Source organism: Diospyros lotus, chromosome 12 (assembly GCF_014633365.1).
Source record: "Diospyros lotus cultivar Yz01 chromosome 12, ASM1463336v1, whole genome shotgun sequence".
NCBI classification, from domain to species: Eukaryota; Viridiplantae; Streptophyta; class Magnoliopsida; order Ericales; family Ebenaceae; genus Diospyros; species Diospyros lotus.
In genome coordinates, this window is record NC_068349.1 from 27,790,894 (window position 1) to 27,862,982 (window position 72,089).

The following is a 72,089-nucleotide window of genomic DNA, read 5'->3' on the forward strand; positions in this document are numbered from 1 at the left end:
TAGGGTCTTCGTTTCTTTGATTGTTTCACCTTTGATGACTCTATTCCACGTCGTGCCTCCATTGATTGAATCATCGCTTCTACATTTACTATAAACTACTTTTACAATAGAATAAAAGTAAAAATAAAATCAAACAATTAATTTTACAACCGTTATCCAAAAACGGCAAATCTCGGCACGCAGGCCATCAAATGAAATAATCCATACATCCACACAACACATACATCATCTATGTAGTGTCCTAAGTCCATGACCAATATCGAAATATGACAAGGCATTCATAACATGCTATTTAACAATTAAAAGCATATTATAAAATTTATATGATTGTCGGACATGTGTATAACATTTATACCTTAAGTGCTTTGAAAAACAATTTTTTTTTTTTTTTGAAATTAAATTTGCTGGAAAATATTTAAAATAAATTAAAAAAAAAAACAAAAATGAAAAAAGGAGGGGGGGTTTGCCGCACGCGCGCGGCAACGCGCGCCATGGGCGCACGCGGCCATGCAGGCCGCGTGGCCGGGCCCTTGGCCCGGCCCATGAACGCGGCCAAGGCCGCGCTCGCGGGCTAGGCCCGCGGCCCAGCAAAGGGAAGCGGGCCCAGCCCGCCTTGTGCCCTAGGCGGTCGCGGGCTATGCCCGCGCCGCACACCTACACGCCACCGCCTTAGGCGGTGGCTCCCTTTCCAGGTGGCTGCCTAGCAGCCACCTCTCACCCCCGCGGCCATGGCCGCGCTGCCCAGCTGCGCGGCCTTCGGCCATAGGCGCCGCTGGCGGCGCCGATCGCTGCATCTGGCGCCGCCCAGCGGCGCCTCTCCCTCTGGCGACGCTGCCCAGCAGGGCCGACCGGCCTGCCGACACCGCCCAGCAGTGCCACGGCCATCAGCGCCGCCCAGCGGCGGCGGCGGATCGAATCCGCCGCTTCCCTTTGCTGTTTTTGTTTTTTTTTTTTTTGCTGCAAATATATATATATCGTATATACATACATATATTGTTTTGTATTCCCAGCAAACAATGAAAATACAATATATTTATTTGAGAATTTATTTTGTTCTTCCAGCAGAATATACATATGTATATCTCATATACATAAGTTTATTTTTAATTCAAAACACAAAATAATATCCGACAAACAAATAAATTAAAACCATAAGTTTGGAAAAACGATGGCTCTGATACCACTGTTAGAAAACATTGATCTGATCATACGCAGCGGAAAATAAAATCTGATTTTATTGGTATCACGCTTTTCAAATCTTACGGTTAAATCGAAGACATAAAACGAAAAGTTACCTCGAAGCGAAATCTGATTTCGTTGCCGATAACCCGCCTGATATCTCCCACGCGTGAGATGCCGAGTCGGTCCACCCGAAATCGTCAAGACTTCAATAGACTTGAGAGAAAAAGGGACTCGGAAATTTTCTCTAAAATTTCCGTTTTGATTCAACTAATTGATTTATTGGATTTTGGGTTTAATGTTATATTTATAAACAAGAAACCCTAAAACCCTAAATGCTATTGGGCCGGGCTTTAGGTGCTAGCAAAAAGCCCAAACCAAATTAATAATTAAATAAATAATCATATTACTTACTTAATTATTCTTATTTCTTAAATAATTGCATTTATAATTTAGTAATTCCATAATTACTAAATTTTCCCCTTTTTTCTTTTAAAAACGATTTCTATTGGGTGGGACTTTCTGGGTTCACAATTAAATTGGCAACGAGAATTAATCAATTATTAATTCTCGTAAATCATGAGTGACATCTAGCAATATGTCATGATTACCCAATTTAATGTGAAGCGGGAATGTGAACCTTGCATTACGGTGTCCTGCAATACAGTCCCTCTATCATACTATATCCCAACGAGATATGAGATCACGGTCAGTAGGTCAAATCTCTCGATCTCATCGTATGACCAAATCCAATAATCACACTTGACTAATATGACACAACCTCTACGGAATCCAAATTCCGTCGTCATATTACCTCGGCCAAGGATTTATCGTCAAGTGACCACTGGATCGCATAGGATATCTTCCTCGTATATCTCGAGATGATAGATTCCATGTCTGATGCACACATACCTCGTGTGTCACTGAACTAGGCACATAGATACGTACGACTATCCCTGATTAGGACAACCATATAATATCGCTGATATCCTAATCCACTAACACACAGATATCCATGTCATCTCAGGTCTAAGGACTAATGCAAATCCGTAGTTAATATTAAATCATTGACCCGTGAGATAAAACCCATGTGATTCAATATTAATAGTCCCGTTCAGTGAACTCGTTCCTATAACGAGCACCCACTCGTCTTTCTTCTGTATCTTATACAGAGTGGTACGAGACCCACCAATCTTGTCTTTCGATATCTTATACCGAACAAGGAGGAAGACGATGTGCCAGCCTTTGTGAGTTACTAATTATCCAAGTTAGGAACTCTATGGCCAGGAACATATTTATAGTATAACATATTGTGGTTTAACCGTCTCGATTATTCTTAACAATTAAGAATGGTATCCACTCCTTATTATACTAAAGGATATTTGTATGTTCAATTTAAATCATATTGCAATTTCAATTAAACATAAAACTTGCCATTAAATAAGGTTTAAAGAATTACAAGATCAAGCCCTATTGTGTCACTAGAACTGGTCTTAAGGGCTTATATCTAACAAGATGCTACTTGGGAAAATCAGAGACGTCTTCTCCGAACCTATCCTGACTTTAATCCTTGAGGACAAGGATTTTCGCAAAGGTGTGGGAATGTTATGTGCACGCCAAGCAGCATAAGACAGACTTACTTGCAGTGAACTTAGTCAAGCTAGTTGCAATTAAATAAATTACTTTTAGGATAATTGCCATATTCTATGTTATTTCCTTGAATATAGTTGTTATGCCTATTAAATAAATAAGTAGTCCGAAAAAGAAAAAAGAAAAAAGGCCACATGGCAGCCCATCAAAGTGGCCTGGCTGCTCCATGTTGCCAGGAAGCGGCCACTTTGGCCGCTTCCTTCCTCCCCCGCGCTGCCACATGGTAGCGTGGCTAAGACAAAGGGGGGGGCTTCACCCCCCCACCCCCGAGAGAGTCTCTCGGGGGTATTTTCATGCCCTATGCCACGTTGCCACGCGGCATCGTGGCTAAGGCAAAAGGGGGCTTCACCCCCACCCCCGAGAGAGTCTCTCGAGGGTATTCTCAAGCCCCCGAGAGAGGTCTCTCGGGGGTGCCTTACCCCCCCGAGGGAGGTCACTCGGGAGTGCCTAATGCGCGCCCCTTTGCGCTCGCTTGCGTGCCTGTATTCATGCACCCTCACGCCGATAACCCCGCAAGACTCAGTTAAAATCGCCTCCAAGATATCCGCCAAGAAAAGAGGGTAACTCGACACATGGATGCCCCTCTCATCGCTATAAATAGGGGTCTTTTCCTCTCATTCAGGGGGCAACCTCTCACTCTTGTACTTATTTTTTGTCTTCAAGCATTTCATTTCTACGAGGGACTAACTTAAGCATCGGAGGGTCTACGCGGGGATTCTCACCCGCGCCCTTAATCGATTTTCTTTCCAGCAAGTCATCCATCGCTCTCAAACTAGCCAAGGGACTCACCCATCGCTGCCGTGACCCCTGAGAGACTCATCCATTTCTCTCAAACTAGCCAAGGGACTCACCCATCACTGTCGTGACCCCCGAGAGACTCATCCATTGCTGTCGTGACCCCCCGGGAGACTCATCCATCGTTGTCACTCCACCCCGGGAGACTCACCCATCTTTCCCGATAATTACTCATCGTTTGGACAATCCACACATCACCGATGGCCCGAATGAGTCATCCATCCCCCGAGTGAGTCATCCATCGCTCAGATACACCCCACGAGAGTCATCCATCATTCGGATCAGCTATACGAGGGTCATCCATCAGCAATTTCCCCTTTTACAAATTTATTGTTGTAATCGTGTAACAACAATTGGCGCCGTCTGTGGAAAACGCAAACAAAAAGCTACAAAACTATTCCCTCATTATGGCTCAAACCCGAAATAATCGTCAGACCCTCTCCCGTGGTGCCCAATCACCTCGACGAGAGACCCTCGCTCGAGTGGAAGATCAACATCAATCTACCCATGAGGGCCCGCTACCCCTCATCCATGGGGGTCATCCGCCCCTCACCCATAAGGGACATCCCCCCCTCACCCATGGGGCTCAGCCGTCCCTCACCCATCAATCCCCTTGTGAGGGTCACCCATCCCTCACTCACCAGTAGCCGCCCCTTCTAGAGTCCTCTCACCCATTGGGGGTCCAACTTTAGATGCTGCCTCTTATAGCCTCACATGTTCTCTTGGGACCTTACTTAAGTATGCAGATCCCATCTGTCGTTCCTTGGGCTGAGTACGAGGCCCTATGACAACAACATGCCGAAGGAATACAAGCTCTTCAGGAAATGGCTAGTATTTTGCAAAGTTTGGCCTCTCATGGGTCAATCCCAGCTGCATTGAGAAAGTTCATACTAGAAACAGTTTCATCCCATAGGGCTCGTCAGGAGGTACCAGGGAACGGCTCCTATCAAGAAGCGAGCCCTGAAACTCACGCTCAACCTGTCCCTACTAGAAACAATCAACCAAGATCTCATTTAAGAGGAGCTCATAGCCAAACTTCTCCCCATCGAGGAAATCATGGAGGAACTTATCGTCGAAAGACAGAAAGGAGAAGCCCATAAAGAGAAAGATATTATGAAATAGTGGCCAGCACTCCTATGGAAAGAGGTCGGGATTCCAAACCCGCGACCAAGCAGAATGATGGGCCTGATGATAACCCTACTACATTTAGTACACGGGAGGCAGCCGATATGAAAAAGATGATTGAGCGGGTGCTACAATAGAATAAGTTATTGCCCATTTCCGAGGAACAATCTAGAGGAAAACTACCATTCGTGGAAGAAGTAATGGAGAAACCCTTGCCGAGAAAGTTCAAGATGCCTCAAATAAATCCTTATTCAGGCAGGGACGACCCTTATGATCACATGCAAAACTATGAATCTTTAATGATGATTCATGGATGGGACAACGAGATAATGTGCAGGGCATTTCCATTAACCCTAACTGGGCACGCTCAGGCCTGGTTTAACGGCTTACTCGAAGCATCCATCTCTTCACTCGGCCAGCTAAAAACAGAGTTTATCAAAGCATTCATTATTAACAGTCAGAGAAAAAAAGATGCGACATATCTGCTTAGCATTCGACAAGGGAATAAAGAAACCCTACGCCACTACGTGGACAGATTTCAGAATGCCACACTTGAGATCTGTAATTTACCGATTGAAATGGCACTGTCTGCTATGTTCCAAGGGACACGACTAACCCCTTTGGAAGAATCATTGTCTCTAGACCCTCTGAAATCTCTAGCAAACCTGTTTATTAGGGCTAATAAGTACATACTCCATACGGAGATGATGAGAATGGTAAGGGGAAATGAAGATGGGGAGCGGAAAAGAAAGGAGCGAGATATTGAAGAAGACCTTAATCGGCGACAAGAGAGGACCAGAAGACTAGATGATGTCAGGCCCCAGTTCAATCACTATACCTGGCTCACCCAATCTCGGTCTACCATATTAGCAGCCATAGAAGGATCAAGCCTAATCAGGCTTCCAAAAAAGGTGGATTGACCTATAGGAAAGAATCAGGATGAGTACTGTGGATACCATAGGACTCGTGGCCATTCCACTGATCAATGTAGGGAGGTGAAAAATAAAATTGAGATGCTTATTCGAGAAGGGCACTTACAAAGATATGTACGAGAAGAAGAGAAAAACAACAGGGAGCCACAAAGAAAAGAAGAGAGGCCTGAAACACAGGAAATACATAATCCAAGACAACAAGAGAGAGGAAATGATTACAGACAAAATATCCCTCTGGATAATGAACCAACATATTAGGTTATACATGTCATTTCGGGCGGCGAAACCTTGGCTGGTGATAGCTCCTTTTCCTGAAAAGCCTATGCTTGTTTGGCCTACCAGGTTAATTCGGTAATGGAGGTTAGAGAAAATGAAGATCCCATTATATTCACACCTGCAGACAGAGGAGATATAATCATTCCACATGATGACCCGATGGTAATCTCAGCTATCATTACAAAGCACCCAATTGAGAGAATTTTGGTAGATAGTGGTAGCTCAGTTAACCTCATTTATTGGAATTGCTTCGAGCAAATGCACATTTCACAAGATCGATTGAAAAATATATCTTCCCCTTTATATAGTTTTACCAAGGAGCCTGTCTCGATGGCTGGTTCAATTCAGTTGCCAATCACATTGGGCTCTGATCCTCAGAGAACAACATGTTAGGCCCGCTTCATGGTGGTTAAAGCCTCATCAACTGCATACAATCTAATTTTTGGTCGTCTCTTACTCAACGACATAAGAGTCGTAGTCTCTTCCTACTATCTGTTGATGGAATTTCCTATACCCCAAGGAGTGGGACAAGTTCGAGGGGATCAACAGAAGGCCCGCACGTGCTATGTTGCATCTACAAAAGGGAAACAAAGTGAAAAGACTTTATCGATTGCCAAACAAACTATGCAAGACTAGGTTGTATTATTTCTTTCATTAGAATTATTTGTATTATAATAATGTGAGTTCAAAACAGGATTATGGACATAGGCACATTTAGCTGAACCACATCAAAATGTTTGTACTCACTCCTATAAATAAATTATCGTTATTGCGTCCACTATTATCTACCAGATTTCATTAAGGGTTCTTTCTAGAACAAAAGGCCCGTTGCCCCGCGCACAGCCCGACAACAAGGTGAAAGTTAAAAGCTCGTTGCCCTGCTCATAACCCGGCAACGAGGGAGATAACAAGCCCATTGTCCCGCGCGTAGTCCGACAATAGGGGAAAAATAAGACATTGTCCCGCACATGGCCTGACAATGGGGTGAAAATAAAATTACTGTCTTGCAAAAAGTCAGATAGAAAGGAGCCATAATATTTGTTGCCCCGTGAGCGACCTACACCGCTTCGCCTGGTGACCTAAGGCCCATTACCTTACTACTAGCCGGACAATGAGGTAAACACAAAAAGACCTGTTGTCTCACTAACAGTCCAACCACAAGGTGAAAACAACAAGTCTGTTACCCTGCTCATACCCCGACAATAAGAAAATACCAAAACTAATTGCGGACGTAGGTACTACACCGAACTGCGAAAATAAAATATGTATATTCTTTCTAATTGCGGACGTAGGCATTATGCCGAACCGCAAAAATAAAATATTTATGCTATTTAATTATGGACGTTGGCATCATGTCGAACCGTAAAAATAAAATATTGCAAACTTAGACACTGCGCTCACAATACCAACGAGCATGTACACCTGAAGCTAGAGAGCCGCGCCATTGTAACAAAAAAGCTCATTGCCTCGCTCACAACCTGGCGATGAGGAGGCAAGAACATCCCATTGCCTCGCAAGCAGCCTAACAACGAGAAGACACGAAACCGTTGTCCTGCGATACATCGAGGGAGCATAATTTCGACGGCCCCGCAAGTGACTTACACTTCTTCGCCTGGCATTTGAATGGTGCAGTAGTTGCTACCCTGCAAGAAGATATGTCATATTCATCATTTTGCAAGTAATCCGACAAACCAGAAAATGGAGTGACAATCATCACGAACACCCTTGGATTCAGAGAAAATTCCTCAAATACGCCAATTCATCTCTCGGCAACATGTAGATACATATACGAGCCAGTAATGATATGGTCACTCTTGAGTTGATTTGAAGATCTTTCAGAGCCCCCATCACCTTGAGAGCTGGGAACGCATGAAGAAATTGTGTTTATACTCCTAGGAGATGAAGAACTGAATGCATGGACCACAGCTGCAAGGGCATGAGCTTCAGCACATCATTCGAAGACTCTGCCACATCTACTTGAAGCCATCGCGTTTATGAGGAGTTGAAATACAAAAATGCTAGAAAACTCATTGAAACAATGGCCAAACAAGAAGCTCAAGCCTCATTTTATAAAGGCACCCAGGGAGCAGAATGCCAAAAATAGCTACGAAAGACGTAAAGGAGGAGATTGCTACAAAGGAGGAAAAATAACCTCTTAAAAATATGGCAGTGTTGTAGGTAGAATACTTTTCCTCTCGGGAGACCCGACAGAAAGAGTAGGGAGCAATTATTATGCCTATTAAATAAATAAGTAGTCCGAAAAAGAAAAAAGAAAAAAGGCCACGTGGCAGCCCATCAAAGTGGCCTGGCTGCTCCATGCAGCCAGGCCGCTTCCTTCCTCCCCAACGCTGCCACATGGCAGTGTGGCTAAGACAAAGGGGGGGCTTCACCCCCCCACCCCCGAGAGAGTCTCTCGGGGGTATTTTCATGCCCTATGCCACGTGGAAGCGTGGCTAAGGCAAAAGGGGGCTTCACCCCCACCCCCGATAAAGTCTCTCGGGGGTATTCTCATGCCTCTGAGAGAGGTCTCTCGGGGGTGCCTCACACCCCCGAGGGAGGTCACTCGGGGGTGCCTAATGCGCACCCCTTTGCGCGCACTTGCGTGCCTGTATTCATGCACCTTCGCGCCGATAACCCTGCAAGACTCAGTCAAAACTGCCTCCGAGATATCTGCCAAGAAAAGTGGGCCACTCGACACATAGATGCCCCTCTTATCGCTATAAATAGGGGGTCTTTTCCTCTCATTCAGGGGGAAACCTCTCACTCTTGTACTTACTTTTTGTCTTCAAGCATTTCATTTTTACGAGGGACTAACTTAAGTATCAGAGGGTCCACGCGGGGATTCTCACCCGCACCCCTAATTGATTTTCTTTCCAGCAGATCATCCATCACTCTCAAACTAGCCAAGGGACTTACCCATCGCTGCCGTAACCCCTGAGAGACTCATCCATCGCTCTCAAACTAGCCAAGGGACTCACCCATCGCTGCCGTGACCCCCGAGAGACTCATCCATCGCTGTCGTGACCCCCCGGGAGACTCATCCATAGCTATCACTCCACCCTGAGAGGCTCATCCATTGCTGTCACTCCACCCCGAGAGACTCACCCATCTTTCCTTATAATTACTCATCGTTTGGACAATCCACATGTCACCCATGGCCCGAATGAGTCATCCATCCCCCGAGTAAGTCATCCATCACTTAGCTACACCCCACGGGAGTCATCCATCATTCGGATCAGCTATACGAGGGTCATCCATTAGCAATTTCCCCTTTTACAAATTTATTGTTGTAATCGTGTAACAACAATAGTATTTAGTTGGCTGGTGATAACAACCATATTCCATGTTCCTTTATGGTGGGTCATATTGTTGGTCATGTCCCTTGTTTTCTGTTGCAGTCTGTTTGATAGAGTTTATATATGGATTGTAGCAGATGGAATAAATTATTGAGGTTTTGTCTAAATTCTCCAATCTCCTTATTTTTCCTCCTTGTTTCTCATCATAAGTGTGCAATTAGATAGATTTGAAAAGTTTTTATTTATACAATGAAAACTGATGATTGGAAAACATTTATGCAAGAAATGAACACCATTTTAGAAATGCTTGATGATGATTGAGATAAAATAAGAGTACATTATATAGAATAAAAAGAATGTTTAAATAAATTTAAACTTTCAGTCATAGAAAATATATGTAATGATGAAATACAACATTTGAAAATAAGAATAAGAAAACTGTTATAATCATTTCAAAAAGATTATGTTTGCTCTTCTAAACTTTGACCTTTAGGTCTCATTGAAAATATATACATTTTGAAAAGAATAAACGTAAATAGAAATTTTAAAAGACTTTTTATGGATGCAATAAAGACAAAACCTAATATGCATTGAGAACCATGAGTTGGATGAAAACATTTGCATGTCATATGAAAAATAATATTATCAAAAAAATAAGAAATTAAATTACATGAACACAATAATTTTAGAGTGGTTTCAACTAACATGTCTAGTTCACTACCTTAACTTTTCACTAAAGATTTTGAAAATATTCCACTATATGATTTAGTTTTTAGAACTTAACTATAACCCATACATAGTTTTTATAGGTTCAACTATAACCTCTACTTTTAACAGACAAAGTAGGAATTTTGGCTTTTACAGGAGCATCTGTAACCTTTACATAAAGCTTTTTTATTTTAGATTGAGCCACAACCTCTAATATTTAAAGGATCAGGCGTAACCTTTACAAAAGTTTCACAAAAGAATTGTGAAAATATTACTCAAGAGAAAAAATATAAGATCATGCAATCATTTTAACATTCTCTTGAACAATAAGAAAGTTATGAAAATATGAATGAATGAAACACTCAACTCTCTTAATCTAATATCTAGTTTAAGAAAATTTATATGAAAAAATATTACCAGATAACTTGCTTGAAGTGAAGAAGATGAACAAGAAAGATTATCACTTATGCAGTACACATTTGCGGAAGGGAAGTTGGCTTGTTGTGTTTAAATTGGCTCTATTTTGCTTGAACATCAGTAGCCATAGTTGTAGCAACACATACCTTAGCCGATTTTCAAAGAATTTTTCTCACAATCATTATTCTTAGACTAAGAGTAATCATACTCGACTATTTTGAGAGAGATATATATATATATATATATATATATAAAATGTTTTGGAGATCATCAGTAAATCAAATTTACTAAAAATATATTTTTCAAATATTATTTTCTCCATAAATCAAAATACAATTTTTTCAACAAATTTGATATAATTTCAAACTCAAAGTTGACCTCATAAACATTGGCTAATATTTTCAATTTTAGTAAATTACACACATACTTGATTTCTTTGTAAATTCTTGTTTTAGCTTTCCTAAATTCCCTTCAAGACTTAATAATTTGTCAAATTATTGCTAATTCCTATTTGATCATAATTTCAATTAATTTAAAAATAAATTTTTAAAATAAAAAATTTCTCTAAATTTCTCATATATTATTTCTATTACCCCTTAAAAAAATTTTGCCCTTAAAATTTTCTTAAACTAAGGCCTCAAGATAGAAATTAGGAAAACTTGAGCTTTATTTATGGATCAAAAGACTATTTTGTCATTACATAAAAAAGATGAGGATAATATACGTAGCCTCATCTTATAAGTGATTTTTCCATTATACCCTAACTAACGGGATCACTTTGTTTGAGCTAATGGGATCAATTCCCTCAAATCTTCAATTCCATTCTTTAGTATATCAAGCTATATAAACAACAATGCAACATACACCACCATGTTCACTAGAAGCGATGGTTGAGGAAGAATAATTCATTGTCTTTTAATAATAGGTGAAGAAAAAACCATCCACTTTTGGTGATGGTCGGTGAAACCCATCAACTTCCAACGATGGGTCAATTGGCTTCTAGCAATGGGCGAGAAAGGACCGATGGATAAACAATTAATGTCGTGGTTAATTAGGGTTTTTATTGAAAGAAGAAGAAGAAGAAGAAGAAGAAGAAGAAGAAAAATGAGAGAAAGAGGAAGAGGAACCCACCCTTCAATAAGAAGGCGGCATATATAACCATTGGAAAGGCCCAACAACAATGGCCGGATTGGATAAATTGGATAGATCTGAAGAGTCTTTCCGACGGTGAAAGCCCCATTGCCAGTGGTGATGGGTTTTCCTTATTTGTATCTTGAAATTTTCTTTTTTCATTAAATCTATATTTAATAAAATTTGATTAGGATTCATTAAGTTATTTTAACTTAATTAGGGCTTAATTAATATAATTTGTGACAAAAGATATGTCTGTGCTAAAAATCTAAGTCACAAGAAATCACTAATTTTTTAAATCACAAAAACTTTCTGTACAAATGATCAAAATCACAGTATGTACAATTTACCCAAAATTTCTTATTCTGCCTGTTTACATGCTAGAATCTTCATTTCAAAATCATAATTTATAATCCTTTCCAATGTATAAAAAAAAAAAATGATAATAATTTATAACAATTAGGTACGGAGCTTCACCAAATTGAAAACAAAAGTTTTAAATAACAAATAATGTATATAATCATTATTTTCATGTCACAACGTTTTACCTAAAACTATTAAAATTTAAAATAATGTTCATTAAAAGGTTTATAATTATAAAAACAATACTATGATAACATTTTAATGCAAATTATTATTTAATAAGCCAGATGTGAACACAAAAGTAATCTTCTTAATTAGTGGCATTGAAAAGCAAAGAAATTCATCATAATCATAGCCCAAATTCTCTCCAAAATTGCATCACTCAGAAGGAGGAAATCATATCTTTTTGGGCACCACAGAACTTGCTATATAAAATCTCCCTAACCTTCCTTATTATATAGATGCAAAGCTTACTCCACAAAACCTTTCTATCTATCAACTTTCTTTCCCACCAAACAACACAAGCATCCTTTCTTCTCCACGATCCTTGCACTGATCAACTAATCTGCAATGGCCACAGCGAACACGAAGAAGAGAACCACCCAAGGCCGGCAGAAAATCGAGATCAAGAAGATCGAAAGCTTGAGCAACCGGCAGGTCACCTTCTCCAAGCGACGTGTGGGTCTCTTCAACAAAGCCAGCGAGCTGTGTGTCCTGACTGGCGCACAGGTCGCCGTTATCGTCAAATCCCCCGGCAAGCGCATCTTCGCCTTTGGCCACCCATCTGTCGATACCGTCCTTGATCGCTACCTCAACGGAGGCGCCGCCGCAGCAGCAGGCGGCAACCTCCCTCCCCTGAATGCGACTGTCTTCAACAGGCGCTACGATGAAGTTGTGAGTGAGCTGGACAGAGAGAAGAAGAGAAGGGGAACAATAGAAGAGTCCAACAGCAGGGAAAAGAATAATGGTGGGTTTTGGTGGGATCGGCCGGTGGGTGAGATAGAGTGGCCGGAGCTGGAGCAGTATATGTCGGCGTTGGAAGAGCTGAAGAAGAAAGTGGCCATGAGAGCCGATGAGATGATGCTGATCAAAGGTGCTGCTTCTTTGCCTAAGTCGATGTTTGCCATGAATCCTCCTATGGCAAGTCCTCCTCCTCCTCCGCCTCCTCCTCATGACAATTTCTTCAACCAAGCAATTACTCACGAGGCTGCTAATCATGATTCGAAGTTGGGGTTTGACGACAAACTGTTTTGTGATTATTGCTGACTGATTTGGGTGGTTTACTTTTGTTTCTGGTCAAGTTGATGATCTTTACGCTTATTCTATTAATTGATGGCTTTTCTGAAGCTTCAGTTCCTTGTGCAACTGATCATGTGGCAATGGTTACCTATTTACTTACATAAATAGACATTGTTTACCTTGTTAGCTTGCCTACTTTTTGTTTTTAACCAAAAAGATAACTATCTTGCACAAACATAACCCCCTAATTAGTACATTGAAACATTTTTTCTCTTATTCCCCCTGAAAAAAACATGATATATTTGTCATATGTACACTATTTGTGTATCAGTATTAAGCAGTCCATGAGTGGTTGGGCTCGACATGGTTCAAAGTCATGCTAGGGGTCTCTCAGCCTCTAGCGCAGTCTGAGATGGACCACAAGGCCAAACTTTGCATTAGCTAACAACCTTGACTATAACTTGCTAGTCAATTAATAGTAAGGATCATTCTACTTATACATTAAGAGGTACACCTTAATCCACACACACTAATAAATGATCAAAATATCTCTCGCATCACCTTGAGGGAGGGGTATTTTGCTCATGCATCTCACCTCACTGCGCCAACTCATCGTGAGGTGTGAGGGATATTTTGATTATTTATGCGTGTGTATAGTTCAAGGTGTAACTTTTGATATATAAAAAATATTTTTCTAATAGTAACCTCTTTTGAATTTAATTTTTGGCTCTCTAAACACTTTGTGCATTGAATTACTCTCAACTCTTTTGCTTCCCATTTCTTCATTTAAATATTTGAGTGACTTTTTCGAGGCGTCTCAAGACAATACTCTCCAATTTTTTTTAAACAAAGAGTTTTCAGATTCATAACCCTTTACAATCTATATAGACTATTATAGCGGATTTCACCAAATATATTGAATGAAAACACACAAAGATAGAAAACAAAACACATTTGCTTTTATATCTTAGTTCTATATATAATTATTTACTTAATTAGGTGTCAAAATCGCAATTATATATCAAATCAAGATTTGAATCATAAAAAGGTGTGTACGTTCCAATTGAACTGATAAGAATCATAAAATTCAGTGTACCTTTCTTTAAACCAATAAATATATATAAAACCTAAGCATGCATGCAACTCATATTAATTTCTCAATAAAATACTAATACATATTCATATAAAATATCTAATATCATATTTCATATATACTGTGTTTACTCGACCCAATACACGATGCTCTAAGGATCCCTCAACATATCGTATTCGGGATAAAGCATGCTGGCAGTTTAATTAATTAGTTTTCTTAAACAATCAAATTAATAAATTTAATTTTCATATCTTTGACTATCTCTAATTAAACTAATTAGTATTGATATGTCCTGCAAATTTGGAGAGTCACAAGACCTAAAAGAGTTGCGAGACATGGACATGAAGCCCAAGGGCCCAACGAGTTGTAGGAGATCAAGGAAACAACCCGAAGGAGCAAGAGATCGAGTCGAGACCAAGTGGGGAGGACCCACTCGGTTATGCCGAGTAGGCACAACACTGTTTTGGTTTTTCGGGTATAACTCTTCATACGAGCTTCGATTGAGCTGATTCAAAGTCTAATGGAAAGATAAGAGAATTATCTACAACTTTCATGTTTTGATTTTTTAGAGATTCAGGCTTAATCAAGGCTTAAATTAGGCTCTATGTTGATGCACATGCACTATTAAAGGCTCAGAGTCAAGTATTGAAGGAAGATGGATCCGAGCTAAGACAAAAAGAAAAAAGAAGGCATAAACGAGTGGCCCCTCACTCGGTCATGGGCAGACCAATTTTCCCTCACTTTTCATGACCCACTCGGTTATGCCGAGTGGGTACGACACTGCTTTGGTTTTCGAGCATAACTTTCTCATATGAGCTCCAATTGAGGTGATTCAAACTCCTATGGAAATATAAGAGAATTATATACAACTTTTGTGTTTTGAGTTTTGAAAGATTTCAGCTGAATCAATGTAAAAATCAGGAATGAAGTTAAGGTACGGGAACTACTCAAAATCGAATCAAGGAAAAGGGCAAAAGAAGGCATAACCGAGTGGCCCCCCACTCTGTCATGGTCGAGTGGGCTTGGGCCAATCTCTCATCTTTTCCCTCTCGGAAGGGCCGCGAAATCATCGAAACAGGCCACGAGATTCTCGCCCATATTGTCGCACCTCTCCTCTCTCTCATTAGCTATAAATAGGAGACCATGCCTTCATCGCAAGGTACGCACTCTTGGGCCCCTCAACACAATCCAATACTTTTGGCTCACGAGAACTAACTTAGGCATCGGAGGGTTTGCGTGGGGACCCCCACCTGTGCCCTAACATTACTCTCATTTTGTAGGCCACTCGGTTATCCAAGGCCACTTGGTCGTTTCAGGTCACTCGGTTATCCAAGGCCACTCGGTCGCCTCAGCTCACTCGGTTATCTTGGGCCACCTAATCATCAGACCCTCATCTTACCTTGGTCACGAGACCTCAGCTCGCCTTGGTCACGAGACCTCAGCTCCCCTTGGTCATGAGACCTCAGCTCCTCTTGGTCACGAGACTTTAGCTCCCCTTGGTCACGAGACCTCAGCTCACCTTGGTCACGAGACCTCAGCTCGCCCCTCAGCTCGCCTTGATTGCGAGACCCTCAGCTCACCTTGATCACGAGACCCTCAGCGCACGTGCACGTTGGAGATGAGGGTTTACTCTCGTCGAACCTTGGCGACAAGACTCTCAAGACACTTGACTCTCAGAACCCGTAAGACTTAGAAGTCTCTAGAAACTCTTGTGGTCAACCACGTACCTTACATTCTCCCACGTAAAAAAAAAATAGATTGTTGTATTTTGGCAATAACAATTGGCGCCGTCTGTGGAAAACGCAAGACAAAAAGTCAACTTAAGAATGGCAAACACCCGTGGACGAACTCTCTCTCAAGGCGTAGAAACACGCCTACCACCACAGAATTCTCAACAACAAGGAGCGCCTCCCATTATTCCAGATTCTAACGCACATGGAGCACCTATGCCCCCTCATAATGCTCAACCGCAAGGAGGTGATCATTCAATTTCCCTGAGCCAACAAGTGGGGAACCAATCAGTGCCTCCTCCGCTTAACATCGGCACTGGATCACTTCCCGCTGATCAAGCGAGGACTTCGAGATAGCCCCCACGTATGATTTCGTGGGAAGAATATGAAACATTGAGACAACAACATATTGAGGGTATGCAGGCACTTCGAGACATGGCTGGCCTACTCCAAGGAATGATACCTGGAGGGATGTTGCCTGACACACTGAAAAAGTTTATGCCTTCGCCGGAACCTCAACCCGGGGTTGGAGCTGATTCATACTAGGAGGCCACTCCTGATTCTCATTCTCGATCTACCCCTTGTTGGAAGGATAGACCCAAATCACCACCACCAAGGAAGAACCCTCATACCACGCCCCGAAGAAATGAGAACCCAAGAATGGAAAACAGGGCTAGAAGCCCCCAAAGACGAAGATACCATGAAACTGAAGCCAGCACTCCAACAAGACATGATAACCAAACAACAACAAGTATACGAGATGACATGAAAAGGGTAGTTGAAGAAGTACTTGAACGAAAGAAATTAATCCCAGCCACGGAGGAGCAACAACACAGAAAATGTCTGTTTACTATAGATTTATTGGAGAAACCACTGCCCAGAAAATTCAAGATGCCTCAAATCACCCTCTATTCCGGAAAAGGTGATCTCTATGATCGCATTCAAAGCTATGAGTCATTGATGATATTGCACGGATGGGACGATGACATAATGTACCGAGCTTTCTCCTTAACTCTGTCAGGGCATGCCCGGACATGGTTCAACAGTTTACCTGAGGCTTTTATCTCTTCATTCGGTCAGTTCAGAACGGAATTTGTTAAGGCATTTATGATTAATAGTCGAAGAAGAAAGGACGCCACATACTTACTCAGTATTCGACAGGGGAACAAAGAAACTTTGCATCAGTATGTGGATAGATTTCGGAATGCCACCATCGAAGTTCATGATATACCAATTGTAATGGCAGTGTCTGCTATGTTACACGGAACACGGCTAACTCCCCTACAAGAATCATTATCTTTGGACCCACCAACATCTCTAGGAGATTTGTTTGCTAGGGCAAATAAATACGTGCTCCATACGAAAGTTATGAGAGCTGTATGTGGGAATGAGGACAGAGAGCGGAAGAGAAAGGAACGCGATGATGAAGAAGACTCCAGACGGGTTAGGGGATCAGATATACTTCGACCCCACGCTACAAAAAAATCAGCATTTAGAGACGGTTTTTAACCGCCACTAAGTATTTTAGTGGTGGTTTTGAAAACCGCCGCTAAGTCAGCTGTCGCGGAGTGTTTAGCGGCGGTTTCTATAATATTTAGCAGCGGTTTTGAAACCGCCGCTAAAATTAAAATTTTATTTTTTTAATTTTTTTTAAATTTTATTTTTAAAAATTAAAAAAAATATTTAATTTTAGCGGTGGTTTCAAAACTGCCGTGAAAATTAATAAAAAAAATTATTTTTTTATTAATTTTCACGGCGGTTTTGAAACCGCCCTAAAATTAATAAAAAAAATTAATTTTTTAATTTTAGCGACGGTTTCAAAATTGCTGCTAAAATAAAAAATTTAATTTTTTAAAAACTTGCGCGGGCCAGCCCAGCCCGCGCCCGGCCGCTCAACCTGCGCCTGTTGCCACGTGGCGATGCTGGAAATTAAATCCAGCACGTTCCCCCCATCTCCCAAGTTTCGAACCCAGAACCTTTACTGTGCACATGCGCGCGCGAACCACTTGATCTACTAAACACCCCTTGTCATATGTGGACATATATATATTATATACATTAGCAAAATTATATATTATATATTTTAAAAACAAATATATAAAAGAATAATAGAATAAATTAAAAATAGATTCTTAATAAATTAAAAATCTATAGTAAAATTTCATAATTCTGAAAATAAGTTTCTAACAACTAATTTTATATTTATTAAAATAAGTTTATTTAAATTTCAGAATTATATTTTAGAATTATATTTATAAATAGATTTTTAATATTTAATAAGTTTATTTATAAATAAATTTCAGAATTATATTTATTAAAATTTCAGAATTATATTTTATATTTTTTAATATATATTAAAAACATTTATTAATTGATTATTTTTTAAAAGAATAATAGAATAAATTAAAAATAAATTAATTGAGTTAAATTAAATAAATTATCAAAAAAATATTAAATTAGATTTTTTTAAATTATATTTTTAATGAATTTTGCTATTAATTTAAATGCAATTTTAAATTTATTTTTAATATTTTATATTTAATTTTATTAATTTAATTTTTAATTATTTTCTTAAGCTAAATTTAATTTTTTAATGAAAATAATGAATTTTAATATTTAATATTTTTATTTAATTTTAATTATATGATAATTATAAATATAAATTAAAACTCTTAAATATGAGTAAGAATAAGTTTTTTCAATAATAACAAAATTTAAAAAAAATTAATTTTGATTTCTTCCATAGTCTTAAAAATGTGATACCTTAAATATTAATTAGTATTGAAAAACTGTAGCATTTGACAATCTTAAATAATTTTTTATGAATTTGTTAAGACATCACATTTTCAAAACTATGATATAATTATTAAAGTAATTAATAATTAATTAATCACTACCATTGATTTAATGCAAGTTTTTTAGGGAAAAAATTCAACATTGATTGACACTTAGCAAAATACTTTATTTGACTATCATATTTTAATATTATATAAATATACATAGAATAAAAATATAAAAATAATATTTTAAATAAATGAATAATTTTTTATAACTTAATTAATAGTGTAAGTTGTCTATTAATATTTCTCATAAAACTCATGCAAATTTAATACAAAACAATTAATATTGAAAAACTCGTATATTTAAAATTTATTATTAATTTACAATAATTAGTACATATTATTTCAAAACAATTGAAAGATTTAAATTATTAATGAAAATTACAAAATATAAATTATTAATGCGATAAGTAGTAAACGCAAATCATTAATGCAAGTTTTGGGGGAAAATTTTATTACTACTTATTATTTAAAGCAATTGAAAATTTTAAATTATTAATGCAAATTACAAAATATAAATTATTAATACAATAAATATTAATTGCAAATCATTGATTAATGCAAGTTTTGGGAGGAAATTTCTTTTTTCAAGACTATCATACTTTTATATATATAAAGATGTAAATTACAAAATGTAAATTATTAATGCAACAAGTACTAAATGCAAATCATTAAAGCAAGTTTTGGGCGAAAATTTTATTACTACTTATTACTTCAAAACAATTGAAAATTTTAAATTATTAATGCAAATTACAAAATGTAAATTATTAATACAATAAGTATTAATTGCAAATCATTAATTAATACAAGTTTTAGGAGGAAATTTCTTTTTTCAAGACTATCCTACTTTTATATATATAAAGATGCAAATTACAAAATATAAATTATTAATGCAATAAGTACTAAATGCAAATCATTAATGCAAGTTTTGGGAGAAAATTTTATTACTACTTATTACTTCAAAGTTCAAAGCAATTGAAAATTTTAAATTATTAATGCAAATTACAAAATGTAAATTATTAATATAATAAGTATTAATTGCAAATCAATAATTAATGCAAGTTTTAGGAGGAAATTTCTTTTTTCAAGACTATCCTACTTTTATATATATAAAGATGCAAATTACAAAATATAAATTATTAATGCAATAAGTACTAAATGTAAATCATTAATGCAAGTTTGGGAGAAAATTTTATTACTACTTATTACTTCAAAGCAATTGAAAATTTTAAATTATTAATGCAAATTACAAAATATAAATTATTAATGCAATAAGTACTAAATGCAAATCATTAATGCAAGTTTTGGGAGAAAATTTTATTACTACTTATTATTTCAAAGCAATTGAAAAATTTAAATTATTAATGCAAATTACAAAATGTAATTATTAATACAATAAGTATTAATTGCAAATCATTAATTAATGCAAGTTTTAGGAGGAAATTTCTTTTTTCAAGACTATCATACTTTTATATATATAAAGATTTTGTAATTAATTTAAATTAAAATTTTAATTTATTTTTAAGATTTTTAATTACTTTTTATTAATTTAATTCAATTTAATTTTAATTTTAAATTATTTAATTATTTTTAAATTTAGCGGTGGTTAAAAACCGTCGCTAAATTAAAATTTTTAATGAATTTTGCGGCGATTTTTAAAAACTGTTGTTAAATTAAATTATTTAATTTTAATTATAAATTATTTAATTATTTTTGAATTTAGCGGCAATTTTTCAGAAACCGCCGCTAAAATAAATTTTTTAATGAATTTTGCGGCGGTTTCGAAAACCACCCCAAATATTAATTTAATTTTTATTATAAATATTTAATTATTTTTGAATCTAGCGGCGATTTTTCAAAAACCGCCGCTAAAATAAATTTTTTAATGAATTTTGTGGCGGTTTCGAAAACCGCCACAAATATTAATTTAATTTTAAATTTTAAATTATTTAATTATTTTTAATTTAGCGACGATTTTTGAAAAACCGCCGCTAAATTTAATTTTTTAATGAATTTTGCGACGGTTTCGAAAACCGCCGCAAATATTAATTTAATTTTAATTATAAATTATTTAATTATTTTTGAATTTAGCGGCGGTTTTTCAGAAACCGCCGCTAAATTTAATTTTTTAATGAATTTTGCGACGATTTCGAAAATCGTCGCAAATATTAATTTAATTTTAAATTTTAAATTATTTAATTATTTTTAATTTAGTGGCGATTTCTCAAAAATCACTGCTAAATTTAATTTAATTTTTTAATTATTTAATTATTTTCTAAATTTAGCGGCGGTTTTTTAAAAACCGCCGTAAAATTAAATGTTTTAATGAATTTTGCGACAATTTTTCAAAATCGCTGCAAAATTTCATTTTTTGCGGCGATTTTAAAAACCGCCGCAAAAAAACTGCCCCTAAAAATCAATTTTTTTGTAGTGCCAGTTCCACCATTACACAAGACTTCTTCAACCTCAATCAACCATACTTGCATCCATCGAGGGGTCAGGTCTCATTAGACTCTCGAAAAAGGTTGACTATCTCATGGAGAAGAATAGAGAAGAATATTGTAGATATCAGAGAACTCGTGGTCATTGCACTGACCAGTGCCGGGAGTTAAGAGATCAGATTGAGATGCTAGTTCGTGAAGGACATCTTCAAAGGTATGTACAGGTTAAAGATAGTGAGCCTTAAAGAGGAGAAGATAGACAGGAAAAGCGGGGGAGATCAAATCAGAGATGTTAAGAGAGAGGAAGGGATTACGGAGAGAATCCACCTCTAGACAATGATCCAGTTCATGAGCCTATACATGTTATCTCGGGCGGTGAAACTATGGTAGGGGACTCCTCCTATTCCACAAAGACAAGCCACAAAAGGACATACCCTTAGAAGAAGGCAGTCAGCCACCATTAATGCCCTTAAAGAGAAAATTGGGAGCAAAATTCAGACACATTGAAAAGAGCCTATGTTAAAGATCAAAAAACTAAACTGTTCGAAATTTGCTTGACCCGTGTATTTCGGGATCAGACATAACAATAAGACCCAAAATGAAACAGTGGTTGTACTAACTTATTTAAAAAAATGTCAACGTTTTCATTACATATTGCTTTATGAAAGTTTGATTGCTATGCTCTGCTTATAGGAAATAAAAACAAACTCAAGCCCATTGCCCTGCTCATGGCCCAGCAACGAGGGAAAAATAAACTCAAGTCCGTTGCCCCGCTCACGGCCCGGCAACGAGGGAAAAATAAACTCAAGCTTATTGCCCCGCTCATAGCCCGATAACGAGGAAAAATACATTCAAACCCATTTCCCCGTTCACAGCCCGACAATGAGGTAAAAGTACATTCAAGCCCGTTGTCCCACTTATAGCCCGCCAACAAGGTAAAAGTACACTCAAGCCAGTTGTCCTGCTCACAGCCCAGCAACGAGGTAAAAGTAAATTCAAGCCCGTTGTCCCGCTCATGTCTCGATAACGAGGTAAAAGTACACTCAAGCCCGTTGTCCTGCTCATAGCCCGTCAATGAGGTAAAAGTATATTCAAGCCCATTGTCTCGCTCATGGCTCGATAATGAGGTAAAAATACATTCAAGCCCGTTGTCCCGCTTATAACCCGGCAACAAGGTAAAAGTACACTCAAGCCCGTTGTTCTGCTCACAGCCCAGCAACGAGATAAAAGTATATTCAAGCCCGTTGTCTTGCTCATGGGCCGGCAATGAGGGAAAATCAATTCAAGCCCGATGCACTACTTATAGCCAAGCAATGAGGGAAGAATAGATTCAATCTCAATTGCCTTGCTCCTGGATTGACAACGAGGAAAAAATATATTCAATCTCGTGGTCATGCTCATAGCCCGACAATGAGGGAAGAACAAACGCAAGCACGTTGTCCCGCTTAAAGTCCAACAATAAGGAAAAACTAAATACAAGCTTATTATCCTACACATAACGTAATAACAAGGAGCAGAATCAAATTCATTGTTTGGTGCATAGTTCGACATCGATGGAAAGCAAACTTACAAGTAAATCTACCTCATACTTCTGTAGAGGAATTGAAATCACTAGAGCCCAGAAATTTAAAGGAATGGTGTGTGAACAAGCTCGAGAGGATGTGTAGAAGATGAAGCAGCTAAAAGACAAGTAATGTTCAAAAGTTTATAGGATAAGATACTCTTTCACCTGGAGCTCCCAACTAAAAAAGTAGGGAGCAATTGATAAGCCCTGCAAACTTGGAGACTCACAAGACCTAAAAGAGTCGCGAGACATGGACATGAAGCCCAAGGGCCCAACGGGTTGTAGGAGATCAAGGAAACAAGCCAAAGGAGAAAGACGTTGAGCTGAGACCAAGTGGGGAGGACCCATTCGGTTATGCCGAGTGGACACAACACTGCTTTGATTTTTTGGGCATAACTCTCTCATACAAGCTCTGATTTAGCTGATTTAAATTCCAATGGAAAGATAAGAGAATTATCTACAACTTTTATGTTTTGAGTTTTCAGAGATTCAGGCTTAATCAAGGCTGAAATTAGGCTCTAAGTTGATGCACTTGCACTATTAAGGCTCAGAGTCAAGTATTGAAGGAAGATGGATCCGAGCCAAGACAAAAGGAAAAAAGAAGGCATGAACGAGTGGCCCCCCACTCGGTCATGACCGAGTGGCCCCTCACTCTGTCATGGGGAGACCAATTTTCCCTCACTTTTCATGACCCATTCGGTTATGAAGAGTGGGTACGACACTACTTTGGTTTTTCGGGTATAACTTTCTCATATGAGCTTCAATTGAGGTGATTCAAAGTCCTATGGAAATATAAGAGAATTATATACAACTTTTGTGTTTTAAGTTTTGAGAGATTAAAGCTGAATCAATGTGAAAATCTAGAATGAAGTTGAGGTATAAGAACTACTCAAAACCGAATCAAGGAAAAAAGCAAAAGAAGGCATGATCGAGTGGCCCCCCATTCGGTCATGGTCAAGTGGGTTTGGGCCAATCTCTCCTCTTTTACCTCTCGGATGGGCCGCGGAATCATCGAAATGGGCCGCGAGATTCTCGCCCCAATTGTCGTACGTCTCCTCTCTCTTCTCCGCTATATATAGGAGACCATGCCTTCATCACAGGGTACACACTCTTGGGCTCCTCAACACAATCCTATACTTTTGGCTCTCGAGAACTAACTTAATCATCGGAGGGTTTGTGTGGGGACCCCCACCCGCGCCCTAACGTTGCTCTCGTTTTGTAGGCCACTTGGTTATGAGGGCCACCCGGTTATCCAAGGCCACTTGGTCGCCTCAGGTCACTCGGTTATCCAAGGCCACTCGATTACCTCAGGTCAATCGATTATCCAAGGCCACTCAGTCGCCACAGGTCACTCGGTTATCTTGGGCCACCTGATCATCAAACCCTCAGCTCACCTTGGTCACGAGACCTCAGCTCACCTTGGTCACGAGACCTCAGCTCGCCTTGGTCAAGAGACCTCAGCTCACCTTGGTCACGAGACCTCAACTCCCCTTAGTTATGAGACCTCAGCTCGCCTTGGTCGCGAGACCCTCAGCAGCTCCCCTTGGTCACGAGACCTCAGCTCGCTTTGGTCACAAGACCCTTAGCTTGCCTTGGTCGCGAGACCCTCGGCTCGCCTTGGTCACGAGACCCTCAGCGCACGTGCACGTTGGAGACGAGATTTTACTCTTATCGCACCTTGGCAACAAGACTCTCGGGACACTTGACTCTCAGAACCCTTAAGACTCAGAAGTCTCTAGAAACTCCTGTGGTCAACCACGCACCTTACATTCTCCCACGTAAAAAAAAAAAAAGCTAGATTGTTGTATTTCGGCAACAACAAGTATGTATTAGCTAATAACTAATCATTGTTAGTGGGAGAATATTACAAAGTGAAATACAAACCCAATTTAATTACTAATAACTAAAAAACCCATTACTACAAACTTATTTTAGTATCATTTCTTATAAAGGTTGTGCTAAGATTTTACATATCCATAATTCTCCTAAAAATCCAAGTTAGCCAAACTACACGGAAACCCACCAAATCCAAGCAAAATTCTAGTATTAGAAATCGGGCATCATTTGCAATAATGTGAAGTCATCAACAGTATTTCTTAAATTTAATTTTATCATTCATTAGATTATATAATTGACATAAATTACACTATCTCCTTGAATTTGTGCATAAAAAAAGTCTACAATTATTAAATTAAAACCTTTTTTTTTTGGAAAACCTGCATATATGATTGCCCATAATGACTTTATAGATAAACGAGAGGGATATATTATCATTAGGATAATTGGTGTCTCGTCCTAAATCAAATGGTGTGGATTTGCTTGATAAACTGATATACTCGGAAAAATCAAATCAAATACTAAATTAAAGGTGGGCCCCAACATGGTAGTAAAAAGGAAAGAGAAGGGCAAAGTATCAAAGGGAAGCAAAAGAAGACCCACTCGGCATAACTGAGTGGGCCCCCTTTCGTCACCATGCCAGCTTTCCCATTTTCATCCCCACTCGGTCATGACTGAGTAAGCCTCCTCTCGTCATCGTGCGCCTACCCGAATGGACTTCGAAACCCTTGAAATAGGCCATGAAATCTCTGGAAAGGGTGGCGAAACTCTCGCAGTGATTGTCGCATGGCTCCTCTCTCTCCTCCGCTGTAAATAGGAGGCCATGTCCCCAACACAAGGTACGCACTTTTGAGCCTTTCAAGTACAATTTCACACTTTTGCTCTCGAGAATTGACTTAGGCATCGGAGGGTTTGTGCGGGGACCCCCACCTGCGTCCTAACAGTGCTCTCGTTTTGTAGGGTCACTCGGTTATCAAGGGCCACCCGTTCATCAAGGGTCACTCGGTTATCAAGGGCCACTCGTTCATCAAGGGCCACTCAGTTATCAAGGGTTACTCGTTTATCTTGGGCCACCTGATCATCAGACCCACCAGATCACCAGACCTACTAGATCTTCAAACCCAATAATTCATTAGACCCTCTGGGCTACCAAGACTCAGCTCACAATAACGAGACTCTTACGTTCACCCACAATTAAAAATAGATTATTGTATTTTGGCAACAACAATTGGCACCGTCTATGGGAAACGCAAGATAAAAGTCAACTTAAGAATGGTAAAGACCCGTGGACACCGACGAACTCTCTCTCAAGGTGTAGAAACACGCCAACCACCATGGAACTCTCAGTAACAGGGAGCGCCCCCTATTATTCCAGATTCTCACCCGCAAGGAGCACCTCCACCTCCTCATAATTCTCAGCCCCAAGGAGGTGATCTCTTAATTTCCCCGAACCGACAAATGGGGAACCAGCCAGCCCCACTTTTACTTAACACTGGCTTGAGGCCACTCAAGCTAGGACTTCACGACTACCACCACGTACGGTCCCGTGGGAAGAATATGAAGCATTGAAATGGCAACATGTTGAGGGAATGTAGATACTTAGAAATATGGCTGGTATACTCCAAGGAATGATGCTTGGAGAGACGTTGCCTGACACATTGAAAAAGTTTATGCCATCGCCTGATTCTCAGCCCAAGGTAGGAGCTAATTCCTACCAAGAGGCCACTCTTGATTCTCATTCCCGATCCACTCCTCATTGGGAGGATAGGCCCGGATCACCACCACCAAGGAAGAATCCTCGCACCACGCCCCGAAGAAATGAGAACCCATGAATTGAAAATAGGACCCGAAGCCCCCAAAGGCGAAGATACCACGAAATTGTGGCAGTATGCTAATAAGGCATGATAACCAAACAACAGCTAGTATGCGTGATGACATGAAAATAGTAGTGGAAGAAGTGCTTGAACAAAAAAAGTTAATCCCTGCAACAGAGTAACACCAGCGCAGAAAATGCCCATTTACTATAGATATATTGGAGAGACCTCTACTCCGAAAATTCAAAAAGCCTCAAATCACCCCCTATTAAGGAAAAGACGATCCATATGATCACGTTCAAAACTATGAGTCACTGATGATATTGCACGGATGGGATGATGACATAATGTGCCGAGCCTTCTCCTTAACAATATCAGGGCACGCTCGGACATGGTTTAACAGCCTCCTGGAAACCTCTATTTCATCGTTTAGGCAGCTTAGAACGGAATTTATCAAGGCTTTTATGATTAACAGTCGAAGAAAAAAGGATGCCACATACTTGCTCAGTATATAGTAGGGGAACAAAGAATCTTTACGTTAGTTCGTGTGTAATACCCAGGAATGATTTGAGGATATAAACAGTATTTAGTGAAGGGCATAAATGGACTTTGTGGAAAAATAAGACTATAAGGTACATTAACACAACTTTGGACGATCGAATTAGTCAGAGGAAGTACTCTGGACCCTAGATAGCCAAGGAAAATGGTATAGTATCGACAAGTAATACGAGTTATGATTTTAGGCATCAAAAGAAGTTGGATCGGGAACGGCTCCCAGTACAGCTAAAAAGGCAATTGTGATTTAGGCTAAAATACCAAATTATTGTACGGGGCATCCGGGAAGTCAATGAAACCTCGAGGAAGTTCATATTTGGCATATAGAGTAACCCTTCAGTAGTTTTTGGAAGAAACAAAAGGATTTGTAGCCAAAACGAAGATTCGGGCCTAAGTGCAGTTTTTCGAAATTGACAGAGGGAGATCGAAATGATATTTTTTCGAAATTTTAAAGAGAATGTTTTAGAATATTTCAAAGGGTTATAAAGGTCTTTAAAGAGAAGTTCAGTTTTTGAGCCAGGAGCAAAATCGTAATTTTTGAGATTGGGGTAAAAGTGTAATTTACCTAAAAATTAAGGGCATTAGCGTAATTAGTCCATTTTTTTAGGGACTAAAATGCAATTAAAAATTAGTCCGGGGACCATGTTGAAAAGGGTTAAAGTGCAATTATCCAAAAGTTCGGGTCAAAGTGTAATTATTGAAACCTTTTTACTAGGGGCATTTGAAAAATTCAGGAAAAGCCTCATAAATGACTTTAGTGGTAAAGATGAAGTTTCATGATGATATTAGAGATAAGATGAAGCCTTATGATGACGTTAGAGATAAGATGAAGGCTCATGATGACTTTAAGGATAAGATTTGATTGGATAAGATAAGATTTGGATAAGATTTGATTGGATAAGATAAGATTTGGATAAGATTTAATTGGATAAGATTTTGTTGGATATGATTTGAATAAGATTTGATTTGGATAACAATGATTATATAAAATCTTAGAAGATTTAGAATGATTGTAGAATATCTTAGAAGATTTGGTAATGATTATATAATATCTTTGAAGATTTACAATGATTGCAAAAGATATTAGAAGATTTTGGAATGATTGCAAAAGATATTAGAAGATTTGAAATGATTATAGAAAATCTTAGAAGATTTACAATGATTGCAGAAGATCTTTAAAAGATTTGGAATGATTGTAAAAGATTTTGAAATATTTGAAATGGTTGCAGAATATATGTTTCTTGGTGGCTAAGTTTCCAAAACCTATAAATAGGGGTTCATAACTAAAGGTTTCTCATTCGAAATTGTGAGAAGTTCGTGCCAGATAAGAGAGCTTCGGGTTTAGTAGATAGAGGGCTTTTTAAGCATATGCGAAGCATCACACGCCTAGAGCACTTGGATAGCGCGTGAGGGCGTGTAAGAAGGTGGTTTGGTCAAAAAACTTGAGGAGTTGCACAAAAGTTGAGGTTCAGCACAAGATTTGAGGCATTTGAGTTTCGTTCAAGGTGAGTGGTCTGATCCTATCTTTACCTTATCTTGAAAATATGTTGGAAGGTGTGTAGTGGGTTCAGGTGGGCGGTGTTACCCTCCTGAACTTAGGTTACACGCAATTGGGACCAGTTCTAGTAAGTGGTTTTACCCTCCGGAACTTGGGTTGTTCTGCAAAGGCGTTTTACTTATGTATTTGTGGCATCATTTGCATATTGAACATGTGATATATTACATCAACTATTTTTACTTATAAAAAAGTCGGTGCATGGCGTGTGATTTTCATATCATCGGGGTATTGATCTTCGTGTTGGTGTTGTGTCCGTATGGGACGGGATGGGGTCTACATGAGATTGGGACAATGTTAATCCAGGTGAACGGGTGTCACATTGGGGCACTCGAGGGAATAATGTTAAACCAGGTGAACGAGTGTCACGACGGTGCACTCGAGGGATTAATGTTAAACCAGGTGAATGGGTGTCACAGTGGGGCATTCGAGGGATTAAGTATGTTGCGGCAAGCTCAACCCCAACGGTGTGTGGAATGGTGTTTTCCACGGGAGGTTGAGTATGTGATAGCATGCATATTTATACCATATTTTGGCATTTCACCTCATTCTTATTAGGCCATTTGAAGCAATTTTTGCTGATATTTCATTGTTTCTATTTTATTATGCTTCAAATTGTCCTTGCACTATTTTCTATCTTACCTCTACTCTATGGATCCAGGCTTTAGGGAATATTGGATGAGCTTGGGCCTACTTTCAAGGAGCTTGGGCCTACTTTCAAGGAGCAGACTTGGGCTACTCATTGTGCTGTTTTGGGCTCACTTGTTTTCTGTTGGGCTAGGCCCAACCCTAGCCTCCCTAGCCTTTCCTTTCTTGGCCATGTATTTAAGGCCTCTTAGCATTAATTTTCAGTATATCATGAGATAGAAAGAGAGGAGAAAATAGAGAGGATTCTGCCCGTTTTTGTTGTTGTAGCATTTTTCTGTTTTCTACATCTTTTGTTCCATTTTGTTTTCCTTGCTATAATGATAGGCTAGAGCATTTGTAACCGGTTGTGTGTCTTGAATCCATGTGGAATTTGAGTCCCGGATGAGCTACAAGAATCTGGTTCGTTGTTTGTTTCTTATTCATTTCTATTTGGTTTAGTTTGGGCAGATTTATGAATGCATGGAGTTCATGGCAGGTTTGTGTGAATTTGCATGGTTTCATTTTCTGTTAAATGCTTAAGAGAGCAGAATGTTATAGCCGGTTGGTATAACATCTAGGAAATGAATATTATGTGCTTGAACGGTTGTTCTTGCATAGGTTCGGATAGGTTGAATAGAGAGTGAATGGCTGCATTTTGTTTACAAGAGATTTCTGTATTCATTTTGTTGTTCCAATCAGTCTAATCCTTGGACGGTTGTTGGGGATGCTTTGAGTTTGTTATCCGGACATCAAAACATCTAGCAAGCCAAGGTATATAGGTTGGACGAGGAAAATTTCACATAGGAGACAAATACACAGCCGGTTGCATATCTTTTACTGATTTTTCATCCATCTTTATCTTTCTGTTTTGCCAATAAGTTTTCTGTCAAAAACCCCCCCTAAACAAACCATTGGTTATGTTGGTTCTCCTTTGTTGGTAGAAGAAAGTGAGGCTCCTTGTGAGAGATGACCTAGGGTGCACTTTGCTGCAAACTAGAGAAGAGATGCAAACATAGATCTCTAATTCTGGAGTGGTTCGATAGCCGGCCAGTATGCCAGGGTGATTTCTCAAGCTAGACGTGTCTTGCATATTGTTGTCTTCGTATGCCATGCTCGTGTGTCTTTCATGCATTGTATAAACTGTTTCATGCCGTCACTTAGATGTTTTATCATCTAACCTGGGCTATGCCCCTGGAACGTTTAATGTTCCAGCCAGGGACTGCTGCGAGGGCAAGGACGTGGCCAGTTGAGGGCCAATGGTGCTTAGTTTGATAGTCGTTGTAATGTTTGGAGGCTTTAATACGTACTTCAGGTTGTAAATGAACAGTTGTATATTAGCAATGTTATCATTTGATCTGTATTGCGTACTTTGCTAAGGAAATGTAATGTAAGAACTACGGTGTTTTGATATTAATGTATCCACTGCGTTGTATTATGTCTCGTTTAGTTTAATATTATTGATCTTGGTAGTTAAACGGGCAAGGCTGGGGTTCTCGAGGTTTGTATCTGCATGAGAAGATTGTTTTGACACACCGCGCGTGTTGAGCTTGGAGGAAAAAAAAAAGAAATCCTGGGGATACCCTTATAGTGACACGCCTGGCGAGACGGGGTGTTACAATTGGTATCAGAGCCCTAGGTTAAAAACCCTAGGATGGTTAAGCCAGGTTGCTGAACTTAGCATGGTTAGAACTATTGAATGAGAACTTAGAACAGGGTTATGGATTCTAAGAGACGTTTGGAACATAGTAAAAAATGGTATGGAGACTCTAGAAAGGTGAAATTTGAGGTTTTCAATTTGAATATACTTTCAGCGTCAAGTGGAGATGAACAAGTTCTATTCACATCTTCTAGAAATTAGGAAGCCAGTAATGAGGGTTGTCGAAATGAAAGAGATATATGATCCAAAACCTTTGAGGAATAAATACTTTGGTGATTCTGGTACAACTTGAAGTATAGTATAAAACTCTTTGGGAAGAATTTTCGTAAATCGTCTCAGTACCCCCCGATTGGGACATGTTAAATGATGGTGATGTCATGCCCTGACAAAGATAAGTGAAACGACGGAGATTATTAAGAGAACCTATCAAGGGCGTGGGAAAGAAAAACGACTTGAAGATCTTAAGGTTAAGTTAGATATCCGAATTGAGGACTTAAGAAGAACGGATTCAGTTAGGGCTAACTAGTGAAAATCCCGAACGGAGACTTAGGGCAAGGGAGCCGATAGGTCATAAAGACAAAATCCCTGCTTGGAGATTTGGGGGTTTGTCGGTTGAAGTCTTTGAAATTATTAATTGGAGAATACTAGATTTATCTCAGTGATGGAACGTTGGATTGGGAGTTAGCATCCAACAATATGGGTCGAATGTAAGATTGGTTCGATAAACCATAACTGAGGATTCGTAAGATTTGGAAACCGTAGATTATTAGTTAAAATCAATCTCACTAAATGTTGGGATAACTGGTGGTTATTAAGAAGAAACAAGTTGTGGACGATTAGTTTGATATGACACAACCTAATTGTAAGTCAGGTTTTGATCGAATGGTATAAGGATTCAAGGGAAAGAATGATTTGGTATAGATCGAGAATCCTAGGAACGACTCGATAAGAAACCCAGGATGATTCGATAAAAGCTTTTGAAAATAGAATTTGAGGATTTTAGGAATCCGAAATTGTTGATGGGGATATTAAGTTTTATGGAAGTTTTGGGAGATGATAGAAAAAAAAAAAAAAAAAAGAACTATATCGAGAATATTAGTTTAGGATCAGGCAAGGAAAACGAATTGGAACTAATTGAGGATCGAATTCTTGTTTGAGGTGTTTAGAAGTTTTTCTCGGTGGTAATTGGCTTGAATAAAATGCTCTAGGTTATAGTGGAAATTTTTCTTTTGAGAGAAATCTTGATGACTTAGGGTTTTAGAATTTTCTCTTGGAAGTCGAAAGAATCTTTGGCTTGTAGGGGATTTGCAGAATAAAACCTTACGTGAATATATGGGGATTGCAAACGATATAAGGATCAATGATAAAATAGAGATCGGTAATTTAGGACGAATCTTGGAGGTTGGAAAGATTTCAAGACAAGAGAATTACGAGTTTGATTTGGTGTTTCTAAAGAAAATTTATGCCTACTGTATACACTTGGTGATAAAAAAAAAAAAATATGGAGACGATGCTATCTTAAAACTTGAAATGAACCTAGTCAATTTAAGAAAGTCAAACTCAGAAGAAAATAATTAGCACGAAGATTATCAAGGACTAAGGAGTAATCATAAAAGTCCTGACTTGGGTTTTTAGGCACCAAGCAATGAGTTAGGTTTGCTAAAGCTTGATTAAGCTCGTACAGATGACATAAGACATGATTAGATCCTAATACATTGAAGTTGATCCTAATTGGTTCAAAGAGAGAAATAGGATTGATGATCCATAAAATGAGGTGTCAAGTTGAAAGTCAGTCGCGAAATAGGAGCATGAGGTTCCGTCACATGCATGATAAATTTGGAAAGTAAAAGAGATTAAATTGTGAGAAAGAAATTTGAAGTCTTAGGAATGGTTAGGATAAGGGTGCACGATACGATTGAGTATTACTCTGAAAAAGAAAATTAAAGGAATCCAAGAGATCAGGGATTTGAACTAGTATTAATAAGAACCACTATAGCTCTCGGAGACGGAGTAAGGAGTTCTAACGTAGTGATAACACCATTGGTGCTTGGCTTGTAACAACGTATTTGAGCCTAGGGACTAAGGCAGAGGACTGGTGGTTGGCTCGCGTTTTGGGGTGTGATACCCATGAGTCGGAGCGACACAGTGAACTGTGGAGACGTTCAGATGCCAATGTTTGGGCGGCAACGTGGATGTTATGTATGGATTAGAGTCCAAGTTCCTATGGGCCGGAGCATTGTGGTAGAATCCCTAACCGCTATAAAAAGGATTGAAGGTTTGGAAGATAACCTAAGCGGGATAATTGTTATGTGGATTATGATAGTCGATAATCAAAAGAGAATTGGAAGAAGGAGATGTGATCTTGAGCGATGAAATAATGTTTGGCAAGCTGTTAATAGAGATTTGTGAAAGATTCTTTGGGGATAATCGCATCCACGACAGAAATTTGTGAAGTTAAGGTTGCTAAGAAGTGATGAGTGCGCTCAAGAAATTTAGGGGTTGTGGTGAAATAGTAATTGTGTACATAGGCCAAGGTAGGTTGTAATCAAGAATGGAACGATCCTTGATATAGGCGTGTGTTACGAACTTGCTTAGGTAAAGGTGTTTCCCGGATGTGGCATTTGGAAGAAATTTAACCCTAATTATTGACTTAACTTTTAGTTTCGTGTGCTTATTAGTACGCACCCTAGAAATTATGAACAATTGGCTCCAAATTAGTTGTTTCAAACCTTACCTTTGGTGATATAAAAAGGGTTGGAGCAATGGTAAGTATACTTAGGTACCCTTGAGAACATGAGTTGACGGATTGAAAGAGACAAAATCAACATAGGGATATGGTAAGTTATATGTTGATAGGTAATTGAAAGTATTTTTCTTCTCGAGAGACATGCTGTGATTTGAGAAAACATATGGATAAGTTGTTATAATAAAGAACGAGAGTTTTTAGTTCCACTATGGAAATTTTATTTGGGTTGTAAGACAGTAGGCTAAGCTGTTAAAGTTATACTAGGTATTGTCAAAGACCCAGTGAGAACCAAAAGTTGTCCAGTAAGGTTATCATTTAAGGAAGTTGTATGAAAACTAGATCTCCCAAGAAGGACGAGATCATATCTACTCTTAGAATCGGGGATAATAGGGATCTTGTTTGACACAATAGAGAGATTGTTCTCATGTGGAGAAATATGGAAAGCACCGTTTAGTTGAAATAGAACACTCAGCGGTACTAGGTTAAGGAGCCACAAATGAAGGACGTGTATAAATATGGAAGGTTGTCGATAAATTGAAACGACACAGGAGTTCTGAGCTGAGATAAATTGATCTGATTGATGGATAGTGTTTGGAAGAGAAATAGTAACGTGTCAGGATGTTAGGCTGTTGTAAGAGAAATTGTGTTTTTGGGAGACCTAAATGGATAATTTGCATGACCAGCCGTAAGAGGCTGAGAAATTATCTTTAAAAATAATATGCGATCGAGATAATTGAGAGAAAGATACGCCAAGTTAAGTTCAATGTTATCAATTTTTGTGCAATCATGGCAGCTGATGTAAAAGTTCAATGTCATCAATTTTTGTGCAATCATGGCATATGCATTAGTATAGGAATGGGTTGGGAGAATTATTTATCAAATAAAATGAGCTCTGAGGACACGATTGGGAATGATATTAAGTATTATGAATTATTTTGGGATTTGTGTAGCCGCCTGTTTAGAGCTACAACGAGATATTCTGGAAATAAAAGATGTAAGTTATATTCGTGTAGCCGCCTGTCTGGTAAGCTTATATCATATAGAGATGTAAGTTATGAATAATTGATAAGGATTATGAATGGTACTTAGGACATTTCAATTTGGAGTCATTAGCAATAACAGTGATATAATTATCAATGACTAAATTTCGAGGACGAAATTTATTAAAGGGGGGGAGAATGTAATACCCAGGAATGATTTGAGGATATAAACAGTATTTAGTGAAGGGCATAAATGGACTTTGTGGAAAAATAAGACTATAGGGTACACTAACGCAACTTTGGACGATCGAATTAGTCAGAGGGAGTACCCTGGACCCTAGATAGCCAAGGAAAATGGTATAGTATCGACAAGTAATACGAGTTATGATTTTAGGCATCAAAAGAAGTTGGATCGGGAACGGCTCTCGGTACAGCTAAAAAGGCAATTGTGATTTAGGCTAAAATATCGAATTATCGTATGGGGCATCCGGGAAGTCAATGGAAGCCCGAGGAAGTTCATATTTGGCATATGGAGTAACCCTTCAGTAGTTTTTGAAAGAAATCCCGGGGATACCCTTATAGTGACACGCCTGGTGAGACGGGGTGTTACATCGTGGACAGATTTCATAATGCCACTCTTGAAGTTCCCGATTTGCCGGCCCAAGTGGCAGTGCCTGCCATGCTTTAGGGGACGCGACTCTCCTATCTTCAAGAGTCACTTTCCTTGGACCCTCCAATGTCCCTGACTGGCTTGTTTGTCAGAGCAAACAGGTACATCCTCCACACCGAGATCATGCAGAATGTAGGAGGGAATGAAGATAGAGAGCTAAAGAGAAAAGAGCGTGAAGGAGAAGAAGAGTCTGTGCGGCGACAGGAAAGGGTTAGGAGAGAAGATGCACCTAGACCTCAGTTTAATCATTATACCCAGCTTCTACAACCACAATCGGCTATTGTAACAGCCCACCTCTTCAGGGTGTGTTATGCCTTAGGAAATTTGGTCTCTTTTTTTATCCGAAATTCCCTAAGACCTTATCTAGTGCTGGACGAGATGTTTACACTAGAAAATAAATACAAAGCGAAAGCTGAATCGAACCTGCTCATGACAATGCATATAATAATAACTGGATATGGCATTCATTACAAAGTTAATACATAAGCGCCTGAAGATAAATACAATGCACATAGTTCTTAAACTATTCATATTACAACATAACATGATACATTTACTCGCTCCTTGACGTCTCGCGTCACTACACATCTCCAATCTTGATATCATCACTGCAAGTCCCGACTGGAACGTTGAATGTTCCAGGGGCGAACTCAAGTTAGATGATGAACCATCTAAGTAAGGGTACATAATGCTATGTCATGTGTGTATGCAATGTCTTACCTAGTAGGTGTCAACTGCACCCTCAGGCTACCTACCATTTTAGCGGCTACCTCTATCAAAGCGGGGTGTATGGGTGCACCCTTGGTAAGGCAACGGTGCCAGTTCGTACTCCCTACGGCCTCATATGCGAGTGATCAATGGCATCGACGTGTATTTATACATTTCATAATCATGTCATGGATGCAGTTTACGTGTGGAGTACATATCATAGCATGTCAATATGATGTAGGCATTCAAAGGTAAACATTTATAACTGTACTAAGTTTGAAATGGTACACGTACAACTAAGTTGCCTCGAAAGACGTGTTGGTCTCGATAATCGTGCCGAGCGGCTATTTTCTCAATTTTCTTGCCCTCAAGCTCCTAAAACATCAATTTATTTTTTTTTGAATATCAATTTACTATTTTCCATAGTATATATATATTTTAAGCCTTATTTCTCCACAAATTTCATAAAAATCATTTAGACTTCCATAAAGTCTAATTTCTCTTCACTGAAATTCCTTAACTAATATTTCTAAATTTCTGGAATTTTCTTGAAATTTTCCAACTTAAATTCCTATTTTTCCCTTATTTCCATAATAACCAAATTCCTTAAATAAATAACTATTACATAATAATTATCTAGTATTTCATATTATTCAATTCCCCTTCACTAATATTTCTTAATTAATACTTCTACCATTCTGAAATTTTTCTTGGAATTTTCCAAATTAAAATCCTATTTTTTCTTTATTTTCATAATAGAAAAATCACTTAAATAATTAATAAAATTAGCATTTTCCAAAAGTTTTTCACAAAATAAGTCATAAACAACATTCCAGATTTAAATAAAATTTTTGCAAAATTTTATTTCTTTTATTTTTATTTTTCTTTTATTTTTTTTATTTTATTTTCTTTTCTTTTATTTTTTTCTTGCGGGCGCGTGGAAGACACGGGCCTTCTTCCCACTCGCGGGCGCGTGCCACCATGCACCCGACTGTGGGCGTCTTCTCCGGCGGCCACTTCGCCGCCGGTGACCCCTCGGCTGCCCCGAGCTTTAAAAAAAAACCCTACTCCTCTCATATCCGACCCCCTGATTCCAAATACAACCTTAAAAAAATGAAAAAAACATTAAAAATACCTTGATTCATCGATTAAGGGCGCGACTCCGGCGAGTTGCGCGATTTCCGGCGAAGCTTCGATTCACCTCTTCCTCTGCTCCGTTGGTCACCAAACTTAACAGAAACGTTGCCCACGAAACGATGATCAAAACCCTACTCCCAAAACCTCTCAACACTGCCCCAATCGACTGCTTTAAGAAGAAAACTTTCGGATGAATGGGGCTGTCCAAGTTCAGCTATTTATAGTCGAAAACCCCACCGCGAGTGTCCCATCGAGACACCTACGTGGCCGGGAAGCCACTCTGCCGGTCACTTCGGCCATTAATGCCTCCCCTGGCCTGAGAACCGATTGCAGGTGCGGCCATGCTCTGGCCGCGCGCTGCTCTGCAAAATCTGGATTTTTTGGATTTTTTTATATATATACACACATATATATATATTATATATACATACATACTAAATTATATACATACATATATAGCTATATACGTACATACATATATACTAAATTGTATACACAACAAGCTATATACATATACTAAATTATATATATATACATACAAAAATCCCATTTAACCACTAAATAAAATAATTATTTATCTTAAAATTCTATAATTTCTTTAGGGTCACATACTTATATTATTTCTGGTATCATCTTACCTTGATTAAGCCAAATAAATTAATTATGTATTGTATAAACATAATTTATTTAAATCAAATATACTATTTATTTATAATGACTTAGGGTATTACAGCTATACTAGCAGTAGTAGAGGGAGAGGGACTCCTCAAACTATCTCGCAGAGTTGACAAGGCCATGGGAAAAAATCAAGAGGAATATTGTAGCTACCATCGAACTCGGGGACATTCTACAGGTCATTACAGGGAACTAAAATATTAGATTGAAATGCTCATTCCAAAGGGACACCTACAAAGGTATGTCCGAAATGAAGGAGAAGAAGGCTGGGAGCCCCAACAAAGGGAAGATAGGCGCGACGGGCATGAAAGGAAAAATCAAAGGTAGCAAGAGAGAGGAAGGGATCGTAGGCAAGACCCTCATTTAGATAATGAACCAACTCAGTAAGCCACACAACCATAGGGAGGAAGTCCCAGTGGTAGGGTCTGTTTAGTTACCCATCACATTGGGTGTAGACCCCCACAGTGAGTTTTCGTTGTCATCAACTTGGTCTGGTAGCCTTCTTCGAAACCCTAATTGACAAAGTAAAAAGGGATGGCACCAGGGGATGGGTGTTCTATGCACGGTCAAAACGTCGTTGTTTTGGCCATGCTCAATGACAAACATGACACAAACGACATTATTTTAGTTTAGTTTTTAGTTATTTGACACATCAACTGCTACATTAGCAACCATGTAAGTTTGGGCACATGCTTTCTAGATCGAGGCTAAAATTGAAATAAAATTGAAAGTTCGATGACCAAATTAAAGCAAACAACAAATAGGGATAAAATTAAAATTGACCTAAAGTTCATGATATATTTGTCTATTGCCTCAAAAATTTAATTTAACCCACACAACCATACATGGGATTGTTAATAGTGGTATCAGAGTCTCAACTTGGTATTTAATTCATATACGCGATTATATGTATCAAATATAGTATTAAATTAGTGAATTTTGGCTTAAACAAGTGTTGGGTGTTCACAACAGTAAAAGCTGACTTTTCCTCTTTGGAGAGTCTACTTTTTGGACACTAAGAAGTCGACTCTTAGGCTTTGGAAAGTCGACTTTCAGGGCACACAGAAGTTGATTCTCGGCTACTTGAAAGTCAACTTTTGTTGGTTCCAACAGTCAGACAGCTTGTTTTGATTGCCTCGTTATTAATGATTATGCAGTGATTTGCTTTGGACATCGACATAAGGGATTAGATATGCGTGTTTGGAGGCTTGGTTGTAATATTTAACATATGCGATATGCACACATTTTCAAAATTGTTTTGAAATAGTAGCAGAAACTAATGTTTGTTCAGGATGAACATGGGCTTGGAATGAATGAATGTTACAGGACTTCAATTGATTTATTTCGATATGTAATAATTATTCATTCGGGTATGTATTGAGGTATAAGCCTCAAGTAGCTTCTTTTAGTGTTTATTTTATAAATGTAGTAATTTGAAGACAACATAAAGGAGTTGGCGGCAGCAAGAAGCGGTCAAGGAAGTAGTCCATCAAAGAGTTGATGTGTACCATGGTTTAAACTCTTGAGGCTCAGGTTTATTCTATGTGCAAGCCCATGGTCATTCTGGTTATCTATTATTCATTTTATTATGCAATGGTTGTGTGATGGAATGAATGATGTGAATGATGAGTGGTCGGGCTGTCGAACACCGATAGATTATATGAATAATGATTTTGATTTGTAGCAAGGGTGCAACCCAAAGTCGTCTCCCAACGAACCTCAAACTGATTTGTCAAAACAAGACTAAACAGGGGGGTTTGGTGAAAAACAAAAAACAAAATAAACACGAAGACAGTAAACCGAGATGCAACCGGTTGTAACCTTTCCTCCCTACCCGGGTATCATCATCTACCATATAAAGAACCTATTTATCTTTAATCCCCAGATCAAACAAAGATGCTTGACAATCGCCAAAGACTAAATCGAAACTAATATAAAAATCACAGAAGATCTTCTTGATCAATATACAAGTTTCAATTTCTTTTAGCACACGGATCTGAAACCGACATGAACAATCGCCCACTAAGTTTATTTTATTTCTTGCAACCAATACTCCAATCGAGCCTATTAGTCAAATCTGCCCAAACATCATACATGCATTCATACGATCGCATAAAATACATGCACACTTGAGAAGAAGCAAAGAAACAAAACCATAAGATTAAAGATGAAAACAGATATACAAAAACGTCCAAAGATTCAAACCAGGTAAGGAGTATGGCATGCAACCGGTTACAAAATCCTTAGCCTTCCATCTTGACAAGACCAATGGAGAAAAAGGAAAATTGGCTACTGTTCACGTGAGAAAAGAAAATATCCCTAATGGCCTCTTAATGTGCTTAAATAGAGCTTAGGGAGGAAACCCTAGGTTACCGAAACTCCACAGCTGATTTAGAATAGGATAACGTGAGTTCTGGGCTTCGTCCCCTTCATAAAAATTGTAGATCAGGAAGAGTATATGAATTTTGGATTTTTAATCACTTGATTTGGATATCGGACGCCCAAGTTATGGCCTTTTAAAGAATCAGTGTCTGTGTAGCTTTCCTAATTTAACCCAGCTATCTGGTCCCGACTTTGAAGCGATGTTTGGAGGCCCAAACGAACTCGGATTTGGACAAACCATACCATTCCAGAAATCCCAAGAAGTCCTCTACAATATCTATGAAGACATCATTCACGTTCTGGGATTATAACTTGGCCAAATATTTGAAAGAAGCACAGAAGGTCAAATCTGTTAGCACATTGTCTCCAATCTCCTTGTTTCTCTTCTGCCAAAAATAAAATAAAATAGTGTGAAGCCCAATTCCTATAAAATGAAATAAAACAAAATCAAGATAAATAAAATGACACAACTAATGTGCAAAAAGACTAAAAATGAGGGCTAAATAATATGAAAATATGCGCTCTATCAATGAGACATATAGATAGAAGCTTGAAAATCTTCCCATTGCACCAATATTAGATCTAAACGGTGAATCTGATTCATCGTGGTTTTCCACTGTTGTAAGGTTCATTAGTCTGATTAAGAGTATCCAATAACTAAAATGTGATGGTACATTTCATGAAAGATTGTTTGACTTCCTTATTAACCATGAGATGGGACGGTGTTCAACGGGTCTCACCTGACCAAGTAACTAAAATGTGAGGAAGAGTGATGTTCAACTCATTGCACTTAGCCAGACAGTGGGTGGGATCTAACAAGTCCATCAGGCCAACTAACTAAAATGTGAGGTTTATGAGGGGTTAGAAGCCAAAGGTTGAGCTCCACATATGATGTAGCAGATAGCAGTTCTTTTGGGGGTATTATTCTTTCAGGACCTTGGTTCTCTCGAGCACAGTTTTTTTGGGACCTCAGTCTTTCAGGGTAAAACTCTTTCGAGGCAACAGCTTCTTTCGAGACATAGCTTCTCTCGAGACCTATTCTTATGAGAGATTCTTTTAGGAAAAGGCAGCTCTTGGAGACTATTTCCCTCACCTGATCCACCGTGTGTTATAATTTCATATGACAGTCTACCCCACTGAGTAAAATTCTAGTTGTTGTATTTTTGGCAACAACAATATGCATATTATAAATATGCATGTTGCTTAAATACCCAAATTGTGTGTATAGTGCGTGTAATTGATTCAGCTACACACATCTAATGTGTATGAAAAAATTAATTTAAGCCACACGGCCATACACAGGATTTCCAACAAGATTTTCAGGTTTGAGGGAAGGATAAATGAAAGCTTGCAGGCCTTGTATTTGTCTTGATGGGTGCTTTCTAAAGACCTTAGTAGGAGGTGCATTACTAAGTGCAACTGGAAAGGATGGGAATAATCAAATATTTCCTATATGTTGGGTTGTGGTTGAGGGTGAAAATGAGAATAATTGGAGATGGTTTTGAAAGGAAACAAGAGCCTGAAGCTAAAAATCGACCACGTGTGGATCAATGCAAGGATCTATAGGTTTTAAAACATTTTCAAAACCAAAACATACATCAAAGTAGTAGAAAAGCTAAAGTGAAAAATGATCCTTGCAAGATTCGATAAACTTCATCCATATGAATAAAAGGAGAAACCATGCCATAAGGGGTTTTTTATATACCTTGCAATGAAGGTCGGTGACAGTTGTCTTGAAAGAAGCTCTTCCTCCTTGTTGTCCTTTTTGAACCAATCTACTCCCAAGAACAAGCTATTATGTCTGGCGACCACTTTTCCTCCTCAAGTGTGGAGGACCTAGTCGATCCAAGCCTGAACCACTCTCAGAACCCTCCAATGGAGTTATGTTAGGACCTTCTCGATGGAGATGACCCGAAGCTCTTTTGTGGTTCCTTCTTAGTTGTTCCTTGGCTATCCAATAGATGGATCAATGGGATAATAGAAGAAAATGATGATGCAACAACCTTGGAGCAAGAATAAGATGCAAGCAGGAATGAAAGAAGGAGAAGAAGACAGAGGGTTGCAACGAGAGAGAGAGAAAGAAAGAGAGAGAGAGAGAGATCAAGTGAAGTAGGGAGTTTTCCTTCTCAAAAACCCACTCTAATATGATTTGCACCAACCTCTTCATCATGCATTCCTCCTCCTCCTTGTCCATCCCTCTAACCATGCAATTCGTCAGAGCATTAAATGCTGTGACGAGACAAAGTAGCGAAAGTTCGATCGACTGAACTGTGAGGTTCGATTGACTTAAGGCCTTGTACTATCCAATAATGCAACCAAGACCTCTTTCTATCCAATAACAATCTCCCATATCCATAGATCCATGTGTCTAACACATAATGAGAACTAGTATCATTGTCCCATAGGGATGAGGAACATGCTAAGAGCAACTGATCACTAATCCGGTACGTTACTCAATATGCATGTGACTTTCTAGGTTCACAACCATGTAGCAATCAGGACATGTCAACTCCTTGAGGTTAACCGAACCCTTTCAACCAACTAAGAGAATCTCTCCAAATCCCCAAAGCACCCCGAAAGATCCTGAGTATCCTTTAACCAGGACTTAGGATGATCCTAATGGCAGCGAAGTCTAACTTCATGTGAACCTATTTAGGCTCCTTGATTACCGTGCACTATAGTCCTTCCACTAACTAACATCCTAACTAAGTTAGAGTCATGGGCTGATTAAACTCACAGGACTCGGTAGCTAGTTCTAATCTATACATATGTGATTAAGGTAGCATGTTGTAGCCAATCCGACATTGGAACTCCTTCCAAACTCATGCTGACCCTGGCCAGGGAATTTCCAATCACTACCAACACAGACCGCATAGGATGTATCCTCCAACTATTGGAGGTCAATAGATCCCATCGATGGACATTTGTCTCCATACACCACTGTACAGAGACCGCACAGTGAGCATTCCCACCTCTTACACTGAATGGTTTCGCTCAGTGGTAAATCCCTAACACTAGTGCACAAGACACTATGTCGTCTTTGGTCAAAGGATTAGATACACAATTGAGAGCCAGCGACCAATCATTAATCCCAAAGCCATGTGATCGTCGCAAGCATCACATTCAGTGGATGTTTTTCCAACACCCACCCACATGTCTACTATATGCATACCATATAATGTCGCGTGTGACTTACCACCCCATCTCATTAGCATCTGTATACTAAATAATGGTAGTAACCCATGTGTTAGTCCACTAATTGAGTAATCATAGTCCTCTTCTAATAAGTCTAAGGACTGGGAATACCTTTAAGAAATCCTACACTAGATATCCAAGACAAACAGTCTCAACACCTTGAGAGTAGGAAATCTACCAGGAAGTCTAGGTACTCATTCATAAAGATGAGATGGAGAGATATGAATGAAGATATAACCTTTATCATCAAGGAAAATCAATAGTGCCGCTCACTTACATCTCAAAGTGTAAATCTATCATCTAGGACACTTTCACTAACAAACTCCCACTTACACTAATGTTAATTTACAAGCAACAACTATCGAATCATCACTTGGTATACAATACCCATCTTATGAAGATGGCGATCTAGTTAGGCCTGTTCCAAAAGCTTTAGTCAGTGGGTCAGCAACATTCACCAATGATGCCACCTTCTACAGCCGCACCTCTGCATGTGCTACAATCTCTTTAAGCAAAAGGAATCACTGTTGGAATTTTTTGGATTTCTAATGAGACCCAAGTTCCACAAGCCTACGCAATAGCCCCAAAAAAGTTGTAATACAAAAGTATAGACAACTCCTTGGAAGGAACCACTTTCGGTTAATAAATGAATCCCACCAAACAACTTCCACAACAGCATCCCATGCCATAACATAAATGGCTTCCATGGTAGATCTAGCAGTTACTAGCATGGAACACTTTCTAGCTGACTACTCCACCATGAATAACAAAGACAAACCTAGACGTGGATATATTATATCCACGTCAGACTAAAAGTCTAAATCTGTGAACTTGTTTACATGGAGATCACCCACTCCATTGGCCAGAATTATATCCCAAGTCCTTCGCAGGTTCTTCCTGATATATTTCACGACCACCCAGTGCTTCTCACCTAGGTCAGACTAATACCTACAGATGACAGCCACTGCATGGGCGATATTAGGCCTCGTACATAGCACAATGTACATATGGCTATCCACTATCGAAGCATAAAGGAGTTAATCTATGAATTGCCTCTCTTTCAGAGTCTGTGGAGACATTCTTTTATAGAGCAGAACTCCATGTCGAACGGTTATTAACCCTTTCTTGGAGTTCTCCATACTAAACCTTTTTAGCATCTTGTCTATGTACAAGCTTTGGGAGAGACCTATCCATCTCTTCGCTCTATCTTTCTAGACATGGATTCCCAAGATGAAAGTCACATCTCTCAAATTTTTCATGGAGAATTTACTAGACAACAAGAGCACCATTGACATCAACATGCCAACATCGTTCCCCAAAAGGAGAATGTCATCCAAATACAAGATAAAATGGGCTCTTACGCTCTCACTTACCTTCTTGTATATACAAGGCTTATTCGGATTCTTTGTGAAACCAAACTCTTTGATTTCAGAATCAAAATAGTTATTCCAAGAGCGTGATGTCTGCTTAAAAGCATAAGAAAACCTCTTTAGGTGGCAAACTTGATTAGGATCTATTGATTGGAATCCTAACGGTAGTTCTAAGAATGTATCTTCCTTAATATAACCATTTAGGAACTTCGTCTTAGCAACCATTTGCCAAATCTTATAATCATAATGTGCAACAATGGCTAGCCTCACCTTGATGGACTTAACCATAGTGAACGGCGAGAAGATATCCTCATAATCAACGTGTTAGTGTTAGGGATACCTTTTCGCCACTAGTTGTGCTTTGAAGGTTTGCACCTTCCCATCAAGACTAATCTTGCCCTTATAGATCCACTTACAACCTATAGGAACAATTCCCTCAAGGGGATCCACTAGAGTCCATACCCAATACTAAATCCAAATTGTTCTAGAAGGCGAGATACTCTACCAAACCTACGATGTGCCTAGGGGATGACATCTGATGGACTGATTGGCTCAACCTTTGAAAGTAAAGCAAGATTGTTATGGGGCAAGCAACGTAGTTCAAAAATTTTGAACCTTACCCCAATTTTGGCGATTAGATCAATGTCGAAATTAAATCATTTACATACAAATAAAATAAATCTAACATTTAGATTTTCGAATCGTTCGCAGATTCGAGTCGTCCATGCATCCGACCTCTAACTTGTGATACGCGACATGCGTCCGTTGGTGAGGAGAGCAGAATGGGAGTGTTAGCTCCTTCTCCTAACAAGGTTTGTGAATGGATAAGAAAAGAATAATTTTTCAACTCTTGAAAACCATAAAATAAAAGCTTAATTTGGGCATCTCATAAAGGGGTATTTATAGAGGAGCAACTTCCTAGGGTTTCCTAAACCCTAATGGACATGGATTGGCCCATTTATCCTAGTCTAACTAGAATCTTAAGTGGGCCAAATTCATTTATTAAATATTTGGCCCAAATCTAATTCAAGCCCAAATATTTAATTTAATATTTAGCCCAAATCTAATTTAACCCAAATATAATATTTAAATATTAATATTTGGCCCAAATCTAATTTAGCCCAAATATAATATTTAATTTAATATTTGACCCAAATCTAATTTAGCCCAAATATATTTTATTTCCTATTTGTCACTCCAACAAATAGAAAATTATTAAATTAGAAACTTTTTCCTAATTTAATCAAGTGGAAATTGCACAAACTAACCACCCTACAAACAGAAATTTGTTTTTAACCGTTTTTTTGTGAAAAAACGTTTTAGGCCTATACAAACAAATGATTTGCATCCTATAGCCACTTTCCCAATTCTGACCCCACCACCTAATATTTAAATCCAACACTTTATATAAATATTCAAAATAAAAAATTAAAACACAAAAGACCAAAATAACCCTGACCATTTGAATGAAACCCACCCTAGTGGAACCCACCACCCACCCAAAACCAAACTCAATTCTCTCTCCAATAGAAAACCCGATCGAAGCTTGGACGACCGTGGATTCCACGCAACTGCCGACGCAAACAACGGCCGCCACTGCCACAGCCGACTTCCATTGCCGCCATTGCCAATCGCCCCTACAACCCCAAAGAAAGAGGTAAGTCTTCGTTTGTAGTTGGGTTGGGTGGGTTGGGCGACAACGATGAGGCTTTGCAAAGCCCCATCCTTGCCGGCCTATGGCATTTCAAATGGGGGCTTCGTTTTCTCCGACAAAGCCCTCAGGCTTCGTTTGGGAGACAAAGCCCACATGCAGGCTTTGACTCAAACGAAGCCCGGATGCGGGCTTCGATTTGGGCTCCATTTGATACGAAGCTCGCATCCGGGCTTCGTCTCAAACGAAGCCCAAATCGAAGCCCGCATCCAGGTTTCATATTAATTTGAAAAATAAATAATAATAAAAATAAAAAAACTGCAAATTTTATTCTTTTTATTCTTTATTTTTCTTTTCTTATAATTGATAAGATCTTGTTAATTAATATTAATTCTATCTCAACTCAATTTACTCATATGTCCTATTCTACTTCAATATGTAAATAGAAAATATATTGTTTGTTTATTTTATTTTTATTTCAATTTGCCTATTACACTACTTCAATAAGATCTTGAGTTTGAATATCTGGCGGTTTTGTATCTTATTTCAACAAGTAAATGAATACACCTACTTGCACACTTTGTCATCTTGACCAAAACAATTGTTATTGTATTATTTTTTTCTTTTTCTTACAGATGGCTGGCCAACAAATTAGGCAATTTACTTATGTTCATCCTCACTGAGTATTATCGTCCGGAACATGGGTTACTACTCATTGCGAGATCAAACACCTCGAGACGATGAGGATTGCTCTAAACCAATATGAGCTATTGGATAGATTCCTAGAGGGGCCATTAGGACATTTCTTAAAAATTCCTCCATCACTCCATTTGACTACACCGTAATTGATATATAATGTTCTAGTTAGGGAGGTGACATTCCTGAGTGCCTGCCACGATGAAATGTGGTTCGAGATCGATGGCATGGCATACAGGTACAGGAAGCAGGAGTTCATACTTATTACCAGACTTCGATTTAGGGTAATTGATAAAGAAATCCTTAAAACGAGGACTAGTGCCCCGAATAATTTACGTGCGCGATTATTCCCACAACACCATAAAGGAGTGTTTGGAGACGACATCAAAACCTTACTTAATAACAGAGAGGACCTGGTTTCAGATGATGTACTTAGATTGGTTTACGTTGCTGTGGTTAACTTGTTATTGTTTGGCCTAGATGAGCGTGCACGTGTGGATGATTTTTTGTGGACTATGGTTGAGGATTTAGATGCATTTAAGGCCTTTCCTTAGGGGACATACGTGTATAGTAAGAGTCAACATTACATTCGAATGGCCACGAGCGAGAACAAGTTGAGTGGAGTTGGGAAAAAAATAAACATTTATGATTTTGTGTGGGCATTTCAGGTACAAGTTACTCTCTTCGTATTGTTTTACATTACTTGTATATGATATTTGTTTATTCTAATTAAATGTTTGTTTTGTTTTTGTTTGTTTTTTGTTTTCTATTATAATTTTTTTTTACTCTCTTCTCTACAGTGGTGGTTAATCGAAAAATTCACATGGATTCAAAATAAATGGGCCATCCCACTACCCGACGCATTCATTCCCAGGTGCAGAAAGTGGTTGTCAAAAAAAAGGCCACAAATAAAAAATTACAACGATTATCTAACGAATGAAGTAAGTGTGTAACTGAATCTAAATTTCATATATTTTTGTTTTTGTTTTAGGTAATATCTATCTAAATAATACTATGTTGTAGGTACGAAGATTGAGTCCGACACTTGAGCCCACTGATGATGAGCGGGAAACGGATTTTTGGAGGTCCTTCAACCCGAAGCACTCGGTCGGAGAGTACATATTCAAATTTGGGGGTGGAGGAGGTGACGAGGATGAGCCTATTCATAGCCATGGAGATGAGCAAAGAAGGGAGGAGGATCAGGAGAAGGACGAGGAGGAAGTTGTACATAAAAAGACAGATAAAGAAGGTAGGCAGGAGGCAGGACTCCTTGACAGTCCGCAACACAAACCAGATGAGCACGGGGTATGATATTATTACAATAATGGTTTTTATTTATTTATTTTGCAAATATTTTTAATGTTTAAAAATTTATTTGTTTGCCTTTTGTAGATCACCGAGATGCTAGTTCAAACGCTAGAGACGTTGAGGAGGGTAGACGGGGAAATGAGTCTAATGAGGACAGAAATGATTGAAATAAGGACACATTTTAACCGAGAAATTGGTTAAATGAGGGCCCAGTTGCTATAACTAGAAAGGGCTCAATGTAGTCCGCATATTGACCATTCCTCAGTTCACATCGATGATGGCGATGAGTAGCATCTAAGTGGTGATCAGATATATCCTAGTCATCACAATGACGACGACGAAGCATCTACATCTGTAGTAAGTTCCAAATTTATATGTTTACATATCAGAATCTAAAGTACAATATTGTAATAGTTAGTTTATGTATAGTTGCAGGAAGAGGATGTGGTTAAGGTCGACAAGCGACCTATGCGAGACAAAAAAAATCGTAATTTTGTAAAACACCTTTCACTGATCCTATTTGACCAAAGAAGAGAAAGGTGGATGTCGCAGTGGAGGGGTCGAACCCAGTGTCGTAAGTGGGGGACGATGATCTTAACCCCTCTAAGGGTTACACTGAGTTCATAGCATCCAAAGAAAACATTTTGTAAGTAACTAGTCCCATATAGAATTATATTAACAATACATTTTGACATTTACAAATTATAATTCTTGGTTATTTTAGTCGTGACACCAAGTACCTTGAATATCTATCCCTAGTTGACTTCCGGTGCATAGAGGACATGAGCGAATGGTTGGACGGGCGTCACATTGATAGTTACATGTGTTGCCTTAGACGTATACAATTGCGTCCTCTATACGACATGTTATCATGTCGACCCTGCTATTTGTGAGTGTTGCAACCATTACTCCTTTTTTATTTTGTTGTATCTCAATTTAGTATATAAATAAAGTTTTTTATTTTATTTTGCAGTCATATATATCAACTTTTTGGACTGAAGAATACGAGGGAGACAATGGGAAAGTTTTTTATCCTTCTACGGCGACTGTCTCGACGGAGTGGACCTGTTTCGTCGACGAGAGCAATGAAGGGAATCTCCCTTAGTGGACGATCGACAATGTAAGTGTTCTTTAATTGATTTGATGGATTTTTGTATATAGTATATGACTAACGTACGAAAACAGGCGTTACTCCCGTGTAACTACAAGAATCAACATTGGTTTCTTATCAAAATTAGCTTGAAGAATAAAAAAGTTTTCTTATACGACTCCAGCGCCAAGAGTGAAGATAGTTGAAGGATTAGGGTAGCAGCTGTAACTCCACTGGCGAAACTCCTACCCATTATACTGAAGAGTAGTGGATATTACAAACATGTAACTGCAACTACGACTTCAGACAGAGAATGGGATGTGGAGGGTACTAATCCTCATAAGGTGCCTCAACAAGCGGACAGGTAAATTAAATTATATTATAGAGATATTGTGAATATATGGTTATTTTGTCAGTTGAAACAATAATTAACCCGTATGTCTAATACAGTGCCAACTGCGGATGCTTTGTTATCAAATACATCGAGGACGTCCTTAGGCATAATGAGGGTAGCTGGCAGATAGACCCAAATCTAGATGTCTATACTCTTCGTAGACAGATTGGAATATTTTTGTATAGACATAGCAAACTTGTAGTAGATTGATATATTAGTTAGTTTTATTTAGATTACTAGTACTTGATGTATATTATATTTTTATTTTAGTTTTAGTTTTTTTGTATAAACATAGCAAATAATGTATTATTTAGGTTATGTGGTTTGTGTTGTTGTAGAGGGTAAGGGTTGATGGTATGTGGTTTGTGTTGACGGCATGTAGTTTGTGTTGTTGTAGAGGGTAATGGTTGATGGTATGTGGTTTGTGTTGCTGGTTGTGGTTTGTGTTTTGTGTTGTTGCAGGTTTAGTGGCATGAAAACAGGGTAGACTTTGCCAAAAAAATTTGTAATTTTGACATAGTAGTATTGTTCAAGTTATATGGTTTATGTTGTAATTTTGACATGATAAAATAGTGTATTGTTATGTGCTTTGTATTGTTGCACCTTAAGCTCAATCAACCCTTAAAACATAAAAAAATATATCATTTTTGAGGACAATCAAGTCACGGAAAGAAATAAAGAGAGAGAGAGGGAGAGAGAGAGAGAGAGAGAGAGAGAGAGAGAGAGAGAGAGAGAGAGAAATCAGCATTTTCGGGTTTGGTGGCCAACCAAGCTCGAAATCGGGTTTGGTGGCCCACCAAACTCGATTTTTTATTTATTTATTTACTTTTGGCATTTTCTTTACTTTTCATTGAAACCAATACACACAACATTAAATTAAATTATTGTTTATGAATTACACTATCAATTTTTAGATAATCATAACATCATCTTTGTCCAAGATCTCTATTTGTTGATTATCTAAAACACTTTGATCATGTACTGCTTAATTGATTATTAAATCTTCCCACACAACAAGATCTCTATTTGTTGTGCACCCTAAGTTCAATCAACCCTTAAAACATAAAAAAAGAGATAATTTTTTAGGGCAATCAAGTCATGGAAAGGGGAAAAAAAAAGAAGAAAAATCAACATTTTCGGGTTTGGGGGACCACTAAGTCCGAAATCGGGGTTTAGTGGGCCATTAAACCCGAAATCAGGTTTGGTGAACCACCAAACCCGATTTTTTAATTTATTTTTTTTCCTTTCTTTACTTTTCATTCAAACCAATACGCACAACATTAAATTAAATTATTGTTTATGAATTACACTATCAATTTTTAGATAATCATAACATCATCCTTGTCCAAGATCTCTATTTGTTGATTATCTAGAACAATTTGATCATGTATTGCTTGATTGATTATTAAATCTTCCCACACAACAAGATCTCTATTTGTTGTGCACCATAAGTTCAATCAACCCTTAAAACATAAAAAAAGAGATCATTTTTTAGGTCAATCAAGTAACGAAAGGAGGAAAAAAAAAGAAAAATTAACATTTTCGGGTTTAGTGGGCCACTAAGCCCGAAACCGGGTTTGGTGGGCCACTAAGCCCAAAATCGGTCTTGGAGGCCCACCAAACCCAATTTTTTAATTTTTTTTTTTTTTTGCTTTTGGTCTTTTCTTTACTCTTCATTGAAACCAATACCCACAACACTAAATTAAATTATTGTTTATGAATTATACTATTAATTTTTAGATAATCATAACATCATCTTTGTCCAAGATCTCTATTTGTTGAATATCTAGAACACTTTGATCATGTGTTGCTTGATTGATGATTAAATCTTCCTACACAACAAGATCTCTATTTGTTGTACACCTTAAGTTCAATCAACCCTTAAAACATAAAAAAAGAGTTCATTTTTTAAGGCAATCAAGTGTCAGAAAGGGAAAAAAAATGAGAAGAAAAATCAACATTTTCGGGTTTGGTAGGCCATTAAGTCCGAAATCGGGTTTAGTGGGCCATTAAGCCCGAAATCGGGTTTGGTGGTTTAATTTTTTTTTTTTTTTTGCTTTCGGTCTTTTCTTTACTTTTCATTGAAACCACAACGCACAATATTAAATTAAATTATTGTTTATGAATTACACTATCAATTTTTAGATAATCATAACATCATCTTTGTCCAAGATCTCTAGTTGTTGATTATCTAGAACACTTTGATCATGTATTGCTTGATTGGTTATCAAATCTTCCCACACAACAAGATCTCTATTTGTTGTGCACCATAAGTTCAATCAACCCTTAAAACACAAAAAAAGAGATCATTTTTTAGGTCAATCAAGTAACGGAAGGGGGAAAAAATAAGAAAAATCAACATTTTCGGGTTTAGTGGGCCACTAAGCTCGAAATCGGGTTCGGTGGGCCACTAAGCCCAACATCGGTCTTGGAGGCCCACCAAACCTGATTTTTTAATTTTTTTTTTTTTACTTTCGACCTTTTCTTTACTTTTCATTGAAACCAATACGCACAACATTAAATTAAATTATTGTTTATGAATTACACTATCAATTTTTAGATAATCATAACATCATCTTTGTCCAAGATCTCTATTTGTTGAATATCTAGAACACTTTGATCATGTGTTGCTTGATTGATGATTAAATCTTCCTACACAACAAGATCTCTATTTGTTGTACACCTTAAGTTCAATCAACCCTTAAAACATAAAAAAAGAGTTCATTTTTTAAGGCAATCAAGTGTCAGAAAGGGAAAAAAAATGAGAAGAAAAATCAACATTTTCAGGTTTGGTAGGCCATTAAGTTCGAAAACGGGTTTAGTGGGCCATTAAGCCCGAAATCAGGTTTGGTGGTTTAATTTTTTTTATTTTTTTGCTTTTAGTCTTTTCTTTACTTTTCATTGAAACCACTACGCACAATATTAAATTAAATTATTGTTTATGAATTACACTATCAATTTTTAGATAATCATAACATCATCTTTGTCCAAGATCTCTATTTGTTGATTATCTAGAACACTTTGACCATGTATTGCTTGACTGATTATCAAATCTTCCCACACAACAAGAACTCTATTTGTTGTGCACCCTAAGTTCAATTAACCCTTAAAACATAAAAAATGAGATCATTTTTTAAGTCAATCAAGTCACGAAAGGGGAGAAAAAAGAAGAAGAAAAATCAACATTTTCGGGTTTGGTGGGCTACTAAGCCCCATTTTTTAATTTTTTTTTCTTTCGACCTTGTCTTTACTTTTTATTGAAACCAATACGAACAGTATTAAATTAAATTATTGTTTATAAATTACACTATCAATTTTTAGACATTCATAACATCATCGTTGTCCAAGATCTCTATTTGTTGATTATCTAGAACACTTTGATCATGTATTGCTTGATTGATTATTAAATCTTCCCACACAACAAGATCTCTATTTGTTGTGCACCTTAAGTTCAATCAACCCTTAAAACATAAAAAAAGAGATCATTTTTAGGGCAATCCAGTGTCAGAAAGGGGAAAAAAAAAAAAGAGAAATCAACATTTTCGGGTTTGGTGGTTTAATTTTCTTTTTTTTTTTTGGCCTTTTCTTTACTTTTCATTGAAACCAATACGCCCAACATTAAATTAAATTATTGTTTATGAATTACACTATCAATTTTTAAATAATCATAACATCACCTTTGTCGAAGATCTCTATTTGTTGATTATCTAGAACACTTTGATCATGTATTGCTTGATCGATTATCAAATCTTCCCACACAACAAGATCTCTATTTGTTGTGCACCGTAAGTTCAATCAACCCTTAAAACATAAAAAATGAAATAATTTTTGAGGTCAATCAAGTCACCGAAGGGAAAAAAAAAAAAAAGGAACATCAACATTTTCGGGTTTGGTGGCCCACCAAACCCGATTTTTTAATTTTTTTTTTTGCTTTGGCCTTTTCTTTACTTTTCATTCAAACCAATATGCACAACATTAAATTAAATTATCTTTTATGAATTACAATATCAATTTTTAGATAATCATAACATCATCTTTGTCCAAGATCTTTATTTGTTGATTATCTAGAATACTTTGATCATGTATTACTTGATTGATTATCAAATCTTCCCATACAATATGATCTCTATTTGTTGTGCACCCTAAGTTCAATCAACCCTTAAAACATAAAAAAAAGGATCATTTTTTAGGTCAATCAAGTAACGGAAGGGGAAAAAAACAAGAAAAATCAACATTTTCGGGTTTAGTGGGCCACTAAGCCCAAAATCAGTCTTGGAGGCCCACCAAACCCGATTTTTTATTTTTTTATTTTTTTACATTCGGCATTTTCTTTACTTTTCATTGAAACCAATACGCCCAACATTAAATTAAATTATTGTTTACGAATTACACTATCATTTTTTAGATAATCATAACATCACCTTTGTTCAAGATCTCTATTTGTTGATTATCTAGAACACTTTGATCATGTATTGCTTGATCGATTATCAAATCTTCCCACATAACAAGATCTCTATTTGTTGTGCACCGTAAGTTCAATCAACCCTTAAAACATAAAAAAATGAAATCATTTTTGAGGTCAATCAAGTCACGGAAGGGGAAAAAAATGAAAAATCAACATTTTCGGGTTTGGTGGCCCACCAAACCCGATTTTTTATTTTTCTTTTTTGCTTTCGGCCTTTTCTTTACTTTCATTCAAACCAATATGCACAACATTAAATTAAATTATCTTTTATGAATTACAATATCAATTTTTAGATAATCATAACATCATCTTTGTCCAAGATCTTTATTTGTTGATTATCTAGAATACATTGATCATGTATTACTTGATTGATTATCAAATCTTCCCATACAATAGGATCTCTATTTGTTGTGCACCCTAAGTTCAATCAACCCTTAAAACATAAAAAAAAGGATCATTTTTTAGGTCAATCAAGTAACGGAAGAGGAAAAAAACAAGAAAAATCAACATTTTCGGGTTTAGTGGGCCTCTAAGCTCTAAATCAGGTTTGGTAGGCCACTAAGCCCAAAATCGATCTTGGAGGCCCACCAAACCCGATTTTTTAATTTTTTTTTTTTACATTCGGCATTTTCTTTAGGTCTCATTGAAACCAATACGCACAACATTAAATTAAATTATTGTTTATGAATTACACTATCAATTTTTAGATAATCATAACATCATCTTTGTCCAAGATCTCTATTTGTTGAATATCTAGAACACTTTGATCATGTGTTGCTTGATTGATGATTAAATCTTCCTACACAACAAGATCTCTATTTGTTGTACACCTTAAGTTCAATCAACCCTAAAAACATAAAAAAAAGAGTTCATTTTTTAAGGCAATCAAGTGTTAGAAAGGGAAAAAAAATGAGAAGAAATATCAACATTTTCGGGTTTGGTAGGCCATTAAGTCCGAAATCGGGTTTAGTGGGCCATTAAGACCGAAATCGGGTTTGGTGGTTTAGTTTTTTTGTTTTTTTTTTTTGCTTTCGGTCTTTTCTTTACTTTTCATTGAAACCACAACGCACAATATTAAATTAAATTATTGTTTATGAATTACACTATCAATTTTTAGATAATCATAACATCATCTTTGTCCAAGATCTCTATTTGTTGATTATCTAGAACACTTTGACCATGTATTGCTTGATTGATTATCGAATCTTCCCACACAACAAGAACTGTATTTTTTGTGCACCCTAAGTTCAATTAACCCTTAAAACATAAAAAAAAAAGATCATTTTTTAAGTCAATCAAGTCACGGAAGGGGAAAAAAAAGAAGAAGAAATATCAACATTTTCGGGTTTGGTGGGCCACTAAGCCCGAAATCAGGTTTGGTGGCCCACCAAACCCCATTTTTTATTTTTTTTTCTTTCAGCCTTTTCTTTACTTTTTATTGAAACCAATACGAACAATATTAAATTAAATTATTGTTTATAAATTACACTATCAAGTTTTAGACAATCATAACATCATCGTTGTCCAAGATCTCTATTTGTTGATTATCTAGAACACTTTGATCATGTATTGCTTGATTGATTATTAAATCTTCCCACACAACAAGATCTCTATTTGTTGTGCACCTAAAGTTCAATCAACCCTTGAAACATAAAAAAAGAGATAATTTTTAGGGAAATCCAGTGTCAGAAAGGGAAAAAAGAAAGAAAGAAGAGAAATCAACATTTTCGAGTTTGGTGGGCCACTAAGTTCGAAATCGGGTTTAGAGGGCCATTAAGCCCGAAATCAGGGTTTGGTGGTTTAATTTTTTTTTTTGGCCTCTTCTTTACTTTTCATTGAAACCATTACGCCCAACATTAAATTAAATTATTTTTTATGAATTACACTATCAATTTTTAGATAATCATAACATCATCTTTGTCGAAGATCTCTATTTGCTGATTATCTAGAACACTTTGATCATGTATTGCTTGATGGATTATCAAATCTTCCCACACAACAAGATCTCTATTTGTTGTGCACCGTAAGTTCAATCAACCCTTAAAACATAAAACATGAAATCATTTTTGAGGTCAATCAAGTCACGGAAGCGGAAGAGAAAAAAGAAAAATCAACATTTTCGGGTTTGGTTGGCCACAAAGCCCGAAATCGTGTTTGGTGGCCCACCAAACCCGATTTTTTAATTTTTTTTTTTTGCTTTCGGCCTTTTCTTTACTTTTCATTCAAACCAATATGCACAACATTAAATTAAATTATCTTTTATGAATGACAATATCAATTTTTAGATAATCATAAGATCATCTTTGTCCAAGATCTTTATTTGTTGATTATCTAGAATACTTTGATCATGTATTGCTTGATTGATTATTAAATCTTCCGACACAACAAGATCTGTATTTATTGTGAACCCTAAGTTCAATTAACCCTTAAAACATAAAAAAATAGATCATTTTTTAGGTCAATCAAGTCAAGGAAGGGGAAAAAAAAAGAAGAAGAAAATTCAACATTTTCGGGTTTGGTTGGCCACAAAGCTCAAAATCAGGTTTAGTGGGCCATTAAGCCCGAAATCAAGTTTGGTGGTTTAATTTTTTTTTTTTTTTGGCATTTTCTTTACTTTTCATTGAAACCAATACTCCCAACATTAAATTAAATTATTGTTTACGAATTACACTATCAATTTTTAGATAATCAAAACATCATCTTTGTCCAAGATTCTATTTGTTGATTATCTAGAACACTTTGATCATGTATTCCTTGATCGATTATCAAATCTTCCCACACAACAAGATCTCAACTTGTTGTGCACCGTAAGTTCAATCAACCCTTAAAACCTAAAAAATGAGTTCATTTTTTAGGTCAATCAAGTCATGGAAAGGGAAAAAAAAAGATAAATCAACATTTTCGGGTTTGGTTGCCCACCAAACCTGATTTTGCAATTTTTTTTTTCTTTCGGCCTTTTCTTTACTTTTCATTGAAACCAATACGCACAACATTAAATTAAATTATTCTTTATGAATTACAGTATCAATTTTTAGATAACCATAACATCATCATTTTCCAAGATCTCTATTTGTTGATTATCTGGAACACTTTGATCATGTATTGTTTGATTGATTATTAAATCTTCCCGCACAACAAGATCTCTATTTGTTGTGGACCCTGAGTTCAATCAACCCTTAAAAAATAAAAAAAGATATCACTTTTTAGGGCAATCAAGTGTCGAAAAGGGACAAAAAAAAGAAGAAAAATAAACATTTTCGGGTTTGGAGGACCACTAAGTTCGAAATCGGGTTTAATGGCCCAATAAGCCCGAAATCGGGTTTGGTGGTTTAATTTTTTTTTTTTTGGCATTCGACCTTTTCTTTACTTTTCATTAAAACCAATACACACAACATTGAATTAAATTATTCTTTATGAATTACACTATCAATTTTTAGATAATCATAACATCATCCTTGTCCAAGATCTCTATTTGTTGATTATCTAGAACACTTTGATCATGTATGGTTTGATTGATTATCAAATCTTCCCACACAACAAGATCTCTATTTGTTGTGCTCCCTAAGTTCAATCAACCCTTAAAACATAAAAAAAATAGATCATTTTTTAGGTCAATCAAGTCACGGAAAAGGGGAAAAAATAAAAGAGAAGAAAAATCAACATTTTCGGGTTTGGTGGGCCACTATACCCGAAATCGGGTTTGGTGGGTTACTAAGCCCGAAATCGAGTTTGGTGGCCCACTAAGCCCGAAATCGGGTTTGGTGGCCCACCAAACAATATTTTTTAATTTTTTTTTCCTTTCGGCATTTTCTTTACTTTTCATTGAAATCAATACGCACAACATTAAATTAAATTATTGTTTATGAATTACACTATCAATTTTTAGATAATCATAAGATCATCATCGTCCAAGATCTCTATTTGTTGATTATCTAGAACACTTTGATCATGTATTGCTTGATTGATTATCAAATCTTCCCACACAACAAGATCTTTATTTGTTGTGCACCCTAAGTTCAATTAACCCTTAAAACAAAAAAAAAAAAAAAAGAGATCATTTTTTAAGTCAATCACGTCACGGATGGGGAAAAAAAAGTCAACATTTTCAGGTTTGGTTGGCCACTAAGCCCGAAATCGGGTTTGGTGGCCCACCAAACCCCATTTTTTAATTTTTTTTTTCTTTCGGCCTTTTCGTTAGTTTTTAATTAAACCAATACGAACAATATTAAATTAAATTATTGTTTATAAATTACACTATCAATTTTTAGACAATCATAACATCATCTTTGTCCAAGATCTCTATTTGTTGATTATCTAGAACACGTTGATCATGTATGGCTTGATTGATTATTAGATCTTCCCACACAACAAGATCTCTATTTGTTGTGCACCCTAAGTTCAATCAACCCTTAAAACATAAAAAAATAGATCATTTTTTAGGGCAATCCAGTGTCGGAAAGGGAAAAAAAAAAAGAAGAGAAATCAACATTTTCAGGTTTGGTGGGCCACTAAGTTCGAAATCGGGTTTTGTGGGCCATTAAGACCGAAATCGGGTTTGGTGGTTTAATTATTTTTTTTTTTTTTTGGCCTTTTCTTTACTTTTCATTGAAACCAATACGCCCAACATTAAATTAAATTATTGTTTATGAATTACACTATCAATTTGTAGATAATCATAACATCATCTTTGTCGAAGATCCCTATTTGTTGATTATCTAGAACACTTTGATCATGTATTGCTTGATCGATTATCAAATCTTCCCACACAACAAGATCTCTATTTGTTGTGCACCGTATGTTCAATCAACCCTTAAAACATAAAAAATAAAATCATTTTTGAGGTCAATCAAGTCACGGAAGGGGAAAAAAAAAAAGAAAAATCAACATTTTCGGGTTTGGTTGGCCATTAAGCCCGAAATCGGGTTTGGTGGCCCACCAAACCCAATTTTTTAATATTTTTTTGCTTTCGGCCTTTTCTTTACTTTTCATTCAAACCAATATGCACAACATTAAATTAAATTATCTTTTATGAATTACACTATCAATTTTTAGATAATCATAACATCATCTTTGTCCAAGATCTTTATTTGTTGATTATCTAGAACACTTTGATCATGTATTGCCTGATTGATTATCAACATTTTTTAATTTTTTTTTTTTTTGCTTTCGACATTTTCTTTTCTTTTCATTGAAACCAGTACGCACAACATTAAATTAAATTATTATTTATGAATTACACTATCAATTTTCCGATAATCATAACATCATCCTTGTCCAAGATCTCTATTTGTCGATTATCTAGAACGCTTTGATCATGTATTGCTTGATTGATTATCAAATCTTCCCATACAACATGATCTCTATTTGTTGTGCACCCTAAGTTCAATCAACACTTAAAACATAAAAAAAAGGATCATTTTTTAGGTCAATCAAGTCAAGGAAGGGAAAAAAAAAGAAGAAGAAAAATCAACATTTTTGGGTTTGGTGGGCCACTAAGCCCGAAATCGGGTTTGGTGGCCCAACAAACCCAATTTTTTAATTTTTTTTTTTTTTTGCTTTCGATATTTTCTTTTCTTCTCATTGAAACCAGTACGCACAACATTAAATTAAATTATTGTTTATGAATTACACTATCAATTTTTAGATAATCATAACATCATCCTTGTCCAAGATCTCTATTTGTTGATTATCTAGAACACTTTGATCATGTATTGCCTGATTGATTATCAAATCTTCCTATAGAACAAGATCTCTATTTGTTGATTATCTAGAACACTTTGATCATGTATTGCTTGATTGATTATCAAAACTTTCCACACAACAAGATCTCTATTTGTTGGGCACCCTAAGTTCAATTAACCCTTAAAACATAAAAATAGAGATCATTTTTTAAGTCAATCAAGTCATGGAAGGGGAAGAAAAAGAAGAAGAAAAATCAACATTTTCGGGTTTGGTGGGCCACTCAGCCCGAAATCTGGTTTGGTGTTCCACCAAACCCCATTTTTTATTTTTTTTTCTTTCTGCCTTTTCTTTACTTTTTATTGAAACCAATAAGAACAATATTAAATTAAATTACTGTTTATAAATTACACTATCAATTTTTAGACAATCATAACATCATCTTTGTCCAAGATCTCTATTTGTTGATTATCTAGAACACTTTGATCATGTATTGCTTGATTGATTATTAAATCTTCCCACACAATAAGATCTCTATTTGTTGTGCACCCTAAGTTCAATCAACCCTTAAAACATAAAAAAAGAGATCATTTTTTAGGGAAATCAGGTGTCGAAAAGGGAAAAACAAAAAGAAGAAAAATCAACATTTTCGGGTTTGGTTGGCCACTGAGTCTAAAATCGGGTTTAGTGGGCCATTAAGCCTGAAATTGGGTTTGGTGGTTTAACTTTTTTTTTTTTTTTTGCTTTTTTCCTTTAATTTACTTTTCCTTGAAACCAATACGCACAACATTAAATTAAATTATTATTTATGAATTACACTATCAATTTTCAGATAATCATAACATCATCTTTGTCCAAGATCTCTATTTGTTAATTATCTAGAACACTTTGATCATGTATGGTTTGATTGATTATCAAATCTTCCCACACAACAAGATCTCTATTTGTTGTGCACCGTAAGTTCAATCAACTCTTAAAACATAAAAAAAGAGATCATTCTTCAGGTCAATCAAGTCACGGAAAAGGGGAAAAAGAAGAAAAAGAAGAAAAATCAACATTTTCGGGTTTGGTGGGCCACTGTACCCGAAATCGGGTTTGGTGGGTTACTAAGCCCGAAATCGAGTTTGGTGGCCCACTAAGCCCGAAATCAGGTTTGGTGGCCCACTAAGCCCGAAATCAGGTTTGGTGGCCCACCAAACAAAATTTTTTAATTTTTTTTTTTACTTTCGGATTTTCATTACTTTTTATTGAAACCAATACGAACAATATTAAATTAAATTATTGTTTATAAATTACACTATCAATTTTTAGACAATCATAACATCATCTTTGTCCAAGATCTCTATTTGTTGATTATCTAGAACACTTTGATCATGTATGGTTTGATTGATTATCAAATCTTCCCACACAACAAGATCTCTATTTGTTGTGCACCGTAAGTTCAATCAACCCTTAAAACATAAAAAAAGAGATCATTCTTCAGGTCAATCAAGTCACGGAAAAGGGGAAAAAGAAGAAAAATCAACATTTTCGGGTTCGGTGGGACACTGTACCCGAAATCGGGTTTGGTGGGTTACTGAGCCCGAAATCGAGTTTGGTGGCCCACTAAGCCCGAAATCAGGTTTGGTGGCCCACCAAACAAGATTTTTTAATTTTTTTTTTTTTTGCTTTCGGCATTTTCTTTAATTTTCATTGAAACCAATACGCACAACATTAAATTAGATTATTGTTTATGAATTACTCTATCAATTTTTAGATAATCATAACATCATCTTTGTCCAAGATCTCTATTTGTTGATTCTATTGATCACTTCGATCGTGTATTGCTTGATTGATTATTAAATCTTCCCACACAACAAGATCTCTATTTGTTGTGAACCCTAAGTTCAATCAACCCTTAAAACATAAAAAAATAGATCATTTTTTAGGGCAATCAAGTGTCGGAAAGGGAAAAAAAAAGAAAAATCAACATTTTCGGGTTTGGTTGGCCGCTAAGCCCGAAATCGGGTTTGTTGGCCCACTAAGCCAGAAATCGGGTTTGGTGACCCACCAAAACCGATTTTGCAATTTTTTTTTTCCCTTTCAGCCTTTTCTTTACTTTTCATTGAAACCAATACGCATAACATTAAATTAAATTATTGTTTATGAATTACAGTATCAATTTTTAGATAATCATAACATCATCATTTTCCAAGATCTCTCTTTGTTGATTATCTAGAACACTTTGATCATGTATTGTTTGATTGATTATTAAATCTTCCCACACAACAAGATCTCTATTTGTTGTGGACCCTAAGTTCAATCAACCCTTAAAACATAAAAAAAGATATCACTTTTTAGGGCAATCAAGTGTCGAAAAGGGAAAAAAAAAGTAGAAAAATCAACATTTTCGGTTTTGTAGGACCACTAAGTCCGAAATCGGGTATAATGGGCAAATAAGCCCGAAATCGGGTTTGGTGGTTTAATTTTATTTTTTTTTTTGCTTTCGGCCTTTTCTTTACTTTTCATTGAAACCAATACGCACAATATTAAATTAAATTATGTTTTATGAATTACACTATCAATTTTTTGATAATTATAACATCATCTATGTCCAATATATCTATTTGTTGATTATCTAGAACACTACACTTTGATCATGTATTGCTTGATTGATTATTAAATCTTCCCACACAACAAGATCTCTATTTGTTGTGCACGCTAAGTTCAATCAACCCTTAAAACATAAAAAAAGAGATCATTTTTTAGGTCAATCAAGTCACGGAAAAGGGGAAAAAATAAAAGAGAAGAAAAATCAACATTTTCGGGTTTGGTGGGCCACTATACCCGAAATCAGGTTTGATGGGTTACTAAGCCCGAAATCGAGTTTAGTGGCCCACTAAGCCCGAAATCAGGTTTGGTGGCCCACCAAACAAGATATTTTAATTTTTTTTTTTTTTTTTTTTGCTTTCGGCATTTTCTTTACTTTTCATTGAAACCAATACGCACAATATTAAATTAAATTATTGTTTATCAATTACACTATCAATTTTTAGATAATCATAACATCATCTTTGTCCAAGATCTCTATTTGTTGAATATCTAGAACACTTTGATCATGTATTGCTTGATTGATTATCAAATCTTCCCACACAACAAGATCTTTCTTTGTTGTGCACCCTAAGTTCAATTAACCCTTAAAACATAAAAATGAGATCATTTTTTAAGTCAATCACGTCACGGATTGGAAAAAAAAAGTCAACATTTTCGGATTTGGTGGGCCATTAATCCCGAAATCAGGTTTGGTGACCCACCAAACCCATTTTTTTAATTTTTTTTCTTTCGGCCTTTTCTTTACTTTTCATTGAAACCAATACGAACAATATTAAATAAAATTATTGTTTATAAATTACACTATCAATTTTTAGACAATCGTAACATCATCTTTGTCCAAGATCTCTATTCGTTGATTATCTAGAACACTTTGATCATGTATTGCTTGATTGATTATTAAATCTTCCCACACAACAAGATCTCTATTTGTTGTGCACCCTAAGTTCAATCAACCCTTAAAACATAAAAAAATAGATCATTTTTTAGGGCAATCAAGTGTCGAAAAGGGAAAAAAAAAGAAGAAGAAAAATCAACATTTTCGGGTTTGGTGGGCCACAAAGCTCAAAATCGTGTTTAGTGGGCCATTAAGCCCGAAATCGGGTTTGGTGGTTTAAATTTTTTTGTTTTTTGGCATTTTCTTTACTTTTCATTGAAACCAATACGCCCAACATTAAATTAAATTATTGTTTATGAATTACACTATCAATTTTTAGATAATCAAAACATCATCTTTGTCCAAGATCTCTATTTGTTGATTATCATGAACACTTTGATCATGTATTACTTGATCGATTATCAAATCTTCCCTCACAACAAGATCTCTACCTGTTGTGCACCGTAAGTTCAATCAACCCTTAAAACATAAAAAATGAGATCATTTTTTAGGTCAATCAAGTCATGGAATGGGAAAAAAAAAAAAAAGAAAAATCAACATTTTCGGGTTTGGTTGGCCACTAAGCCCGAAATCGGGTTTCTTGGCCCACTAAGCCAGAAATCGGGTTTGGTGACCCACCAAACCCGATTTTGCAATTTTTTTTTTCCCTTTCGGCCTTTTCTTTACTTTTCATTGAAACCAATACGCATAACATTAAATTAAATTATTGTTTATGAATTACAGTATCAATTTTTAGATAATCATAACATCATCATTTTCCAAGATCTCTCTTTGTTGATTATCTAGAACACTTTGATCATGTATTGTTTGATTGATTATTAAATCTTCCCACACAACAAGATCTCTATTTGTTGTGGACCCTAAGTTCAATCAACCCTTAAAACATAAAAAAAGATATCACTTTTTAGGGCAATCAAGTGTCGAAAAGGGAAAAAAAAAGTAGAAAAATCAACATTTTCGGTTTTGTAGGACCACTAAGTCCGAAATCGGGTTTAATGGGCAAATAAGCCCGAAATCGGGTTTGGTGGTTTAATTTTATTTTTTTTTTTGCTTTCGGCCTTTTCTTTACTTTTCATTGAAACCAATACGCACAATATTAAATTAAATTATGTTTTATGAATTACACTATCAATTTTTTGATAATCATAACATCATCTATGTCCAATATATCTATTTGTTGATTATCTAGAACACTACACTTTGATCATGTATTGCTTGATTGATTATTAAATCTTCCCACACAACAAGATCTCTATTTGTTGTGCACGCTAAGTTCAATCAACCCTTAAAACATAAAAAAAGAGATCATTTTTGAGGTCAATCAAGTCACGGAAAAGGGGAAAAAATAAAAGAGAAGAAAAATCAACATTTTCGGGTTTGGTGGGCCACTATACCCGAAATCAGGTTTGGTGGGTTACTAAGCCCGAAATCGAGTTTGGTGGCCCACTAAGCCCGAAATCGGGTTTGGTGGCCCACCAAACAAGATATTTTAATTTTTTTTTTTTGCTTTCGGCATTTTCTTTACTTTTCATTGAAACCAATACGCACAATATTAAATTAAATTATTGTTTATCAATTACACTATCAATTTTTAGATAATCATAACATCATCTTTGTCCAAGATCTCTATTTGTTGAATATCTAGAACACTTTGATCATGTATTGCTTGATTGATTATCAAATCTTCCCACACAACAAGATCTTTCTTTGTTGTGCACCCTAAGTTCAATTAACCCTTAAAACATAAAAATGAGATCATTTTTTAAGTCAATCACGTCACGGATTGGAAAAAAAAAGTCAACATTTTCGGGTTTGGTGGGCCATTAATCCCGAAATCAGGTTTGGTGACCCACCAAACCCAATTTTTTAATTTTTTTTCTTTCGGCCTTTTCTTTACTTTTCATTGAAACCAATACGAACAATATTAAATAAAATTATTGTTTATAAATTACACTATCAATTTTTAGACAATCGTAACATCATCTTTGTCCAAGATCTCTATTCGTTGATTATCTAGAACACTTTGATCATGTATTGCTTGATTGATTATTAAATCTTCCCACACAACAAGTTCTCTATTTGTTGTGCACCCTAAGTTCAATCAACCCTTAAAACATAAAAAAATAGATCATTTTTTAGGGCAATCAAGTGTCGAAAAGGGAAAAAAAAAAAAGAAGAAAAATCAACATTTTCGGGTTTGGTGGGCCACAAAGCTCAAAATCGTGTTTAGTGGGCCATTAAGCCCGAAATCGGGTTTGGTGGTTTAATTTTTTTTGTTTTTTGGCATTTTCTTTACTTTTCATTGAAACCAATACGCCCAACATTAAATTAAATTATTGTTTATGAATTACACTATCAATTTTTAGATAATCAAAACATCATCTTTGTCCAAGATCTCTATTTGTTGATTATCTTGAACACTTTGATCATGTATTACTTGATCGATTATCAAATCTTCCCTCACAACAAGATCTCTACCTGTTGTGCACCGTAAGTTCAATCAACCCTTAAAACATAAAAAATGAGATCATTTTTTAGGTCAATCAAGTCATGGAATGGGAAAAAAAAAAAAAGAAAAATCAACATTTTCGGGTTTGGTTGGCCACTAAGCCCGAAATCGGGTTTCTTGGCCCACTAAGCCAGAAATCGGGTTTGGTGACCCACCAAACCCAATTTTGCAATTTTTTTTTTCCCTTTCGGCCTTTTCTTTACTTTTCATTGAAACCAATACGCATAACATTAAATTAAATTATTGTTTATGAATTACAGTATCAATTTTTAGATAATCATAACATCATCATTTTCCAAGATCTCTCTTTGTTGATTATCTAGAACACTTTGATCATGTATTGTTTGATTGATTATTAAATCTTCCCACACAACAAGATCTCTATTTGTTGTGGACCCTAAGTTCAATCAACCCTTAAAAAATAAAAAAAGATATCACTTTTTAGGGCAATCAAGTGTCAAAAAGGGAAAAAAAGAGAGTAGAAAAATCAACATTTTCGGTTTTGTTGGACCACTAAGTCCGAAATCGGGTTTAATGGGCAAATAAGCCCGAAATCGGGTTTGGTGGTTTAATTTTATTTTTTTTTTTGCTTTCGGCCTTTTCTTTACTTTTCATTGAAACCAATACGCACAATATTAAATTAAATTATGTTTTATGAATTACACTATCAATTTTTTGATAATCATAACATCATCTATGTCCAATATATCTATTTGTTGATTATCTAGAACACTACACTTTGATCATGTATTGCTTGATTGATTATTAAATCTTCCCAAACAACAAGATCTCTATTTGTTGTGCACCCTAAGGTCAATCAACCCTTAAAACATAAAAAAAGAGATCATTTTTGAGGTCAATCAAGTCACGGAAAAGGGGAAAAAATAAAAGAGAAGAAAAATCAACATTTTCGGGTTTGGTGGGCCACTATACCCGAAATCAGGTTTGGTGGGTTACTAAGCCCGAAATCGAGTTTGGTGGCCCACTAAGCCCGAAATCGGGTTTGGTGGCCCACCAAACAAGATTTTTTAATTTTTTTTTTTTTTTTTGCTTTCGGCATTTTCTTTACTTTTCATTGAAACCAATACGCACAATATTAAATTAAATTATTGTTTATGAATTACACTATCAATTTTTAGATAATCATAACATCATCTTTGTCCAAGATCTCTATTTGTTGAATATCTAGAACACTTTGATCATGTATTGCTTGATTGATTATCAAATCTTCCCACACAACAAGATCTTTCTTTGTTGTGCACCCTAAGTTCAATTAACCCTTAAAACATAAAAATGAGATCATTTTTTAAGTCAATCACGTCACGGACGGAAAAAAAAAGTCAACATTTTCGGGTTTGGTGGGCCACTAATCCCGAAATCAGGTTTGGTGACCCACCAAACCCAATTTTTTAATTTTTTTTCTTTCGGCCTTTTCTTTACTTTTCATTGAAACCAATACGAACAATATTAAATAAAATTATTGTTTATAAATTACACTATCAATTTTTAGACAATCGTAACATCATCTTTATCCAAGATCTCTATTCGTTGATTATCTAGAACACTTTGATCATGTATTGCTTGATTGATTATTAAATCTTCCCACACAACAAGTTCTCTATTTGTTGTGCACCCTAAGTTCAATCAACCCTTAAAACATAAAAAAAATAGATCATTTTTTAGGGCAATCAAGTGTCGAAAAGGGAAAAAAAGAGAAGAAGAAAAATCAACATTTTCGGGTTTGGTGGGCCACAAAGCTCAAAATCGTGTTTAGTGGGCCATTAAGCCCGAAATCGGGTTTGGTGGTTTAATTTTTTTTGTTTTTTGGCATTTTCTTTACTTTTCATTGAAACCAATACGCCCAACATTAAATTAAATTATTGTTTATGAATTACACTATCAATTTTTAGATAATCAAAACATCATCTTTGTCCAAGATCTCTATTTGTTGATTATCTTGAACACTTTGATCATGTATTACTTGATCGATTATCAAATCTTCCCTCACAACAAGATCTCTACCTGTTGTGCACCGAAAGTTCAATCAACACTTAAAACATAAAAAATGAGATCATTTTTTAGGTCAATCAAGTCATGGAATGGGAAAAAAAAAAAAAAGAAAAATCAACATTTTCGGGTTTGGTTGGCCACTAAGCCCGAAATCGGGTTTGGTGGGCCACCAAACCCGATTTTGCAATTTTTTTTTTTTTTTTGCTTTCGGCCTTTTCTTTACTTTTCATTCAAACCAATATGCACAATACTAAATTAAATTATTGTTTATGAATTAGACTATCAATTTTTAGATAATCATAACATCATCTTTGTCCAAGATCTCTATTTGTTGATTATCTAGAACACTTTGATCATGTATTGCTTGATTTATTATGAAATCTTCCCATACAACAAGATCTCTATTTGTTGTAAACCCTAAGTTCAATGAACCCTTAAAACATGAAAAAAAGGATCATTTTTTAGGTCAATCAAGTCAAGGAAGGGGAAAAAAAAGAAGAAGAAAAATCAACATTTTTGGGTTTGGTGGGCCATTAAACCCGAAATCGCGTTTGGTGGCCCACCAAACCTGATTTTTTAATTTTTTTTTCTTTTTGCTTTCGGCGTTTTCTTTACTTTTCATTGAAACCAGTATGCACAATATTAACTTAAATTATTTTTTATGAATTACTCTATCAATTTTTAGATAATCATAACATCATCTTTGTCCATGATCTCTATTTGTTGATTTTCTAGAACACTTTGATCATGTATTGCTTGATTGGTTGTCAAATCTTCCCACACAACAAGATCTCTATTTGTTGTGCACCCTAAGTTCAATAAACCCTTAAAACATAAAAAGTGAGATCATTTTTTAGGTCAATCAAGTCGCGGAAGGGGAAAAAAATCAACATTTTCTTGTTTGGTGGGCTACTAAGCCTGAAATCGGGTTTGGTTGCCCACCAAACCCTGTTTTTTAATTTTTATTTTTTTTTTTTGCTTTCGGCCTTTTCTTTACTTTTCATTGAAACCAATACGCACAGCATTAAATTAAATTATTGTTTATGAATTACAGTATCAATTTTTAGATAATCATAACATCATCATTTTCCAAGATCTCTATTTGTTGATTATCTAGAACACTTTGATCATGTATTGTTTAATTGATTATTAAATCTTCCCACACAACAAGATCTCTATTTGTTGTGGACCCTAAGTTCAATCAACCCTTAAAACATAAAAAAAAGATATCACTTTTTAGGGCAATCCAGTGTCGAAAAGGGGAAAAAAGAAGAAGAAAAATCAACATTTTCGGGTTTGGAGGACCACTAAGTCCGAAATCGGGTTTAATGGACCATTAAGCCCGAAATCGGGTTTGGTGGTTTAGTTTTTTTTTTTTTTTTGCTTTCGACCTTTTCTTTACTTTTCATTGAAACCAATACGCACAACATTAAATTAAATTATTGTTTATGCATTACACTATCAATTTTTAGGTAATCATAACATCATCCTTGTCCAAGATCTCTATTTGTTGATTATCTAGAACACTTTGATCATGTATTGCTTTGATTGGTTATCAAATCTTCCCACACAAAACGATCTCTATTTATTATGCACCATAATTCAATAAACTCTCATAAAAAAAGTGATCATTTTTTAGGTCAATCAAGTCACAGAAGGGGAAAAAAAAAAGAAAAATCAACATTTTCGGGTTTAGTGGGCCACTATGCCCGAAATCGGGTTTGGTTGGCCACTAAGCCCAGAATCGATCTTGGTGGCCAACCAAACTTGATTTTTTAATTTTTTTTTTTTTTTTTTTGCTTTCGGCCTTTTCTTTACTTTTCATTGAAACCAATACGCACAATATTAAATTAAATTATGTTTTATGAATTACACTATCAATTTTTAGATAATCATAACATCATCTATGTCCAATATATCTATTTGTTGACTATCTAGAACACTACACTTTGATCATGTATTGCTTGATTGATTATTAAATCTTTCCACACAACAAGATCTCTATTTGTTGTGCACCTTAAGTTCAATCAACCCTTAAAACATAAAAAAAGAGATCATTTTTTAAGGCAATCAAGTGTCGGAAAGGGAAAAAAAAAAAAGAAGAAGAAACATCAACATTTTTGGGTTTGGTGGGCCACTAAGTTCGAAATCAGGTTTAGTGGGCCATTAAGCCCGAAATCGGGTTTGGTGGCCCACCAAACCCGATTTTTTAATTTTTTTTTTTTAGCCATTCTTTACTTTTCACTGAAACCAATACGCACAATATTAAATTAAATTATTGTTTATGAATTACACTATCAATTTTTAGATAATCGTAAGATCATCTTTGTCCAACATCTCTATTTGTTGATTATCTAGAACACTTCGATCATGTATTGCTTGATTGGATATCAAATCTTCCCACACAACAAGATCTCTATTTGTTGTGCACCATAAGTTCAATCAACCCTTAAAACATAAAAAAAGAGATCATTTTTCAGGTCAATCAAGTAACGGAAGGAGAAAAAAAAATGAAAAATTAACATTTTCGAGTTTAGTGGGCCACTAAGCCCCAAATCGGGTTTGGTTGGCTACTAAGCCCAAAATCGGTCTTCGAGGCCCACCAAACCCGATTTTTTAATTTTTTTTTTTTTTTTTGCTTTCGGCCTTTTCTTTACTTTTCATTGAAATCAATACGCACAACATTAAATTAAATTATTGTTTATGAATTACACTATCAATTTTTAGATAATCATAATATCATCTTTGTCCAAGATCTCTATTTGTTGATTATCTAGAACACTTTGATCATGTGTTGCTTGATTGATGATTAAATCTTCCTACACAACAAGATCTTTATTTGTTGTACACCTTAAGTTCAACCAACCCTTAAAACATAAAAAAAGAGATAATTTTTTAAGGCAATCAAGTGTCAGAAAGGGGAAAAAAAAAAAAAGAGAAGAAAAATCAACATTTTCGGGTTTGGTAGGCTACTAAGTCAGAATTCGAGTTTAGTGGGCCATTAAGCCCGAAATCGGGTTTGGTGGACCACCAAACCTGATTTTTTAATTTTTTTTTTTTTTTCCCTTTCTTTACTTTTCATTGAAACCAATACGCACAACATTAAATTAAATTATTGTTTATGAATTACACTATCAATTTTTAGATAATCATAACATCATCCTTGTCCAAGATCTCTATTTGTTGATTATCTAGAACACTTTGATCATGTATTGTTCGATTGGTTATCAAATCTTCCCACTTAACAAGATCTCTATTTGTTGTGCACCCTAACTTCAATCAACCCTTAAAACATAAAAAAAAGATATCATTTTTGAGATCAATCAAGTCACGAAAGGGGAAAAAAAAAAAAAGAAGAGAAATCAACATTTTCGGGTTTGGTGGGCCACTATACCCGAAATCGGGTTTGCTGGGCTACTAAGCCCGAAATCGAGTTTGGTGGCCCACTAAGCCCGAAATTGAGTTTGGTGGCCCACCAAACCCGATTTTGCAATTTTTTTTTTTTTTTGTTTTTGCTTTCGGCCTTTCCTTTACTTTTCATTCAAACCAATACGCATAACATTAAATTAAATTATTGTTTATGAATTACACTATCAATTTTTAGATAATCATAACATCATCTTTGTCCAAGATCTCTATTTGTTGATTATCTAGAACACTTTGATCATGTATTGCTTGATTGATTATCAAATCTTCCCATACAACAAGATCTCTATTTGTTGCGCACCCTAAGTTCAATCAACCCTTAAAACATAAAAAAAAAGGGATCTTTTTTTAGGTCAATCAAGTCAAGGAAGGGGAAAAAAAAAAGAAGAAAAATCAACATTTTTGGGTTTGGTGGGCCACTAAGCCCGAAATCGGATTTAGTGGGCTACTAAGCCCAAAATCGGTCTTGGAGGCCCACCAAACCCGATTTTTTAATTTTTTTTTTTTTTTTTTTGCTTTCGGCCTCTTCTTTACTTTTCATTGAAATCAATACGCACAACATTAAATTGAATTATTGTTTATGAATTACACTATCAATTTTTAGATAATCATAACATCATCTTTGTCCGAGATCTCTATTTGTTGATTATCTAGAACACTTTGATCATGTGTTGCTTGATTGATGATC

General features: G+C 36.5%; 2 protein-coding genes across 2 annotated transcripts; both read left to right on the forward strand.

Annotated features, from left to right (window-relative positions):
- The first annotated feature begins 4,949 nt into the window (after positions 1–4,949).
- LOC127787595 (uncharacterized) lies at positions 4,950–5,669 on the forward strand. The gene has a single exon (XM_052315659.1). It carries the CDS (start codon positions 4,950–4,952, stop codon positions 5,667–5,669), a length of 720 nt encoding a protein of 239 aa, XP_052171619.1.
- Positions 5,670–12,442: 6,773 nt separating this feature from the next.
- Positions 12,443–13,138, forward strand: LOC127787596 (agamous-like MADS-box protein AGL62). Its single transcript, XM_052315660.1, has one exon. It carries the CDS (start codon positions 12,443–12,445, stop codon positions 13,136–13,138), a length of 696 nt encoding a protein of 231 aa, XP_052171620.1.
- Positions 13,139–72,089: the final 58,951 nt, after the last annotated feature.

Excerpts from the sequence above, each read along its gene's own strand:
- LOC127787595 (XM_052315659.1), top strand. The coding sequence starts at position 4,950 with ATGGAGAAACCCTTGCCGAGAAAGTTCAAGATGCCTCAAATAAATCCT.
- LOC127787596 (XM_052315660.1), top strand. The coding sequence starts at position 12,443 with ATGGCCACAGCGAACACGAAGAAGAGAACCACCCAAGGCCGGCAGAAA.